At 40.3% G+C, this 72,089-nt stretch overlaps 5 protein-coding genes and 1 pseudogene across 6 annotated transcripts; 5 read left to right on the plus strand and 1 right to left on the minus strand.

Annotated features, from left to right (window-relative positions):
* Positions 1-10,772: 10,772 nt before the first annotated feature.
* Positions 10,773-11,708, plus strand: LOC306647080 (olfactory receptor 7G2-like; the record flags this gene model as incomplete). Its single annotated transcript, XM_079116110.1, has 1 exon — positions 10,773-11,708. The coding sequence occupies one exon, from the start codon at positions 10,773-10,775 to the stop codon at positions 11,706-11,708; it is 936 nt and encodes a 311-aa protein (XP_078972236.1).
* Positions 11,709-18,732: 7,024 nt separating this feature from the next.
* Positions 18,733-19,656, plus strand: LOC306646151 (olfactory receptor 7G2-like; the record flags this gene model as incomplete). Its single annotated transcript, XM_079114605.1, has 1 exon — positions 18,733-19,656. One exon carries the CDS (start codon positions 18,733-18,735, stop codon positions 19,654-19,656), a length of 924 nt encoding a protein of 307 aa, XP_078970731.1.
* A 7,156-nt stretch (positions 19,657-26,812) lies between these two features.
* Positions 26,813-27,751, plus strand: LOC306646122 (olfactory receptor 7G2-like; the record flags this gene model as incomplete). Its single annotated transcript, XM_079114585.1, has 1 exon — positions 26,813-27,751. The coding sequence occupies one exon, from the start codon at positions 26,813-26,815 to the stop codon at positions 27,749-27,751; it is 939 nt and encodes a 312-aa protein (XP_078970711.1).
* A 20,858-nt stretch (positions 27,752-48,609) lies between these two features.
* On the minus strand, positions 48,610-49,540 carry LOC306646144 (olfactory receptor 7G2-like; annotated as a pseudogene). The gene has a single exon. The product of its transcript is annotated as an olfactory receptor 7G2-like (transcript).
* A 10,455-nt stretch (positions 49,541-59,995) lies between these two features.
* Positions 59,996-60,871, plus strand: LOC306646159 (olfactory receptor 7G2-like; the record flags this gene model as incomplete). Its single annotated transcript, XM_079114612.1, has 1 exon — positions 59,996-60,871. The coding sequence occupies one exon, from the start codon at positions 59,996-59,998 to the stop codon at positions 60,869-60,871; it is 876 nt and encodes a 291-aa protein (XP_078970738.1).
* A 9,138-nt stretch (positions 60,872-70,009) lies between these two features.
* LOC306646112 (olfactory receptor 7G2-like) lies at positions 70,010-70,948 on the plus strand (the record flags this gene model as incomplete). Its single annotated transcript, XM_079114580.1, has 1 exon — positions 70,010-70,948. One exon carries the CDS (start codon positions 70,010-70,012, stop codon positions 70,946-70,948), a length of 939 nt encoding a protein of 312 aa, XP_078970706.1.
* Between the last annotated feature and the right edge of the window lie 1,141 nt (positions 70,949-72,089).

The raw sequence follows: 72,089 nt of genomic DNA on the forward strand, positions 1-72,089 counted from the left end.
GTGAGAGAAGGAATTGGAGAAGGTAGGAGAAAAGGAGAAAGAGTAGTAACCATGGAGATAGAAATCTCATTGTTGTACCCAATTTTTGACCATTATTGCCCTTGAAAACTGCCATGTTGCAGGACTGTGGTGTATTTTTATCACATTGTAGGGTTATATATTCCATAAGTGTATTTTCTATGCTTCCTTGGAAAATTTTAAATTTTTAAGGAGAATTCCATGTGTTACTGTAATTCCCAAGTCAGACTTCAAATCTGTTCTGTTGTGTTCAGCCATTATTGATTCAATTTAAAACTCCATATTTTAAATTGTGTTTTGCAGAAATGAAAATAAGTATTTGTGATGTTGATGTCCTATCAGTATCTTTATCTGATGCTTAAATTGAATATTATTCTGAATATTCTGTGTCTTTGGAAAGAAATGAAATTTAGTCACACACTTGGGTTGGAATCACTGGCTATAGCAGGGTAACTTTCTTCCTTTGGGAAGCTCCAGAGAGTTATTTTCTAAGTGACTCCTCCGGTGTCCCCTCCAAGTGGCATGTTCCTGGTGTTCCACGTCATCCCCACATGGTTCACTTATCTGACCATCTAAGGCTGTGAAGCATCACTCACTTACTTTACAACTCTCTTACAAGCTTGAGAGTCATTTCACATAATATTGATCGTTTATTGTCTCCTGACTGAAATATGTGTGTTCAAAATATTTCATATTTCCTAACATCTAGTAGCTCTTTATATAATCATAATATCAATCTTTTTGTACAGATTGTAAGTTAATTCTTCATTCACGTTTCTGCATTTTTCATGTGTTCTGTGGTATTTAAAAGCGACTCTCAAATGTTTGACTTTTCATATTTTTTAATGACTCCATATCATCACAGTCCTTAATAGTTTTTGACACTGAAACCTCAACTTTGCCCCAGGAGGACTTTTATAACCTTAGATATCCCAGTCTAGGCTGATTCCACATGAGATTTGTCTTTGCCTGTGATGTAAGAATGGAATCAGAATCATTTTCAGTACTTTGCACCATTTTAATCATTTACTGTAATGCCAATTTGGAAATAAAGAAGAAGCTCACTTATGGGTTCATGTTTTCTGCACCTTTTCTAAACCCTAGAACTGTCCTGTCTATCCTTGCACTAATATCATCTGTCTTAGAGATGGTACCTCAGAAGTCAGTTAAAGTACATTCCTCGTAGAAATGAAGATTTTTAGTTACAGTCCCAAAGGTACCCTGTTCATAGGCTCACTTTTTTATGACTGTTTGTAATTTTCTACACTCATCCATGCCTTTTCGTATTTTCTTTATTATTTCACATGCTTAAAATAAATGGAGGTAAAGCAGTATAGTACGATACCACAATGCTACCTTGATTCAAGTGTATGAAATAATATATAAAATGGTGATGGATTTAAGAAAACAAGTTCATGAGAAAGAGTTAGATTGAGTGAATGATATTGATGAACATGTGAAAATATTCAATTCACTAGTGATAAAATGTCTGTAATCAGCCACTACCACAGACACTGTCTCCACGTATTCATTGTGGCTGAAATCTCACTGTGACTCCTGGGAGGATCAATAAACCAACACAGCACTGTTTGCCAGTGAGACAATCTCTCAAAGCACTGTTATTAATTAATCATAATTTGAACCCTTGATACCCTCATATGGTGAAAAATGTACCCTAGAACTTTGATGATATTTGAAACAGCCATCATGAAACTCTTAAAAGGGATTGAAGAATATGTCTCTATTGATCAGTGAAAACTATTTGTAAATCACAAATGAGAATCTAATGAGTTAAACACATAGAATAAAGATTAAGATTCATGCAACATTCAGTGACTTTCAGAGTAAAACTGCTGTGAATGCATTTTGGCAATGTATTAGTTATATTAAAAAATATTTCATTTACCCACAGCAAAAAACAAACCTATGATTCAAATATAAAACTAGAATCAGACTCCAGAACTGCCAATGTTTTAGTTAAAGGAAGGCTGGATCCCAGGTAGAGAAGGGTGGCTCATGCATGTGTGCGAGAGAGGTGAAGTGTGGGGAAGCAGGGATGGGGACACAGGATGTGCAATGTGGCTCTGCAGAGTAAGGGCCTGGGCCTCCCGACTGGTCTCTCTAGAGGCTTGATCCCGAAGGACTTACAACTGCCTTAGGGTCAAAGAGCAAGTTTAATGTTTGCTAATGAAGGTGTTGGAGCCTGAGTCCCCAGGGACATAGGAACTGCACACATTCTGTGGCCAGTCAGGAAACAATAGCTGAGGGTTCTTTAGAGGCCGACTTTGTCACAGAGCTCAGTGTCCCCTTGATCCCTCTACCCCTAAGAGAATGGTCCTCTGTGTTCATCCAACACCTAGGGGAGGTGACCAGCTTTTTTTCACAATGATGCCTGTCCAGTAACTCGAGTCTCCTAGACACTGCTTTGGAAATGAGTCCAGAGTCCCCCACTGTTCCATCCCGTGGAAGCTCTCAGGAGAACTCATGCAGAAGATGGTGGACCCCAAGCCCCCAGGGCTCCTCCTGCCTGTCCGTCATCACTAAGCCATATTCTTGTGGAGCTTTGAAAACCCTCCCAGTGCAGCTGTCCTGTAGCTGGCCTTCTGCTCTCTGTGTATGGTGGCAGCCACCGTTTTCCTCTTGAGCCTGAACCCCCAGGGACATAGGAACTGCACACATTCTGTGACCAGTCAGGAAACAATAGCTGAGGGTTCTTCAGAGGCCAACTTTGTCACAGAGCTCAGTGTCCCCTTGATCCCTCTACCCCTAGAGGATGGTCCTCTGTGTTCATCCAACACCCAAAGGAGGTGACCAGCATCTTTCTATAGTGATGCCTGTTCAGTAATTAAGTCTCCTAGATACTGCTTTGGACATGAGTCTCGAGTCTCCAACCTTCCATCCCGTGGAAGCTCTCAGGCAAACTCATGCAGAAGATGGTGGACCCCAAGCCCCCGGGGCTCCTCCTGCCTGTCCGTCATCACTGCAGCTGTCCTGCAGCTGACCTTCCACTCTCTGTGCACAGTGGCAGCCACCATTTTCCTCTTGAGCACAAATCCTCTCTTTGCAAACAGGATGTGTGTGACAAGATCATCCGTCATTGCCTTGTACCTTGTGGAGGTGGAAGAGAGACATGTCAATCAGATACACCTCACTTTCTGTTATCTCCCCCAGATCTTCATCCGTATGAGCTAGGTGTCATCTCTGGTAGCTGACTGAGGATCCTGGGGAGGAAGTGTAGACCCAGAGGATGACATCCCTCACATACCTCTCCTCCTATCTAAAACTACAAAATATTTTATGTTGCAAGAACAGCAGGAAGAGTGTGATAATAATTTTCCAGCTGGTCACAGTGGTGCATGCCACTAATCCTAATGGCTTGGAAGTTTGAGGCAGGAGGATTGCACGTTCTAATCCAGCCTCAGCAACCTAGCGAGGCCTTGAGCAACTCAGGGATTCTCAGTCTCTCAATGAGAATACAAAGAAGGCTTGGAATGTGGCTCCCTGGTTAAGCACCTCTGGGTTCAAACCTCAGTACCAAAATCATAATAATAATTTTCCAAATATTACCATTCACACTATTCCAGAATTATAAATGTGCACATTGTGCAGTTCCAGCTTCAAGTCCTGCGTCCTCCACAAGCAACACAGGTGCAGAAGGAACCCTCAAACCACCCCAATCTCCTCCTTCCCTTCTAGGAGGCAGGATCAGGGGATGTTTCCCAATGCCTGACTTCACGTCACCATGGATTCATTTGTACACAAATGGAGAAAGGATAGCACCATCATATTATTCAAATAAAAATGGAGAAAAGAATTATGCTATAATAATACAGTGCATCACAAGGTAATTAAAATTATTTAAATAGAAATGAAGCTGAACATGAACTAAATCTATATTACATAGAAAGTTCCAATAAAATGATATGCACAGTATAATTCTCTTTATTAGATACAGCTTTTTACATTAGAAGAAGCAATTGTTTGTAGAGGAATAAGCCCTAATGCAATAAAAATCACAGGGTACTCATACTTATCACATTAGTGTACTGATTAAGCTGGAGAATGGAAAGAAAGAAGATCATACAACAAACTTGACTTCAGGTGCATGAATATCATTTGTTACTATGACAGAAACTAACGTCAGGACTGCAAAGTTGGGAATTCAGTAATGTTGAATGGGGTGCCCAGCCATTCATTTTTGTCTTCTATAATTTTGTTATGCTTGGATGATCCATAATGAACAGAACACAATTTGTGTGTTTGAATATGTATTTAAAAGTTTTTCCAAAAATACCCTTTAGAAGTCAGAGAAGTTACATACCCCATCGTTTTAAGAGATACGCAAAGCCACCTAATAGGACAGGCAGCGTAAGCAAAGTATCTGCACATCTAACTACATAGAGTTTTTTGCTCAGACACTGATGCTTCCTTATTCCTTCTTCGTTTTAATTTTTATATATTTCATTAGCATACAATAATGCCTTACAGTGATGATTCCATAAATTGGAACAACACTTTTGGACCACCGGCAAAAAATCTGAATATACATATGACTAGACAACTAACAGAAATAAATGTTAATGTCCATCAAAAGATACACATAAGATGTATACAAAAAAAAAGAGTTAGAAACATCTCATGTGCCCATCAGTGTATTTAAAGGAGTCAGGAGTCAGATACTTTTCAGGGGCTCAAAGTAACAAATACGCAGAACCAAAATTTAAGCCCAGGTTTGTCAAAAACTATTCATACAGTCCACCGTACTAGAAGGAAATCACATACTTGGGCAGCGGCTTCAAACTATGCTCAGAGACACAAGCAGTACACACACTTTCTCCTCTACTTGTAATAAAATTTCCATATTAAAAATTATTAAAACAACAGAGCAAAATGATCAAGTGGGGTTCACCCTGGGGATGCAAGGTTAGTCAACATAGGAAATCAATAAACATGATTCATCACATCAGTAGACTTAAGACAAGAATCATATGATTATCTCAATAGAAGAAGAGAAACACTGGACAAAATACAGCACCACTTCATGCACAAAACGGTAGAAAAACTAGGGATGGTAGGACCATACCTCAACATTATAAAAGTGATATCTGCTCAACCCAAGGCCAACATCATTATAAGTGGAGAAAAATAGAAAGCATTCCCTCTAAGAACTGGAACAAGACAAGAATACCCTCTTTCAACACCTTTATTCAACAGCATCCTTGAAACATTAGCCCGGGCAATTACACAGAAGAAAGAATTAAAGGGATAATAATAGGAAAAGAACAGCTCAAACTATCACTATTTGCTAATGATATGATTCAATATTTAGAATAACCAAGAATTCCACCAGAAAACTTCTAGAACTAATAAATGAATTCAGCAAAACAGCAGGATAAAAAATCAATATCCATAAATCAGATGCATTTCTATACGTAAATGGTGAATCCACTGCAAGAGAAATTAGGTAAATTACCCCATTCACAAGAGCCTCAAATAAAATGAAATACTTGGCAATAGATCTAACAAAAGAAGTGAAAGATCTCTGCAATGAAAACTACAGAATACTAAAGAAAGTAATTGAAGAAGACCTTACAAGATAGAAAGATCTCCCATGTTCTTGGATAGGAAGAATTAACATTGTCGAAATGGTCTTTCTACCAAAAGTGTTATACAGATTTAATGTAATCCATATTAAAATCCCAATAACAATATTTATAGTAATAGAAAAAGCAATCATGAAATTCATTGGAAAAATAAGAGACTCAGAATAGCCAAAGCAATCCTTAGCACAAAAAGTGAAGCATGGGTCATCACAACCCCAGACCCACAACAGTCGTAGAGTAATAAAAACAGCATGGTATTGGCATCAAAACAGGCACATAGACTACTGGTACAGAAAAGCAGATACAGAGAAAAACACACAAAAATACAGTTAGGTATTACTAGACAAAGGCACCAAAAATATACATTGGAGAAAAGACAGCCTGTTCAACAAATGGTGCTAGGAAAGCTGGAAATCCATATGTAGCAAAATGAAATAAAACCCCTATCTCTCACCATGAACAAAAGTCAATTCCACGTGGATCAAGGTCCTAGGAATTAGACCAAACACCCCAAGTCCACTAGAAGAAAAAGTAGGACCAAATCTTCACCACATCATCATAGGAACTAACTTCCTTAACAAGGCCCTTAAAGCACAAAAAGTAAAATAAAGAATCAATAAAGGAGATGGATTCAAACAAAAAAACTTCTTCTTGGCCAAAGAAACAATCAATAACATGAGGAGGGAGCCTACAGAGCAGAAGAAAATCTTTACATGTACCTCAGAGCATTAGTCTCCAGGATATATAGAGAACTCAAAAAACTTAACACACACACACACACACACACACACACACACACACACAATAACCCACTCAACAAATGGGCTAAGGATGTGAAAAGACACTTCCCTGAAGAAGAGAATTAATCAACAAATGTTCGCCCTCTAGCAATTAGAGAAATGCAAATCAAAACTACACTGAGATTTCATCTCACTCCAGTCATGATGGTAATGATCAAGAATACAAGCAAAAATAAATCTTAGTGAGGATGTGGGGAAAATGGTTCACTCCTACATTTCTTGTGGGTTACAAATTGGTACAACCACTATGGAAAGCAGGGTGGAGATTCCTCAGAAAACTTGGAATGGAATCACCATTTGACCCAGTTATCCCCCTCCTCAGTTTATACACAAAGGACTTAAAATCACCATACTACAGTAACACAGTCACATCAATGTTTATAGCAGCACAATTCACAATAGTTAAGCTATGGAACCAACATAAATGCCCTTCAAGAGACGGATGGATAAAAAAAAAAATGTGGTATATATACACAACAGAATAATGCTCAGCCTTAAAGAAAAGTGAAATGATGGTATTTGCAGGTAAATGGATGGAATTGGAGAATATTATGATAAGCAAAATAAGTCAAACCAAAATAACCAAAGATTATATATATTCTTTGATATGCAGACACTAATTCACAATAAGGAGTTGGTGGCTAGGGAAGAATAGAGATACTTTGGATTAGACAGAGGGAGGTGAAGGGAGAGATGGGGATATGGAGATAAGAGGATAGTAGAATTAATAGGACATTATTACCCTATTCACATATGTGATTACACAACCAGTATAACTATACACCATATACAAGCAGAAGAAGAAGTTATATTCCATTTATGTATGATGTGTCAAAATACATTCTACTGTGATATATAACTAATTAGAACAAATATACATTATTAAAATACAATTTAATAATCCGGTTTCCTGATATGATATAGTGGGTAGAAACACATAAAGTGGAAGGTAGGTTTTTATTTGTAAGTTCAATGTGTTTTATGTACTAGGTGCATAAATGCAGGTGAGCAGAATCATCGGAGTGTCCTAGGTGATGTAGGGCTGGCCTCATGGGTCAGGAGACCAGCCACCCTGATTTCCCCTCTTCTAGAGATTTGGTCTTTATGGACATGCACTCCTGGGATCAGAAAGACAGAAACATTTCTGGTATAATGAGGAGCTGTGGGTATTGAGCCCCAAGGGACAGAGAGACTGGAGGTGTCAGCTAGTCAGAACCTCACTCAGAGGCCTAGGAAACCAGGAAGCAGCAGCTGTGCCTTCAACCAGAGAGGGTCCTTCCTGAGCTGGAGCCCACAGACTCAGAGTGTGTCTTCCACCCTGAGACATGGTTCTATCTTCACATCCAGGTGAGGTCCTGGGTGATTCCCAGGGAAGCCAGCAAGGGAGCTCAAAGTCCCTTGGTTAAGGCTTTGGACACAGGGAAGGGGCCCTGCTCCAGTTGTCTCCCAGGGAAGCAGTGAGGGAAGTGCAGGCAGAAGATGAGGAGAAGCAGGTCCCCATGACTCTGCTGCCGACTAAACGTCCAAAGACATTCTCTTCAAATTTTTGACAATTTTCAATCATCTTCATAATACTGGGAAATTGCTCTCTCTGGACAGCTGCAGAAAACTAATCACCTCCTAACAGTGGAATTTAAGATAGAGGAAAAACTGCGTATATCAATATTAATCAATAAAATAAAGTGCCTCGGCATGTACAAATACAGTACAATGAATCTTAATGGTAAGTGTAATTACAATGCACCAATAAAAACATGAAAAAATGAATAAAGTACTTAAGAATGACACTTGTAAATGCAGTGTACAATAGGATTCCATTTACATAAAGTTTTAAAAATGCAACATAAAGCAACTGCTATCTTCTGGAAGAATAATACCAGACTTAATGAAAATTCTTGGAGAATAATGTCTATAAAGATTATGTGACTGTTTCCATGGGGAAAGAAGCAAATTAAGTGACAGCAAGTACATAAAGCAAGGGAATTCAGTTATTCCTCTATCATTTACTGATTTGCTGCAATAAAAATACAAAAAGCAAGTGTGAAATGTGCATTGACTGCTGAGTAATGAGTGCAATCCATTCTTGATTCATTATACTTTAAATCATTCATCATATTTTAAATATGATGAATACTTATGTACTTTTATAGGTTATGAAAATATTAATTTTTGCATGTTATAGAATTAATGTAAATAATTTTTTCCTACTTTAGCAATTCATGGTTTTGTGAATCAAGTGTTTGATTTATGTATTATTATTTTCTTTTCATTGCTCTATATGTCAATCTGTGACCAGGCCAAATGAATACTTGTATCATGGATGCTTCTTTCCTTTCTTACTTTTACACATAATCAAGATTCTTAAAGGTCATTTCAGCACACAAACTATTCTCTGAAATCTGAATTTGTTGAGCTAGAAATGCTCTCTTTCTTTCTTCTACACCCAAGTGTCCCAACCCATATCCTTGTATGGGATGAAGAGTATTGTGGGATCTTTCTCCTGTAAGTCACACACACACATACACACACACACACACACACACACAATGGGAAGGGTCAGTGTGAGCCTCACCTGCCCAGCACTTTGTGGGTTGCTTGGCTCCATTCATTTGTCTTCATTCAAACTGTTCAATGATGCTTCCTTGTACCTTTACTGAGATATAACTGTGCAAACGGCAATTGTACATATTTAGTGTATGCAAAGTGATCGTTGGAATATGTAGACTATGAAAGTCATACTACACTGTAGCTAATGAAAACATCAACCAGAGAGCTCGATCAGATAAAATACCCAGGGTTCTCATCCAGTTGAACATTGTTTGCCTTCATAATGCTAATGCAGGGCACTGAAATAAATTCAGATGTGTGAGTATTTGTGTATGTATATGTATGTATGTCTGTTTATCTAAATATATATATATACATCCAGGGCATGACATCTGGTAGACAAGTATTCTGTCACCAAGCTACAAACCCTACCATCCATTTTTTATTTTGAGACAGGTTCTCACTGAGTTGTGTTGGCTGGCCTTGAAATTGCTATGCTTCTGCCTCAGTCTCCCAAGTTGCTACAATCAGAGGCAAGTGCCACCATACCAGCTGCTAGTCTCATATGGTATCAAACAATCGCCATTGACATCACAGCTTCATCATTCCCATAAGAGGGAAATCTGTTCTCTTAAGGGGCATCCCTCTTGAGAAATTGGATCATTAAAGCCTGTTTTTCTTATGTGAAGATAAAAAAATTACTACTTTCCCATGTGTTTTTGAAGGAATCCATGCATTTTTTTGCCACTTATTTTTTTTTTCCTTTTGCTCACTATTTGATTTTATGATATGCTACTTACCACTTTGAGGGAAGTAATTTCATTAGAATGAGATGAAGAATGCCTCATAAAGAGTTACTGAGTTTCATGCAGAATTAACTTCTAAGGCAGATTGCTTGGGTTTCCAGGGACAGTCTTACTACACTTCAGGTTTAAAATCAATACTTACTACTGCATGCTCATGACTACCTGGCTGGGGGCTTATCACCAGCTACCATTAACCTAATGCATAGAAGGGAACATACATTGAGAGTTAAGGAAATCCAGGGGATTTGTTCAGTAAGAAACTATTTCAGTAATAAAAGGAAAGGATGAAACATGAGAGGTTGTTTATCAATGACAGTTCTGAACTATCCAGAGGCATTCCCAGAGACTGGTCATGACAGCCAACCCAGCAGTCAGACAAATCTGTCTCTGCCAAACTCCAACTGTGCATATTATGTCCATGACAAGTCCTCCTGGGTCCATGGGGCTCACAGGCCCATGAACTACCTTATCTACAGTTTGATGATCCTTCTCATGATGATGAGCATACAGTGTTAGAGAGCAAAGGTCTAGAATATGTATATGCTATGTTTGTGTACAAGGCATGGAACAATTCGAAAGGAATTGTTGTAATCTCATCACTGGGTATGTGGGAGAAACTGTCCACGAAAGGGAGTTGTGGTTAGCAGAAGACGGATAGTGGAATGGAGGGAGACAGTAAGCCAGGGATGCATTATAACACTCTCCTATATGCAAATCACATGAGACAAAGATTTGGTGTTTTTTTTTTTTTTCTTTGTTGTTGTTGTTGTTTTTCCTTTTTTTATAAAGCACAAGTTTCTAAAGTTTAGAGTTATCAAAATCATCTAGATTGATTGTTAGAATATTTTTGCAGTTCCACATACTCAGAGGTTATCATTATCATAAGATGAGTCTATAGTGGTACCAAGAACTGTCATGATTATTAAGTTCTAGTGCTTGAGAAACCATTTATTTAATCCAATTCTTACCCAATCTTTTCCATAGAATTCACCAACAATATGGATCCCACAAACCAAACAACTATCTCAGAATTCCTTCTCCTGGGACTGACAGATGACCCAGCACTGCAGTCCCTCATCTTCAGCCTGTTCCTCTCCATGTGCCTGGTCACCTTCCTGGGAAACCTCCTTATCATCCTGGCCATCTACTCTGACTCCCACCTCCACACCCCCATGTATTTCTTCCTCTGCAATCTTTCTTTCAATGACATCTGTATAAGCATGACCACCATCCCCAAGATGCTGGTGAACATCCTAACAGGGGATCAGAGCATCACCTACACAGGCTGCCTCACCCAGGTTGCCTTTGTCATGCTATCTTCATACTGGGAAAATTTTCTGCTTGCAGTGATGGCCTATGACCGCTCTGTGGCCATTTGTCACCCCCTGAGGTACACAGTCATCATGAAGCCCTGCCTCTGCATCCTGCTGGTTCTGATCTCGCTGTTTGTTAGTATTACGGATGCCCTCCTCCACACTCTGCTGTTGCTGCGACTGTCCTTCTGCAGAGACCCAGAAGTCCCCCAATTCTTCTGTGAATTTGCTCAGGTTATCAAGCTCTCTTGTTCTGACACCTTCACTGATAACGTCATAATACTTATTGCAGTGTGTGTATTTGCTGGTGTTCCTTTCTCTGGGATCATTTTTTCTTACATTCACATTGTGTCCTCTGTCTTGAGAATGCCCTCATCAGGAGGAAAGCAGAAAGCCTTTTCCACCTGTGGGTCTCACCTGTCTGTTGTCTGTTTGTTCTATGGCACAGGGGCAGGAGTGTACATTAGCTCTGCTGTGTCTGATTCATCCAAGAAGACTGCAGTGGCTTCAGTGATGTACTCTGTGGTGCCTCAAATTCTGAACCCCTTTATCTACAGTCTCAGGAACAGGGACATGAAGGTGGCCTTGAGGAATCTCATGGATAGAATAATTTCTCTATAATGATGTGTCATTTACCTTGGATTTAAATTTCTAGAATAAGAAAAAATGCCAGGATTACTTCTGTGCCAGAATGCCTGGTACATCCATCACAAGTTTTCTCTAAAAATATTTATTTTGATGAGACAAAATAATGTCCATATGTACATTAAATTGACTTGAACTCTGACTTTCCTTTTTATCTAGCTCTGTACTTATGACACTTGATTTCAGTTCTGTAAAATCAGTTTCTTTCCTTGAGTTTCATAGAAGCAGAGACTGTGAGAATGATTCTTGCTTTGGGAAATTTTAGTTCTGTCATACTCTTAGAAAACAGCAAGCTGGAGAAGGTGAGCAGGTGGAAAACATTTAATCATCATTGGGTTCTTCGATACGTTGCAGTTTTTCCCTGGTCCTAGTGTTCTGAGGCTATGCTAGTTATCTGCATTTCTGCTGGAACTTCACGTTGGTCTTTGGTTTTGCACAGTTCTGTGATGTTTGGCAAATGATGAAACCTCTAACCTTCACCTCATTGCTTTGGTTTTGGTTCTATTTTAGTGATCAGATATGGATAAAACTCAGAAAGGAGCATTGTATAAGGTGGACAGGGGAAGGGAAGTTTTGTGCAAGATCAAGTACATATGTGGAGTCTATGTTCAGCCCAATTCCATGGTCAGAGCTATGTGTCTTGCTTCTCAGAGGTAGACAAACTGAGAACTGTTTCAGGTAGCTGAAATGTCCTACTTGACGAAGACATAAATGAGTAATTCCCTGGAAAGATGTTTCTATGTATGGTCCCTATAGCATTCACTCTTCTCTCTTTTGGTATTCATAAAATTCACATAATTAGATATCTGAGTGGGGGAGATTGTTCTGTGATGTTGGAACCATCTCAAGAGATTACGAAACTAGTTCTCAAGGAAAAGGAATCCCTCAGTCTAACATATTGACGCAAAAAAGAGAATCAGCGTTCACTACAATATTTCAAAGTGGGGGTGCTTAGTTCTGGGGATTAAGACATTATGGCGTCCTACTTGGGGTGGGCCTCTTCCACAGACCTATTCTCCTCAGATTCTCCAGGGATTTACAGCAGGTACAGGTGCTGTTTCTGGACATATGGTCCCAGAGACACTCAACTGGTCACCCTTCACTTCGTCTCTCTATGGCCACGTTTCTGTGGAGACACACAGAAGACAGCTGTGCCATGAGTTGAGCTGAGATTCTGGAAATCATACTATATCCTAATCCCCTCTCTTGTTAATATGAGCATATATGAAAAGGGTGAATATTATTCATTTTACAAGACAAATTTTGCCTAGGATAAACTTATCCCTGATAACCTGTATGGCCAAACTGTAATTGCATAACATCTTAGGAATACACAGAGAAGACAGAAAGTTTATAAATTCAAACAGTACTTGTTTGCATATATTTCCATATTTTTCTTACAAAATACTATTTTGGAGGACTCCAATGAATATTTACCCACCCTTTAATAAATGCCTTCAATTTATTACATCAGTTGACTTCATTTATATCTTGACATGTTTTCGAGGCTATGACTGATCTCTGGGTGCTCCTTGTCATTTCATCACTGATCATCTGAGACTCCATCCTGCTGTTGGGTTTAGGAGGTGCTCATTCATTTTCAGTCCTATTTTACATGACCTCAGGTAACAATGAATCACAGGGTTTCTTCCTGATGTTGATAAAAGTTGGGTAGTTATTCTGTTATTGTGAATAAAGATGATGGTCTAGCCTGTTTCACTATTGCTGGAGAAATTGTAAAGTAGTTTCTATCTTGTGTTGGGTTCACTGGCTATAAGGGTGTCAATAACCTCTTTTGTGTGTTTCCATCAAACTTACCTGCCCATTTGGTGATTCTGATGCTCCAAATTGTCACAATACATTTTCATTTATGCAGTCTGATGCTGGGAGTTAATGTTTTGCTAATTTATATTTCTCTTTTAATGAGGTGGTGTTCTTCACATCTCTTATACAAGTCACTTCCTTTTCTTCTCCTTGGGAAATGATTGGTTGGGATATTTCCATTGAGGTATATGTCTTTTTGTCAACGTATAACAGCTCTTTTTTATCTGGAAATTCATCCCTTTATCATAAAGACCGAGTCATTAAAGAACATATTGACAATCAGAAGACCTTTCCTCCATGTGAAGACCCACACAAAAGATCACATACTGTATGATTCAATTTACACAACGTCCAACAGCAGGCAAAACTTATCTGTATAAGAGGAGTCAGTATATGGTTTCTGTCAGGAGGAGGAAATGACTGGTAGGTGGTAAGTAAGAGATTCTGGGTAGAGTGGCACTTTATTTCTTGGTCCAATTGGTGAATACATGGGAAATTTGCTTTGTAAATTACATCAATGTGTGTGAATATTGACAATCTGGGTGCTTTTTATGTATATATGCCATACTTCAATTTAAGCTTGTAAAAATATAAAGCCATAAAAAGAAACCATCTTAAACCTGAACACCTGGGCATGCACTAAACACTATAAAGCTGATGGAAAAAAAAAATAGGCCAAATACACCAAAAGTGAATTTTCATAAATACAGCCTTTTTCATTTTACTTTCAGTGGCATCAAACCTACTGGATTTACTTAGAATTTGGAATGATCCAGAAATCCACATTTCATTTTTCCTCCAATTCACGAAAAAATTAAGTCCTCATTGTGCCACTAGTTTTCTGGACTATCTATTTTGAACAGCAGATTTTTGCATCTCTTCCTGAGCTAATATCTTATGTCTTCATTAATGAAACAAACTGACTCCTAAAATCTATTTTCTTGTGTTAACAATCTCCAAGCCCTCCTTTCATGAACCATATGCATATTACATTCTTCTTCCATGTTGGTTGTGCAGAAATTTTAGAAACAGATAACATCTAATAAAATGATTTACTGTCACTGAATCATACCTAGAATTATTTCTTTTTTTGGGGGAGGAGGTATTCTCTGCTTTATCACCTTTTCATACCGCAAAAAGGAAGATTTCTTTAAAATGAAATTTATCTTACTTTTGTTCTCATATGGTTTGTTTCTGATATTGCTTCTTAGAATAAGATTACTTTCAACGTTACCTGGCTTGAGATATGGTGAATGGAGTAGAGAAGAAGGAAGTGTCCCTGTGGGACGGGCTGTTAAGTTAGATATGGGAAGGAAAAGGTGGCACACTAAGAGTGTCTCAGTGAGAGCAAAGACAATGCCAGATTGGGGAAGGAGAGGAGTTGTCAGACTAGCCATTTCCTCAGACAATGGTCCTGATCAGGAGGACAAGAAGCTCACTGTACAGGAATCACTGCTGAGCTAGCTGTGCTGATGGGATGCTGGATCCCTCCATGTGAGGTTCACCCAGGCACCCAGGTGACATATCTCAGTGTCCCCTTGTTTTCCTAGCAGGGCTCCTCCCCATCCTCCTCCTTCTCCTCCTCCTCCTCCTCCTCCTCCTTCAGCAGCTACACAAGCAATCTGGAAAGTGGGGCTGGGACATTGTGTGTCTCTTACCCTAAGATGCATCTTAGGACTCACAATCTGCAGGATGGTTTCTTATCTTTTTGCAAGTTCTTGCATACATCATCTTTCATCTAATTCTTCTGTTTGGGAAATAACATGTGGAACATTGCACATTAATGACTGTGATCTAACCATAAAGTTACAGTTGTTAAGACTGCCTTATCAAAATAATGGTCAACATAAGAGATTTCAGGAAGCCCAGTCGCTGCCCCTGAATGTGGCCCCAACTTTGAATTTGCCTCTAGATGTACACCACCTATGTGGATGGGGAATTGAAGACCTTGATAGCCATGGGGTCTTTGTGGCTGCCCTCTTGTAGAAATTTCAGAGGGCTTGTAATGTAATTGTGCTGGCATTTCAGGGTTCCTATCATGGTGCTGGTGCTCAGAGGTCACCTCATGTGATGGCAGATGGCACCTTCCACGTTCTGACATCCCGAGGTCAAATGTACATGAATTCCCTTGTACAAATGCCCCCATGGGGCTGTGGTAAAGCACAGTTAGAGTGCTTGCCTAGCATGTGCAGTACTGGGGTCAATCCCAGCACTGAAAGGGTGATGGTGTGGGGATCTCTCTCCCTGGACCACCGAGTTTCCTCATTTTTGAAACCCTATAGTTTGGATATCTGTCCTGCCATGCCCCATGCACAGAAACTTTGGTTGCCAGCCTGCAACAGGACAGGAGGGGATGGCACCAGTCAGAGGGGCTGCAATACAAGGCAACTAAAGGGAGGGTGGGGCCCCAGACTCTCCTCTCTCCCTTTTTATTTCCTTTCTCCTCTACCAAATGTTCCCTTCATGAGGTACTGCCCTGTTGCAGTCCAGAGTGACAGAGGAAGAAACAGTGAAGGGAAACATCCAAAGTCCTCAGCCTAAACAAACCTTTCCACTTTTTAAGATGCTGCATCTAACATACTTGTTATAGCAAGAGAATTCTGACTAACACAATATCTTAGCTAATATATATTTATTTGATGTAGTCTCACATCTACAGAACATAGCTTTACCCAAAAACTAGAATCATGCTTCCTGAAGTAGTTAGTTAAATTGGCAGACCTTTGTTTGGAGATGAAAAGGAGCCCTATAATTCTTTAAAGAGTTGCCATGTGTTGCATGAACAGGGTCCATGTAGTACAGCTGAGCAGAGACATGCAGAGAACTGAGTGGTGCAGGCATGCCCTCAGGGGTCAGGAACCTGCCACCCTGAATCCCTCACTACTGCAGTTGGTCTTCAAGGAGGTGCACTCTTGGGATCAGAATGTTAGTACAATAGCTGATCTAATGAGGAGCTCTGTGTATTGAGCCCCTGAGACACAGAGACAGCAGAAGTGAGCCTGGGACCACCTCACTCAGCAGCCCTGACCCAGCCAGCAAGCAGACCTATGCCCTCTTCCACAGATGAGCCTTCCTCAGGAACCTAGGACTCACTAAGTCTGCTGCATTTCCCGAGGACAGTCTTCCATTCAGTCTCCAGGTGAGATGTGGAACAACATTCCTCATGAAGCCAACTAGACAACAAAAGTCCCTTGGTTGAGGCTTCAGAAGTGAAATTCAAGCTCACCTAATTCATTTATTATTAATTCCTCTTATTTCCTGTCTCAGCATACACCATGTGAAATGAACCCTGGTGTCAGTGATGCCTCCTTATTTATCTAGTGGAGTCTCTCAGCCAGAGAGAGTTTTCAGCACACTAATACTCCCTGATGTTTGCATTTATCATAGTAGGATGTTCCCTTATGGTTGTCTTATTTTGATTTGCCATTACATTGCATGTTTCTGAAAACTGCATAGTGTTGCATATGATGATTCTTGAGAGTGACAGAAGAAACCAGCAGGAAATGTCAGTATCAGGCTGTCTATTTGGAAAGTTCTGTACTAGGTACTTTTAAGTTGTTAATTTCTCATCATGAATCATTCCCACAGATTTTTTACAATGTTATTGAGTATGATTGGATAAAAATTGCGTGCATACTGTGTGTACACTAGGATAGCTGGAAATACCATACACTGCAAAATAATGACCACATCAAGGTAATAACTCTTCCTTCTTGCATTTCCCAAGGTGCATCAGCCTGGGGAGAGGCTGATGTTCTAGGGCTTGGGTCACAGTCAGATTCTGTAATCCACTATTACAACAAACATAAGTGCTGTCCCTGAAACATCTGTCTCCCTGTGTAGACAAGGATTTTTTGTACATGGACACTCCTAATAGGACTCAAAATTACTTTATGGCTTTGAGTTACCTACTTTGTGAATACCAGGGATTTCTTTTCTGTATTCATATCTTTTTTATATGCTTACATATTTCTATTTTTCACTCATTTATCTCACTTTTAAAAAAAATTGATACACCATTTATCAACTCCATAGTTGAATTTCGTTAGTATGAGATAGAGAATCTCATAGACAGAGTTGCTCAGTTCCCTTCAGATGTAATTGCTAAGGGAGATGACCTATGTTTCCATGAGGGAGTCTCTCTCCTAAGCTTCAAGCATAGATGTGACCTATTCTTTGTGCAGTTTCCCGTGGATGGATGTACTCAGCTCACTATAAATAATTTCCTGGGTAGAGATGGAATATGCTTTTTAATAATTGAAGAAATACTTTTTATTTGAGGTAGTGTCTTGGAATGTTGCCCAGACTTTCCTCAAATTCACGATTCTGCTGCCTTGGCCTCCTGAGAGCAGGGATTACAGGCATGCATCCACTCACATGGCTCAGACAGATGAAGTTTTAAGGCAAGGAGAAGACTAGAGCCTTGGTCTCCAGGATATATTAGAATTGCAAAGCACAATGATGAGATCTGAGTGAGGCCTGAGGAATGCTAGTTCCGCACCATCCAGAGGCATTCACAGAGATGGGCCTTGAATCCACACAGTAGTCAGTGTACGTGAGCCCAACCCAGTTCTGACCAGCTAACACTGTGGATCCCACATCCATGGTCTAAGCTCACCCTACCTCAGGGTCTTCACGGGTCAATGGGGGGGATACGCAGCTCCACAACTGCAGTTCCCCAAGTGTGTCATAGGATTCCAAGGAAGCCTAAGTTACAAGATCGATTTCTCAACTTCATTCTCATCTTTAACTTGAAGGCCTGGGATAACTGCCTGCTAAGCCCTGCTTCACACTGTGCTTCCTGCTCAGCACTTAGGGCAGGACAGGAAACCATGTTGGTGTTTCATAAGAACTGAAGGCAGTGAAGGAAGCTGAGGCAGAAGGGGGATGACTGAGGAGCAGAGGGGAGGAAGTGGCAGAGGAAAACGTTGGAATATTGTCTTAAGCTCAACGTGCCCATGATGACTACTTTTCATTAACTTACTCTCAAAACCCAACACACATGAAAGCCATCCAGAGGGTCTGTTGGAAGCACACATATCTGGTTCTCATTACCAGAGGGAATCAGCAAACAAATTGGCCTGGGGCCAAAAACCTCTGTTTCCATTGTCTTCTGCAAAGGGCCATTCATTCTATGGTTTGTCTCCCCATCTTTTCCATCAGAACCTTCAACAACATGAAATTCAGAAATGAAACAGCCATCTCCGAATTTCTTCTCCTGGGACTGACAGAGGACCCAGGTCTGCAGCCCTTCATTTTCAGCTTGTTCCTGTCCATGTACCTGGTCACCGTCCTGGGGAATCTGCTCATCATCCTGGCCATCAGCCATGACCCCCACTTGCACACACCCATGTACTTCTTCCTCTGCAGTCTGTCCTTTAATGACGTCGGTTATACCACATGCACAATCCCACAGTTGTTGGTGAACATCCAAGCCCAGAATCAGACTATCACCTACACAGGATGCCTCACCCAGGTCTCTTTTGTCATAATTTTTGCACTCATGGGAAATTTTCTTCTGGCAGTGATGGCCTATGACCGCTATGTGGCCATTTGTCACCCTCTGCAGTACAGGGTCATCATGAATCCCCGCTTGTGTGTCCTGCTGGTTCTGGTCTCCCTGCTCATTAGTGTTGCTGACGCCCTACTCCACACTCTGCTGTTGCTGCGGCTGACCTTCAGCTCAGACCAGGGGATCCCACACTTCTTCTGTGAACTTGCTCATGTCATCAAGCTCTCCTGTTCTGACACCCTCATTGATAACCTTACAGTACTCGTTGCAGTGTGTGTATTTGCTGGTGTTCCTTTCATTGGAATCGTTTTCTCTTATGTTCGCATCGTGTCCTCTGTCTTGAGAATGCCCTCATCAGGAGGGAAGCATAAAGCCTTTTCCACCTGTGGGTCTCACCTGTCTGTTGTCTCCTTGTTCTATGGGACAGCTTTTGTGGTGTACCTTAGCTCAGCTCTAAGCGACTCCCCTAGTCATTCTGCTGTGCTTGCAATACTGTATGCTGTGGTACCCCAAATGCTGAACCCCTTTATCTATAGCCTGCGGAACAGAGAGATGAAAGAAGCCCTGAGGAAGCTTTGGGTAGGATAGGTTCTCTGCTGTGATACATCATCTGCATGGACTTCGGATTTGAGAGTAAGAGAAAGTGACATGATGCCTTTGGAACCAAAATGCCTGACACTTCTGTCACTCTATTTTATTTTTACAATGAGATCAAATTATGTCCAGGTGCATTGTATCTGGGCTTGAAACCTGACATTTCTATTTATCTAGTTTTTAACATTTGACACATGATTTCTATATTCTAAACAAAATTTCTTTCCTTGAGTTTCACAGAAGAGGATCCTGAAGGAGGGATTCTGGCTTCAGAGACTTCGTGCTGTTGCACTTAGAAAATGCCTCTTGAAATGACACATGCACACCCTAACTCTCCTCACTTGTTAATAGGAACCTAGGTGTTAATAGGGTGAATGTCACTCATATAAAAAAATATTTGCAGAGAATGATGTCATGCAGATTATTTCCCTGGGGCCCTAAATGTAATTTCACATACTCTTATAAGGAAGGCACAAGAAGAGCCAGAAACTGAACTAAGGCAGACAGTTTTTGATTAGCTTAACACATTTGTCTAAAACCTTATGTGCTTATTTCGCCTGTTCTAATGACTAGCTCTCACCCCTGTGCTCATGCCTGTCCCATTCACTACATCAGTTGGCTCCTTTTCCACCTTGATTCACACTTCCTTGGAGGAAATGTGAGCCAGCTCCAGCCTTGTGGTGGGCTGGTGACTATGAGTGTGTTAAGGTACTCCTCTGTGCAGTTCCATCAAGTTTGCTTATGTGGTGGAACACATTCCCCAGGCCATTAGATGAGCCTGGTCTTCCACATCATCAGGAAATACTGTCCTTTTCCCAAGCAATCAGGTGACATGTACTATTGATTTGCTCATTTGAATCTCTCTATTTATGAGGTGGAGAATCTTTTCAGGCCTTATTTGAGTCCCTCTTTTTCCCCCTTTTTGAAAGTATGTGTTTGAGATATTTCCATTGAGGCCTTTATCTTTGTGTTAATATGCCAAAGTTGTCTATTTAACTAGAATGTCAATCCCTTTTAGTTGTCTTGTTGTCAATTTGTTATTCATGTGTTTGTGACACTTAGCTTCACTGTACAGTATTCAGTGGGTACACACAAGGGGTTCATTTTAATATATATTGGCATGTCCACATATTCCTTAATAATTTGGTTTCAATAAGTATTGATATTGGACACTGTTTTTACTTCAATCCAAAGTATTGAGTTTTACTTTTTAGTTTGGAGGTATGAAATCTCCTTGAATTTATTTTTCAGATTTGAGGTGATACAGAAATCCACATTCCTTTTTAATTATATTTTGGCAATAAATAAGCTGTTCATTCCTGAGTTGTTATTTCTCTGGACTCTCTTGTCTGAACCCTAGGGTGTCTGTACCTCTCCTTGAAATCACTTATGTCTTCTGTCTTCATTATTGAAGACCCGTCAATTAAGTAAGTGCACATAACAATCCCCAACCCCATATATTACAATCACAAAGCTACCTGTAACACAGGTTACATCATTTTTGCTGATTTGCAATTTTCTTCAAAATACTGATAAGAAATACACATTATTTAAATCTGCATCATGTAGTATTTGGAAGTATGTTGCATATTGAAGCCAAGACCATGAAAGTGTGAAGGCTGGGAATAAAACTCTACAGCAATAAGGAAATGTGATTACATAGTTACTCCACATTGATTACAGAAAACAGTTTAGAAATAGTTAAAAATATTCACAAATAATGGATCAACATTCAAGGACACAAGCAGAATCTCCCTCTAGTGTTTTGGGTATTTTTGGTACTTTCTCTGCGTTCTCACTGTGTCAACTGGGAAGACAGGAAAACTTAAAGTGAGCTTCTAATTTAGTTACACATGGATGGATTCACATTGTTTCTTAGGAGAGGGTTACAAGCAATCTGGAAACTTGTGCTGGGACTTTGGGTCGCTTTTATCCTAAAATTCAGCTTATAGCAAAAACAAACTGCTGGTGTTTCCTTCTGCTTTTGTTTGTTTGTTTCAAATTCCTGCACCTTCTTCTTTCCTCTAATTGCCTCTGTTTTGGAGAAAACATGGGCAACATATCACTTTATTGGTAGTTATAGTTCATTCACAATTGCTATGAATTCCTCATCAAAATATTAGCCATAACACCTGAAGCATCAGGAAACAATCTCGGGCTCTGTGTGTGGATCCCATATGATGGTGAAACCCACCTGTTGGACAGAGGGCAGAAGTCCGTGGTACTTGAAGTAGTCCTTGTTGCTGTTTGCAGGTGGGAGGGCTCAGAACTAAGTGGTGGAATCTTACTGATACTTCTGTGTTGCTGATATGGTGTTTCTCAGAGGTCATCTGAGAAGGCATGTGGGCCCCTCCAAAGTCTATCATTCAGAATTCAAGGGATATGAATTTCTCTTGCAGAATCGCTCTCTGGGGCTGAGGATGTAGCTCAGTGGTTGAGCACTAGCCTAGCATGTTTCAGACCCTGGGTTCCATCCCGAGCACCTGAAAACATACATATGTGTAGCAAAACAACTCAAAGCAGATTTCCATACTCATTACTCATAATCTTTTCCTCTCCTATTTTCCTGAGGCTTGTCCCACAAGGCACTGGCCTTTTGACTAATGGATTGGAAAGCACATTCTCTAGGTCCTGTTTTGATGCTGCCACTGGATGTATACTACCTATGTGTTCAGAGAACTGAAGACTGAAAGCTAAAAGACTCCGTTATGGCTTTGTTCTGGTAGATGCTTTCAGCAGACAAGTGATGGTGTCTTGCTGATGCTGCAATAATCCCAATGGATTGCTACTTGTAAGTCCCTTCAGATGGTGGTATAAGGTCACCATGAACTCAAACATCTTCAATATCTCCAAATTGCTCCAAAATGCAAACAACCAAACAAGAGAAAAAAACAGAACGTGTGCAGACTCTGGTCCTGCTGGTGGATGCGACCTCTATTTCTTCTCCCTTTACAGCCACACTTCCTGTGCAGCACTCTAGACCCACTTCCCCCAAGTCTTCTCCCACCATTTTCTGGGTCCATCAGCAGGACTTTGCTCTGATTGTTCATTTCCAGGTTCACAGTTCCCTCTTCCACGGCCAGCCTGGTCTTCCTCCTGAATTAAGCTCCTGACTTCTCGTGCCCAGTGACGTGGAGACTGTCAAATCTCCTCATCAAGCCAGCAGTGAGTGTGATTAGGGTCTTTGTTGGGGGATTTTCAGAGACTTCCATGAGTTCTCTGTCCACAGAATTGGGTTTAGACAGAGCTCACCTCTTAATTCATCAAGATTTGTGAAGTAAGGAAGTTCTGCTTCTGCCCATGGAAAATAACCCCCCAAAAATATTGTTTTCCAAGCTGGAGGTTAGAAGGGCTTTCTTGCTGGTGGATGTGAATCCATTAAGTCCCTTGCTTTCATCTCACTCCCCATCTCCTGCTGAGGTTCTTTTCTTGCTACTGGGAAACTTCATCATGTGTTTACACGCTACTGTTCTCTGTACGTGGTACCCGGGAACGCTGATGTCCCTTAAAACCCTATTGATGTCTTGGTATCTTTTGTCAATTGTTCCAATGGCTGAAATAGAATGAGGTTAACATGTGAAATATGCCATAATGATGCTGTCTTATTATAAGTTGAAGTAGCATGTCTTATAAATTACAAATTCATGTCCCAAGAATTAATATATTATAAATGCAGACAGTAAAGAGGGAAAAATATTGAGCATTTTAATATAGAAGTTTTCAAAAGCACATGAACTTGAACCAGCCCTCCACCTATTGAATGGTGGTTGAATCTAATCCAGTGACTGAGTGACATATCAATTAGCTCTGCCTTTGGTGACTTTGTAGCTGAAATAAAAAACTCATTGTGTCCCATCATCTGAGAAGTATCACACCTGTAAAAGTTAAAGAGCATATAACATTGATATATAAAATATGACATAATTAGTAAATTACATGATATTAGTACAACGTGATATTTATAACAATGGGTATGTTATACATGGGTATATACATGCAAGGTCTATATTATTATTTACAACCTGTTTTAAGGCACTTGTGTCAATTTCATTGAAGTATGTGTAGAATTGAAATATCAGGAGTTAATAACTTAAAAACCAAGAGCTGAAATTTCACATCGGAGTCCCCTAATGTGAAGAAAGATGTATTTTTAATCCTCTGTGTTGGAACTGAAAATGCTGTGCATGGATGGACAAAGGGAGTAAAAATACAGTCTGTAATTTGGTTTGTCAGCACTGAACAAAGGGAATATAATAAAATAATAATACAATCTTTAAAAACTGTGTGGGAAAACATTATAGTTCAGCAAACACCCCCTGATGACTAACTGGATTACCCAGAGTTTGTGCAGTTTTACAAGGTCAGATCTTTTTTGTTTCCCCTAATGTGCATGCATTAAAGATCTGGTGGCCAGTCTGCAGGGCTTCTTCAAAGTGGTGGAACGTTCAAGAGGTGAACCAAAGTTAAATGTAATTGGGTTGCTGGGGCAGGCCATGAAGTCACTAGCCTCCCTGTCTCTTATTACTTCCTGGTGGTTCCCAAGGCCACATACTATGTCAATGATGACTTACACAGTCACAGGCCCAAAGCAACATGCCAGTGACTGTGGATCAGACCACTGAACTATGAGCCAGAGGAAAATTTCATAAATTTAAGTTGAATGACCTTGGGAGTTTGTTCCAGCAATTGAAAGATGAAGATCACAGTGTCTTCGCAAACATGTATAAAGATACTATTTAAACCTATCCGTTTTTCACATCTAAAATGGAATGGAGCTTCCTGAAAACATTAATTAAATGGAATAGACTTTGTTTGTGACCGAAAAGGAACCCTGGAATTCTTTAGAAAGTTTCCATGTGTTACATGAGCAGGGTCCATGCAGAGAGTTGAGCAGAGACAGTGCAGAGAACTGAGTGGAGCAGACATGGCCTCAGGGGTCAGGAATAAGCCACCCTCAATCCCTCGCTCCTGCAGAGTTGGTCTTCCAGGACATGCACTATTGGGATCAGATTGTTAGTACAATAGTGGCTATAATGAGGCACTTTGGATATTGAACCCTGGGGATACAGAGACTGCAGGAGACAGCCTGGGACCACTGCACTCAGCAGCCCTGTTCCAACCAGGAAATAGCACCTGTGCTCCTCCCAGAGGTGAGCCTTCCTCAGGATTCTCTGAAATATTAATCTACCTGTACTTCCTGACAACACATTTGCTTCTTCCATATCAAGTTGAGATTTTGAACCAGATCCTTCTTGATGCCATCCAGGTAATTACTCTTCCTTATTTAATGCTGCATATTATCTTATTTAGTAATTCCTGAATTCATTTTAATTCCTATATATTTTCTCATATCAACTTGCCAAGCAAATATTGATATAATTGGTGGTTCCTTCTTGATTTCCTACCTGTCCATCACAGAGATCATTTCAGCACAGTACACACTTCTCTGATGTTTGCATTTATGATGCTGGGGATGCTTTTCTTGGTCTTCATTCCTCAATTGCCCTGACACATTCTCTTTCTGTGGAGTGAAGAGTGCTCTGTGCAGGTGCATGGCAGTAAAAACAAAACCAGAGGGGAAGTCAAGTTCAAGTTCCTATCTCAGTCCCACACTGGTGCATTGGCTCTACTCATTTCTCACCATGAAACATCCCCACAGTCTTTTCCAAGTTCATTGGGGATAGTTTAATAAAAGCTGTAAGTGCTCCAGGTGTACAGTGTGATGGTGGGATGTGAATATACATTGCAATATGGCGACCACAATGGCATGAATTGACATATCTCCCTGCACTTCCCTTTGTACAAATGCAACATCCAGGTTGCTCTCAGAGTTGAGGGCTTCCCTTTTGCAAAGCATGTTCTAGAGCTTCTGTGACCTTCATTCAATGTGTGTGGATTCAACATCACCCCAAATTTGAAAGTCGTCCCCGGCACTTCTCTGGCTAAAAAGAACACTGCTCCAACTTGAGACGTGTCTGGTATCCTATAATTGTGTTATCTTATGCTCGTTTTCTGAATATCGGGAAATTGTTTTAGTATTCATAATTTTTTCAGGTTTTTCTATGCAATTCACTGAGATTTTTCTCATTTTTCTGAAATATTTCTTTAAAATGATATATTAATTATCAACTAAATCATAGAGCTACCTTAAGAGGAGACACAGAGTCTCTTGTGTCATGCTCATGTTTAATTAATTGCTGAAGGAGATGGGTGATGTTTCCGTGGGGCGTCCTCTGAGCTTCAAATGTCATAGAAACATTTCCTAGTCTTTGTTCAGGTCCACCTGGATGGATGCTATCCAGAAACTATTATTTATTTCATGGATAAAAATGGACATACTTCAAAGGCAGGGATAAGGCTAGTGGCCTTGGTCAGGAAGAAAATATTGAAATTGCACAGAAAAATCATTAGATCTGAGAGATCATCTAGGAATGTTAGTTCTGTGCTATCCAGGCACATTAACAGAGATTGCTCATGAATCATTTCAGCTGCCAGAATATCTGGGCTGAAACCCAGGACTGACCAATCCTCTGTGTGGATCTCACATTCATGCTGTAGCCTCACCTTACCAAGTGTCCTCATGCATAAACGTAGGTGACGGTGAAAAATAACCCACATGAACTTTGACTCCTCTGTCAGGTGACTCTGAATCAAGCCAAAATGAGGGAATTATTGCTTTATAAGAAACATTTCAAAAATTTATTATCCTCTATTTCATAACATCTTAGAATAGAGCTGATTGAAAACATATGCCTTTGGCTTTGTTTCTTTCTCCTATTTAGCACAAAAAGTGGAACAAAATCAGTGTTCCATGTAAATTTTTTAAATAAAGGGAGTGGAGGGAAACAGGAATGAATGAAAATTGATCTAACTGAGAAAATGGCAGAGAAAATTTTCTGAATATTCACTGGAGTTCACAGTGCCCTGGGGGATGTTTTCTGTTCCATAAACTTTCTCAGAATTCAGCATGCACTGAAGGTACCTGTAGCACTTGAAGCAGACTTGGGGTCCTCATGCCCAGGGTGGTTCAGGAGTCTGACTGGAGTGGGGACCAAGGATCTGCATATGTAACATCTCCCAGCACTGCAGCTGCTGTCCACACATCTTAAGTTATTCTCACCCTGTCTTTTCCACCAGATTCTTCACCACCATGGAACCGCATAACCAAACAGCCATTTCACAATTCCTACTCCTGGGACTGACAGATGACCCAGCACTGCAGCCAGTGATCTTCAGCCTGTTTCTCTCTGTGTACCTGGTCACCATCCTGGGAAACCTGCTTATCATACTGATGGTCAGCTCTGACTCCCACCTCCACACTCCCATGTACTTCTTTCTTTGCAATCTCTCCTTTAATGATATCTGTTTGAGCACTTGCACAATCCCCAGGATGCTGGTGAACTTTCAAACACAGCATCGGAGAATCACTTACACAGGCTGCCTCTCCCAGGTTGCCTTTGTCATAGTATTTGCATTTGTGGAAAATTTTCTCCTTGCAGTGATGGCGTATGACCGCTATGTGGCCATTTGTCACCCCCTCATGTACACAGTCATTATGAATCCCCGGCTCTGTGTCCTGCTATTTCTCTCCTGTCTTCTCATTAGTATCACAGTTGCCCTGTTCCATACTCTGATGGTGCTGCGTCTGTCCTTCTGCACAAATCTGGAAATCCCCAACTTTTTCTGTGAACTCGCTCAAGTCATAAAGCTCTCCTGTTCTGATACCATCATTGATAACACAATGGTATATGTTTCAACTTCCATATTTGGCGGTATCCCCTTCTCTGGGATCATTTTCTCGTACATTCACATTGTGTCCTCTGTTTTGAGAATGCCCTCATCAGAAGGGAAGCACAAAGCCTTTTCCACCTGTGGGTCTCACCTCTCCATTGTCTCCTTGTTCTACGGGACAGGTTTTGCAGTGTACATCAGTTCTGCCATGTCTGACTCTTTAAGGAAGACTGCAGTGGCTTCAGTGATGTACTCTGTGGTTCCTCAGATGCTGAACCCCTTTATCTACAGCCTGAGGAACAGAGACATGAAGGAGGCCTTGAGGAAACTCATCAGCAGGACAGCATCAATTGTATGATGGTTCAGTTACTCTGAACTTGGGTTTCTAGAGAAAGTCAAAGTGACAGGATCCCTGATGAACCAGCATGGTTGGACCTTGTCAATACCTTCTCCAAAAATGATGATGTAATGACCAGGTTCACTTTTCCTCTGATTGAACTCTGACTATTTTTCTTCTATCTATCATACAACGTACATAATTTTAATACTCTAAACACAATTTTTTTATGTGCCATTACAGGAGCTATGTCTGGGGCAGGCATTCTAATTGTAGTAATATTTGTTACAATCCATTCAAGACCAGATGCTGAAGAGGCCAGAAGTGTAGTGAAGCATCGCTGTGTTCATATCTACTGAGTAAACTGCAAGGTGATTATATGGGTGGGGGCACGTGAATATCATCTAGAATTAGTTTTACTGTAAGGGAAATAAGTAATCATTAGTAGCTTGCAAACAAATAGCCAACCACTTCAGTGGCCAAGAATAACCTTCTAAGTCATAATGGCATACAGTTCAGTGTCATATCGATTATAATTGGCAAAACTAGGTGGTATCAGTGGTCTGAGATGGTTGTGAAAATGTTCAAACTCATCCTTGAAAGTGCTTTCCATCTTGGGAAAAGCAAAATCTAACATCAGTAAGCCTAAAAATAATGAGAATTATCTTGCATTGCAAGGATTCCTGAGGTAGGGGATGTATCAGAGTGGAGTATGTCTTTCATTCATCCTCCTCAAGGTGGGCTCTTCCTAGGACTGGTTCCTCTGCAGTCACCAGGTGAGAGCAGCACATTCGGGTATGTTACCTGACATGACATTAGAAATAGAAAACTGAGTTCCATTCCTGAGTCTATTGATAGGTAACTTTTCCATGGATGAGTTAGACTACATCTGGTAGAAGTTTTCCTAGTGGCTCTCAGCATAGGCCCAGAACTTGTTACACTAATTTTCTACTTCCTTATTAAAAATTGCATGATATTGCTTATTTGAGAAAAGAGGATTTGCTGAAAGACTTTCCTGAGTTACGTGGGAGGTCTGCCATGTAACCCCATCTCTCAATATAAGACAGACTGACAAGCAGAGGAAATGTAGAAGAGGAGGAGACCTACAACCACAGAAATAGAAATTGGATTTGTGCAGCCAATACTTGACCATTTTTACATACAAAACTGTCATTTTCATAAAGTTTCAACAAATTTCTATCACCCCTGTAGCTACCCCTGTAAAATTTGTTTCATAAATGTGCTCATTTTGACCTTGCCAAAATTTAAATTTGACATTTAATCTATGTCTTATTGTTACTGTGATCCTTCTTTTCAATTATTCATATTGAGTATATCAGTTATTCATTCATTTTATTTTTTCAGGAAACGTTTGCTTTATTTCAGTTGAAACATTTTTGAAAATTCAAACTTTAACATTTTGTTTTTTTAAATTGAAGTCTTGACATAGTTCCAAATATGGGAATACTCTCAGCAGGGATGTGTTCTCATAGATATCAGATAGTCAATGGCAATGTGGTACAAAACAGTCCTGGTGAAAGCTTTCTGTTTTTTTTTTTTTTTTTTTAACACTTTTCTTTTATTTACTTATTTATTTTTATTTTGATTCATGGTACACAAGTGGGGTACAACTATTATTTCTCTGGTTGTACACAAAGTTGAGTCATACCATTTGCATAATCATACATGTACCTAGCTTTCTTTTAACCAGTGAATGTTTGTTGACTCATTTCAAACTCTACATCTTTAAGTTATGCTTTGTGACATTAAAGATAAGAAACACTTCTAGTGTTGATGAAATACTACTTATATTTCTAGAAAAGAATACCTATCTTTCTGCTTTTATAAACCAAACTGAGTATTGTAATTTAGGTCTTCTGAAGAAAGTAAAATCATTATATTTATTTAGTCAGTTTTTTCTCTGCTGTGAACAAAAGACCCAACAAGCACAACCTAGGAGGGAAGGTTTACTTGGCATTCTTGGTTGCAGAGTTTCAGTCCATTAATAAATGCCCACTCCATAGCTCTGGGTCAGAGGTGATGGAGCATGTCATGGTGTATGGGAACGGCAGAGGACAGTAGAGGACAGTAGCTCAGCAGATGGTATCAGGAAGCAGGAAGAGCTCTGCTCACCAGAGACAAAACACATGCCCCCCGAGACCGACTCCTTCAGTCACACACCACCTGCCTACAATGAGCACCCAGTTAATCCGTATCACTCACTGAATTAATGCACTGATTAGGTCACACCTCACAATCTAGTCATTTCACCTCTGAAAATTCTTCTATTGCCACACGTGAGTTTTCGAGGGACACCTCAACTGAACCAATATACACACGGGACACACAATGGATTTAAACTTTCCACTTCTTTAGCCTTTCTGAATATATCTCCTGCACCATTTAACCATCCCATTAGGTTTTCCTGGTGTTCCGCATCTTCCCCACAACACTTTCTTTGTTAGGGCAATATAGTGGGTATAATTAGTTTACTTTTCTCTTACAATGAGATTCAGAGTCATTATACATACTGTGCAACACTATCTATCTTCTGAAATATGAGTGTTTACAATATTTCCATTGAGTTTCTTGTCTTGTTAGAAGTTAATTCCTAATGGTTCTTCATGTAATTGTGATAGTGATCCATTATACTTCGGTATATTGTGTATTTATTTTAGCTCGATGTCTCCTTTTGCGTGTCTGTTATGCTATGTACCACATGACCTCTAGTGCTTGGTTTTAATGTGGGGTATTTGTCAGTATTTTCCCTCATGGTCTGTGCTCAGTAATTCTTGATCTTGAAACTCCTCCTTTGGCTGATTTGTGGTCTTGTCCTGTCCTGCCAAGGTGGAAGCCATGTGAAATGTGTTTGTGCCATTGATGTGCTACAGAGATCACAATCACTTTTATTACTAAGCATCATTTATTAACTAGTACTTCCTTTGACCATAATGCCAATCCCACAATAAAGAAACACATAGTGGGAAATAGGGGGTGGGGATATGAAAAATGGTGTAAAGAGACAAACATCATTACCCTATGTACATGTGTGACTACATGAATGGTATGAATCTACATCATGCACAAAAATAGAAACGAAAAGATGTGCCCCATTGGTGTACGATGAATCAAAACCTAGTCTGTAAAAATAAAAAATAAATAATTAATAAAGAAAGAAGAAGTGCATTTAAGAGTTCATGTTTTCTGGACTCTTTTCAGGGCAGTAGGATTGCTGCCTCTATCCCTGCCCTTTTTCCACATGTCTGCAGGCTTGGAGCTCACTAGTCAGCCAGACCAACTCTCTTGTAATGTACAAGCCCTAGAAGTATTTTAGTTATAATCAAAAAGGTTTATCTGTTTTTCTGTTGATTTGAAATATTTGACAAGACATTATCAATCCAGACACCTAATTTAAATCTCTGACCTCTACATTTTATGTAATGAGTGTATGTGATAATACTGTGATGTTTGGAAAACATAGCAGTGAAATTCTAAAAGGAAGTAAGATAGCTACTAAATGGCCCATTTTGACTAGAGCAAATATATTAAAGCTGCTGTTTATAATATGCTCAATAAGTTAAAATTTAACCAAACCACATGTTAAATTAGTCTTATGCGGTTATAGTTTTAACATATTTTCAATATATTATCATTGGTATAAATATATTAGATAGATAGATGACAGATCATATGCAAATAGAAGAATAGTGGACATGTAATAGATAAATAAAAGATTCCCAAATGTAAGAATTTTGAAACAATGGTTCCCTTGAATTCAAAATATGCATATCCAAATGCACACTTGACATCCTCACACAGATGCTTAATAGACATCTCAAATTTAACATTGCCATTGAAATATTATATTAATCCTAAAATATTCTATGCATGCATATATTCCATGCTACAGTTCATGGTAATTAAATTTTTGCATGTACTGAGCATTTCCTGTTATTGAGTATCATCTCTTACTTCTCTTTTTCTTTATACCCTGTACACAATTGTTCAGAAAACCCTGCTGTCCTTTCCACCAATATATATCCAGAATTCAGTCAGTTATCAGGATCTCCATCCTTACCACCATGAACTGAGCCATCATCCAGTTAGGGATATTCAAAGGCCATCATAGCTGGACAGCCCTGTGTCTGCATCCTTGTGTAGGGCAGGGGAAGTGCTGGTCAGCTCCACCTTATCTTCCCATCACCTCCACATGCATCTCTGTGCAGAAGAGCTTTGGTGTCATCTCTGTTTACTAGATGTGAACACTCTGTGGAAAGAAGTATAGTCCTAGACAGACACAGTAGACCACCTCCGTTGCCTGCCAGTTCTCCTTTATAAAACTATAGAATATTTAAGGTATAATGATCACAGAGACACTATAATAATTTTCTAATACTGTCATTTGTCCTTCTCCAGAGTTAACAAATGCTGATTTTCTGCTGTACCTATTCAATAGTAACTTGGTAGAATAAGTGTGTACAGGAAAGAAATTCAGGGAGAGAAAGAATGGAAGAGAAATAAGCACAGAAAGAGTTCAATATTCACTTTGGTTCAACATAAAGAAGAGTTTTATATGGTAGCAATTCTCAAATTTTAGAATCAGTGAAAGATCCTGTCGGAACATCTAACATTCATCTTCACCCCAGAGGTGTGGTAAATCTGGAGTGGGTTATAATTATCAGTATTTCTAAGATCTTACAAGAGTGCTTGGATCCACAGCAATAACACCATTACCTGGTAACATATTATAAATGCTGATGTTCTCATTATATTGTGATGTTACCCACCTTTTATGCTAGATTCATCAATAGCATGGAAATTTGAAACTAAACAGCTGTTTCAGAATTCCTTGTCTTGGGACTGAAAGATGATCCAGCCCTGCAGCCTGTCATCTTTGGTCTGTTCCTGTCCATCCTGTCAGCTTTTACTCTCAACTCCGCATCCCCATATACTTCCTCCTCTCCAACCTGTCCTTCACTGACATGTGTTTCAGCACCACCACAATCCCCAAGATGCTGGTTACTATCCAGAGACAGAGTAAGACCATCGGTTACACAGGCTGCCTCTGGCAGATTGGCTTTGTCCTGATTTTTGCTGCATTGGAAAGCAGTCTCCTTGATATAATGGCTTATGACCACTATGTGGCCATCTGCTGTCCACTCTGGTATTTGGTCATCATGAATCCACACTTCTGTGTCCTGCTGATTCTGTTGTGCTTGCCCATTAGCATTGTGAATGGCCTGTTGCACAGTCTGATGACTTCTCACAAACCTGGAGATGCCCCACTTCTGTGAACTTGCTCAGGTCATCCATCTGCACAGTTATGATGCCCTCATCAATTATATACTGATATACCTTGCAGTTTGCCTATTTGGTGGTGTTCCCCTCTCTGGAATCATTTTATCTTATACTCATATTGTGTCCTCTGTCTTGAGAATGCCCTCATCAGAAAGAAAGTATAAGGCCCTTTCTACCCGTGGTCCCCCCTGTCTGTTGTCTCCTTGTTTTATGGAATATCTTTTTATAAGCTCTCTATTTACTGACTCCCCCAGGAAAACTGCAGTTGCTTCTGTGATGTACACTATGGACCTTTCAAAGCTGAACCCCTTTATCTGCAGCCTGAGGGACAGGGTCATGAAGGAGGCCTTGAGGAAACTCATGGTTAAGACTGATCTCCATCTATGATAAATCATTTGATTTCAATTTTGATATCTAAAATGAGCCAAAGTGTTGGGATTCACAGTGAGTGAGAGTACCTGATCTTAATTGTACTACATTTTCTAATGTGTCTTGAAAACTTATTTTTATTTTGTTGCCTCTGTAAAATTCAACATGCGATTTCAGTTGTCTAAAAAGTCTCTACTTTGGTGCCACATAATCTAAGCCTGAAGCAGACATTCTATCCTAGCAATGATTCCCACAAAAATGTCAGAAGGTGACAAATTAGAGAAGGTGAATAACAAAAAGAAAGTATTCAACAAAGCCATCTTATATAGAGTCAATAACTTCTACCTGATCATGTTGTTAGAGTCAGTAGAATTGTGTTCTGACCTACCAGCACTGAGAGTCAGAGACGTGGCACTTATGCCCCATCAAGTAAATATGAGAAAATCACCAGTGAATCTGTCCTCAGTCCTCATAAGTAAAGGAAACTCTAGAACAAACACACTCAAACTGGTAGATCCATTTTTTCCCCAATGGCTTCAGAAACCTGAGTTGTGCTGCAACAGAGAGCAGTGCTTCCTTCAGTCTTTCAAGAGATGGATCATTCCAGATGACTCTCTTCCAGGCCAGCAGTGACTGCACACCCTGACTTGATGGCAGAGGCAGAAAACCAAGGGCCCTCTCTTTGGTCCATTAAGCTCACTTTCCGGGATCAAGCAGACTGCCATTTTCATAGAGGACTGAATGGTGGTCTTCAAAATGTGTCCAGGCCCTATCCCACTAATAGGTGGTTTCTTATGTGATAAATGGGTAAAAGTTGACTGTTTAGGAGTGGGTATATGCAGAAGAAGGTCTTCTCTTGTATTATCTTGGTGCATTCAGAGTTTGACCATGTTTCTGTATAATTCAGACTGAAGGGGAGAAGACACCAAGGAAAGGAGGTAGTATTGTAACCATTTGGTAGAGCTTGCATTGTCACTCTGCGTTTGACAAATTCCACCCTTTGAAATGCTTTTTCACAGGATTTCAAAACATTTTTATTACCCCTGGAGAGAGCCTCATGCAATTTTTTACATAAGTGTGTGGCTTTTTCAATTGTCGAAGTTCACCCTTAATGAATGAAGTCCATGTCTTCTGTTGTTATGATCCATGTGCTTCAGCATCAATCACTATTCCTTTGTTTGAGCAGGCATCCTTTTATTTTTAAGTTCTGCATTTTAAATTGGTGTAGGGTGAATTAAAAGTAATGATGTTGGTGAAATCTTGGTAACTTTATTTCTATTATTTTTATATTTATATTTATATTTCTTTATTTCTAACTGCTATTGTGTTAATGCTGTTTGTGCATTTCCCTCACAACTCCTGAAGGAAATACAAGGTGGTTTTGTAACTCGATTGGAATTTCTGGCATGCCGAGTTGGTGGGCTTCCAGAACTTTCCACAGTGGTCGAATGACTTGCCTTGCCATTAGACACCCTGGAGTTATCCAGCCTCCCACCAAAAATTTCGTTAATTGTGACAATAAAATGTGTGCAAAACAGATTGTAGTTAATCAATTTTCTCTTGTTAAGTGTATGATAGCCATTTTTAAAATAATATGGCATTTGATTTTCTCTCTTTTCCTGTGTTAGCTCATGACGTTTCAATGGAGTTGTTTATCTATTTTTGGAGTGAGAGAAGAATGGGGGAACTTTAGATTCTGTAGAAGGAAATGAGAGGGAGCGGGTTATGAAAAAAGGTGGAATGAGACAGACATCATTACCCTATGAACACGTATGATTATATGAATGGTATGAATCTACATCGTGTACAACCACAGAAATGAAATGATATACCTCATTTGTGTACAATGAATCAAAACGCAGTCTGTAAAAAAATTAAATGATAAATTTGAAAAATTAATTTTATTTGTTCAAAGAAGTCGTATATGACAATAGAATATATTCATACATTTTGATAGATCATACATAAATAGAGCATAATCTCTCATTTTTCTAATATTGTAGAATCATATCGGTCATACAGTCATAGATGTACATGAGGTAATAATATTTGCTTCACCCTATAATTCTTACCCCCATACCCCTTCCCCTATTTATTTCATTTTTAAATAGACTCAGAATATCTTTTTCAGGTAGTCTGGTAATCTTTAAATTTTATTTATGCTAATAATTAACTACTTTCTCATGTGTCTCTGTTTCACACACTTCCTAGTATTGAGACGAGGACACAGGTGCACAGCATTGACATGGTTCCCTTTGTGTGTATTTTTTAGTTCATTAGGTCTGAGTTCATTAGGTCTCGATATTGAACCCCTAGAAAAGAATTTTATTTTTCCCTTTGCAATTGAGTCTGAGACCGCATGTAATTTATTTTACCCTAATGCAAGACAGGAATTAATCAAGTTTGTTTCTTAGCACTTTTTTGCTAGCCCACTCATTGTGCCGAAAACCAGTTCAGAAATAAAGAAATGGTTCATCTATGTGTTGCTGGTTCTCTGGACTCAATTTTCTGAACAATAGGATTGTTTTGCCTTTCCTGCTCCAATATTCCATGTTTTGATGATTATGGCCCATCAACTGGATAAAGTTAAGGTTGCTGTGGGATAAACAAGACCTAGGTTTTTAAAGTTCACAACCACGAAGGTCTCTACACCACAGGTTACCTGCTTTCCTGATAATTTACCATTTCTCCTAAACACAGCCAAACACAATGGTATTGGGAGGGGAACATGTGCAGGCAATTAGGTTATATGAGGTCATGCAGATGGACCACTACGGATGGGATCAATACCCTGGGAAGGAGAGAAGAGGTGCCAGAGCTCCCTCTCTCTACCAAGGGAAAAGACACCCATGAGGTGTCCACCTGCAAACTACCAAGAGGATTATCACCAGGGCCTAGATTTCTGGCACCATGTCCTATACTTTGCACCTCCAGCCTGTCAGAAATTGACTGCATTTGTCCACATACCCAGCCTGTATTGCAACAGCAGCCCTGTTGACTGAGACTTATATTCATCCATGAATAGAGAACAACACAACCAATGAGGGAAATTAATATGCAGAAATCATGGTTTGGATATGAGTATTACCCCAAAGGTTCCATTGATAGATGTTTCTTGGACTTTTTTTGTTGTTGTTGTTATGCTCTTCTTCTCTTATTTTTGAATTTTTAATTTGTTCTAATTTGTGGTACACAACACGGAAATGCATTTTTACCTTTTGATAGCTCATACATAAATAAAACTGAACTATAGTCATATCTAATAGTGGATTATAGTAGGGTTCATTTTGATGTATTCATAAATGTATATAACTTGCTTTCCATTTCAATGTCTACTACTTCCCCTTCCGCTCTCTCTCCCTCCATTTGGGCCCCTTTCTCTACTCCACTGGTACCTTTTATTTATTTATTGTTGTCAATTGGTGATTAACAGTTTTGCCTTAAAGTGAAATTCATTTTGATATGCTCACACATGCACCTAGCATAGTTTCATCAATTTCCTTAATCCATTCCTTCCCTTTCCCACCCTGCCTCCCTCCCACTTGAATCCCTTCATCTTTTCCACTATTGCCTTTTGCATTTGAATTCTTATTTTGACTTGGCTATTGGGAACTCTAGGAGATGAGACCCAGGTGAAGTGAGTAGGCACTTGGGGACACACCCTTGGGGAATACATCCTGTCCCCAGTCCCATACTCTTTCTTACTTTGCTTTCTTTGTGCCATGAGGTGAATAGTTTCCTCTGCCACACCCTTCCACCTTGATGTTTCTTGCTGGCTACAGGCTTAAAGCAATGGAACCATCTGACCAGGAACTGAAACATCTGAAATTAGGAGTCAAAATAAACCTTTCTCCTTTAAGTTGATATTTTCAGGTATTTTGTTGTAGTCATGAAAAGCTGACTAATACAGCAGCACTGTATTGTCTTCTGGTATATAAGAAGACAAGGAGAAGCTACATGGAGAAATTAACAGTTGAAAATAGACCTGATGAGTGTCAGAAGTGAATGATATGGTTCCATAGAGAATGAACCAACCTTCCATTCCAGCAGTTTAAAAAAAATTGGCAGAATGCTTCATTATTCTTTATTTTTTGCTAGATCTCATTTTCTGTAATTTTAAATAAGTGTTATTATCCTGGGTTACTTCTTTGTTGTGTTTATTTTTTAGTGATTTAGATATTCACATATGGTGGCCTTAAAAATGACTAGAAGAGGAGTGGATATGTAACTATCTGGTAGATCACTTGCCTATCCATAGAGATATCTCCATCTCTTCATTTCTCTTCTCTTCTTTCTTTCTTTTTTTGAGAGTGAGATAGAGAATTGGTACCATCTTACATGCACTTTATCAAAATAAACACTTCCACTTGTGTAGAGCACTCCTCATTCTTGCCTACTGTAGAATATAGCTCTGAAGACTCTGTCAACTCCTTTCTCCATGATTAATTTTCCATTTCATTAGTGCATTTCCAACAGTATTTGATGTATTTGAATTCATCTTTAAAAATTCTCTATGGAACCACATCTTATTTAGCTATAGCCTCATTTTTCCTATTCCTTTGGTGTAAAACTGTCATGGTGATCTCTCTTCACTTTCTCCCTGTTTCTTCTCTTCCCACATTTTTCTGAGATCAACTCAGCCAGTGATAGAGACAGAGAATTATTATTCCCTCATACATCCTAACATTTTTCCTTTAAGTTTGAGATTAACTCTTCCTTTAACGTTTGGCTGAAACTGTCTGTGAAATGGTTAGTATACCTTCTAAACTTTTCTTGCCTTATGTTTTTCAGACAGTTGTGTCCTATTTCTCCTTGAGAAGAAAGGAATAATTTGTATTTGCACATGAACAAGGTGCAGTAGAACTACAACCCCCTGCTACCTCAGGACATGAGACTGGTTATGCCCATGTTCCTCCTCTTGTATCATTTCTCCCTTTGATTAGTTGTTTTCAATAGTATCCAAATATGTTTGAATTCACCAATCTTAAAAACAACAATGACAATCACAATGCATCTATGGACCTCACATCCTGCTTAAGCTGCAATCGTATTTCTGCTTCTCTTATAATATATCTCTCCCAAATTTCCACTTTTTGTTTGTATTTTTGTTGCATTACTGAGGATTAAACCCAGGGCCTTGTGAATGCTAGCCATATGCTCTACTAGTGAACTACATCCCTAACCCTCCCCTAAAGAAATATCTACACTTACCCTCTCCAATTTTTATTTAACCGTTTTCTTTTGAGGTCAGTCTAACAAGAATTTGCCCCTGCACATCTTAGGATTTCTCCTGAAGACTCACCAATATTCTCTGCCTCATTCAGTCCAGGCTTAACTTTTGGTCCCTCACTTAATCTTGTGGACAGCAGCTCTGACTGTGTTTGTTCTCCACTTTTTCTTCAGCATCTTATTTTATTTGGATTTACTCTACATCACTGTAGATTATTTATGAGTCTTCTTTTGATGGCTGGAAAAAGGTAGTCGATATAGATAATAAATAATTGTGTCCAATCTAGAAGGTGGGGTCTGCTGGGTAAGGAAAGGAAATCAAATGCTGATATCTCCAAAGCCCTTCCCTGTCCTCCTTCAAGCTGTCGCTAAGGAAACCTGCCCATGGGAATGTTCCTCCCTGCAGGCTGTTGGAGGAGTTGTCAGTTAATGTGTCCAGGGCTGCTACCATCCAGCCTGGATCACTCTGTTAGGGTAACTGGTGCAAATATCCACAAGAGGTACAGCTCTGAGTTCAAGTCAAGGTTTATTGACAGAGAGAGTCTGTCAGGCTGCCCCTCTTCAAGGAGCAGCACCCTGTAGGAAAAACTTCCAAACTATAGAATCATGTACAATGGAGTAGTTAAATAATAACCGGTCTGGCCCTGTGACTGTTATATGACATCTTTTCTGTGATGAGCTACTAATTTGGCGTGGGCCTAGGGGAAGGTCATGCTTGGGAGGGCAAGTAAGGGAGTTACTTTGGCCAAGAGCCCTAACACAGTCCACCTTCACCTTTTGGCCCACCCTTTTGTCACATATGCAGTATGGGAACAGAAGAGAGGCAAGATAAGGGGAGAAGACCATGAGAACAAAGAAAATCTAAAATGTATACGAGGGACAAGACACCTCCACTTCTTTGGATACCCAGCTCTGTGGCCCCATCTCTGAGGAGAAGTCTGACTCAGTTCTATCCTTTAAACAAAACTTGCTTTCTACGTTTGCCTTGGTTTCTTCGTTGTTCAAGACTCAGAGCTAGGTCTCCTTCTCTGTTCTGCCTTCTTTCCTCCTTTATAGTAGCTTGTGCCTCATTTCTTTAAATGTCGTCCACACTCTGAGGATACCAAATCTCTGGACTCCACACAGAAACCCTACCTTGAATTTTGGGACTGTATATCCAGCTGTCTGGATGACCCTATGTGGATGTCTAATAGGACTCTTAAATGCAAATGTCCTATAAAATAAATGGCATTAATGTTACTGTAAGTTTGATCCTTGTCCCCAATGCCAATTCATGCCAATTTATTAATGAGAACGGGATTTTGAAAATAAAGGAAAAGGAAGGTTTATTGCTTTGCGCGTGAGACTCCAGTCCGAGGGGCTGGGGTTCTGTCCATCTCCCAAGGAATGGGGCCTTTCAAAGAAGCTCTTTAGAGGCTGCATTAGAGCAGAGCCCTGACATGGGTCCCAGTTTGTTGTAAGCAGTAAGTGAGAGAGGAATCAGGTTTGGTTCCAACAAGTGGATTTCATTCCTGCAATGCACACTCAACTTAACATTCCTAATAATAGCAAGTCAAAAATACATAGAGGATCACTCCCTTGTTCACGTAGGGTCCAATCTCCATGGACTTACTCAATGCAAAGTCTCTTAGCCAAGAAATCAGTCAGCAAGACCGATGGGATTCTTCTCAGCTGTAGCCTCTCTCAGGTCCTTGGGAAAGGTGGTTAGTTGTCTGGCCTCAGTGGCAACAGTCCATCAGCAATCGTGATGGAATGGACAGCAGCCAGGGCAGTCAAGAAACAGCAACATGGAGTCCTCTGGTCATGGTGCTGCTGACAGTTTGCTCCAAAACCCAAGGGGTTTAAGTAGGGATTTTCAGCCCAGTCATGCTCTGGTCTTCATTGATAAAGACCAGAACATGATAGACTAGGAGCCACCACTCAAATCATAGATAAGGTTTCATATCAGCATTGTTCAGGAGAGTCATCCTGCCACACATCAAGTTTGTCACCAGGTGCATTTATTTTAGTTTTCCAAGTTCAGGCAAATACCAAACACAGTTTATTATTCCTGCATAACACAATGATAGTAATTTCTATTATTTCCTTGTCTCATTACACAGGTACACCATGGTGGTGTGTTGAAATGCACTTGTTAATTTGGGAGACAGTTACTTCCTAGAATTTCTGGCTCCTAACAGAAGGTTACCTTATGGCAACATCTCCTTCCTGTGGTGGGTATGTGCTCAAGGACAGATAACTCAGATGGGGAAGGATAGTAACTTTGTTCCCTGCTCCCAGGTTAGTGGGGGAGAGAGGGAGACAAGAGAGAAAAAACATGTCACTTTTAAAATAAGGCTCAGAGAAGAGCAGCAAGGGCTACATTCAAAGCATGAGGTGACCACTGTTACAATCTCGTCTCTCTGTTTTTCCTGAGGACAGATCTGTGTCCATCCAACATCCAGGAGGGACTGATACTGCTATTTACCAGTGACGAGTTGTGCTTCCTCAAATGTTGAAGTCTAAACATTAGAGAAGCATGCCAAGGGAGGCAAACTATGCAGGTTTTATTTAAACTTAATAACACAGACTTCTCCCAGGAGGAAAAAAGGCACCATGGCTCATATTCTAGTATCCCAAAAAGTGAGCGCACCCTACATCTTTTAGAGATTAGGGTTTCCTTTGTTCTGTTCTTTACCTCCTTATCTCTCTCCTTCCTGTCTACATGACTAGGTTCCAGGAGTTGCTGCTGACATAGACAAAAGTGTGAGCAGCAGATGGCAGGGGGAAGGACCAAATAGGGATCAGGTAGGGACCCAGAGGCTTTAAATAGCAATTCCCTGCCTACAGCATTTTGGGAGGGGTTGTTCTGCAGGTAACCTTGGTGACCCAAAGGGCTCTGGAGACACTGACATTCCAATCTCCCAGGGGCGGTCTCCAACTTCCCAGACCCTGATGGCCTCCATCCCTCGATTTGACCAGATTTCCTATTCTGCACTAACAGCCTGTCCTCAATCCTGGCATTGAGATGTTGAGCATCCCTCCATAGTCATGTCAACCATGGAAACCAAGGTCTCTCGGACAATGCTTCGGAAACAGGGCAGGCATCCACTATCGTTTCATTGTGGTTAAGCTGTGAGGAAGACAGATGCAGAAGACCAGCTATACCAAGTCTTCCAAGGGAACCCTGTCTAACTGTTGCTGAGACCAGAGTGTGGGATGAAATCAGATTTCCTGCTTATTTTTAGCTGTGGGAGTTTGTGCAGGCTACAGTCCTCACCAGTTTCCTTCTTTGCGCTTGTCTCACAAATATGCAGGAAAAAATCCAAGGACAATAGCAGAAGGCCTGAGTAAAGAGTGGGATTTATTTAAGTGGGAAGAGAAGATAGCATACCCATTTTGGTGGGCTAAACCAACAGTTTATATATTTTCAGGATATGACCTTCGACTAAAACCCAAGTTAACAGGTATTGAAGAATAACTGTGTTCCACAGCCTCTGCGTTTGAGTCCTTCACTCAGAATCAGGTTTGATCCCACTTCCATTCCCCCTGCCTCTGGGACAAAGCAGTTGGTGGGAATGTCTCTACAGTTTAGATTTATGGAGTTTTCTTCACATTTGAGGAAAGGTCATGATGGGGCCCATTCATGTTCCTTCCTGTCAACCTCAGGGGTTAGCCTCATGCTCTGGTCTTTGCATTTGAACAAGACCTTCCCTGGGGCGCTGTACTCAGCCTGCCTGACCATTGACTCTTCTTATTCTGCACCATTGTGACAGCCCTGGTACCTTTATAAAACCCCTTAGTGCAGCCCCTTCACCTGCTGTTCTACTCTCTCTATATGATGCCAGACCCATTTTGTTCCAAATCGTAATCTTCTTTTGAAATAGGATGACTGTGACAAATTTCTCTGACATACACTTGCATCATTGAGGGGCAGAGGGGACAGGCAGGCACTTTTCAGCTTCATGTTCTTTTTATCCCCCCCCCCCCCATGCATCTCATGGGTGGCTTTGGTGGTGTCTCTGTTTACTGGCTGTGAGGATGCAGGGGAGGGAGAGCAGACATGCACCGCCTCAGCAGGTTACCCACCTGTGTAACTGCTCCTCTTTATAAAACTATGAAGCATTTTAGATTATAATAAGAGCAGAAACAATAACTTTTAAAAGATACCACTACTTACCAATAGCCGAAATTACCAAATGCTTTTCTATCAGCTTCGTGTCCGTTTTCCTCTGTATGTGACTCTCCCAGGGGAAATTTGAGCACATGGAACTCATTGCCCCTAAAATATGCAGTAACATTTTGTCTCCAGTAATGAATAAAGAGGAATGGAGTTTGGTTCCATGAGTGGATTTTATTCATGCAATACACACTCAACATTCTTAATAAAAGCAAGTCAACTTAATATTCCTAATAATATTAAATAAAAAATACATTAGAGATTCACCCTCCTATTCACCTAGAGTCTCATCCCCATGGGCTTACTCAATGCAATGTCTCTTAGCCAAGAAATCAGTCAATAAGACCAAAGAGATTCTTCTCCACTATAGCCAATCTCAGCTCCTCAGATGTCCTCCGATGTCCTTGGATTGTTTTATGCATCTGGAGCCTGGATGTTCAGGATGGCAGTCGTGGTCACTAGAGCGGCGGTTAGTCATCCAGGCTCGGTGACAATGGTTGATCGGTGATCAGTGATGGTGTGGACAGAGGCCAGGGCAGTCAAGTGACAGAGAGACATGGGATCCTCTGGTCGTAGTGCTGCTGACCATTTGCTCCAAAAGTCCTGTCACTGGCTCTTTGCAGTATAAAATCCATGGATATTTGTCACTGCTTGCAGCAACAACTTTCACGGGTCTTATGGGTGGTGGACTGGAAACTGAACTACTTCTATCATTCTCTTTAGTGCACTGCTTTCTTGTTTGTTTATAGCGGGTAGAGGAAATGAGGCTTACTTGCTTTGAGAGAAGAGAGAGAGAGACTTTGCTTATCAGAGAGAAAGAGCCTTTGCTTAAGAGAGACTTTGAGAGAAGGACAGGCTTTGCTTAGAGCTTAGAGGAAGAGAGACTTGCTACGCCTCACTTAAGGTCTGCTTCTTCTTACTGGTGCGTCCTGCATCCTGTGAACTAAGGGTGTGTCTACCTAAGGTACTTTAGTGATGCGTCTCAGTTCTCCATTCTGCGATCTGCCTTCCGCAGCTGCCCCTACTCGCTGCTTCTATCGGCTAGCCACTTCCTTTCTTCTAGCTGCTGCTGCGTGTGTTTTGCTGCTTCCGTGTTGTCTCGCTCCGCCTATGCTTATATCACCTCCAAGAGGTGGAGAGCAGGGCCACGCCTCTTACGCAAAGATCAGCAAGACGCTAGATGTCCGAGCAGGCACAATTAGGAGTGCTTGAGAACACATGCACATACAGTATGTGTGTGGACGATAAATCACCTGAGTGTGCTTATGTCAATTAACCTCCTCCCTGCCGATGTGGTCAACATGGCACAGCCCCCAACAAGTCCAGCGGTTTAAGTAGTGATTTTAGTCTAGTCATGTTCTGGTCTCATAGACAAGGGTTCATATGGACATTGGTCAGGAGTATCAGCCTGCCACACACCCGCCATCCTTGACAAGTTCAGGCAAATATCAAATACCACTTATCATCATTACAAATCACACGATTATAGCAATTCCTATTATTTTTCTTGTCTCATTACACATTGCTAAGCACATTCTCTATTCTTTTCTCATTTTGCCTCACTGCCCACTCCCCTCCCTCCCAGGATGAAACAAGCCAGGAGTCTTTGTCCTGGAAAAAATCCTAATGGGAAATGCCCCTGTGAGGCCCCAGATGCCCAGCCCTGTGCTGCCCACTTTCTACCCATTCATTCCTCTGTGTTGCAGCCAGCTAGGAGGAGGGGGTTTACAAAGCAGAGGCCTCTGTGACTGCCCAGAGGGTGGAAGAATCTTCCTCATTTACAGAACAAGTGCTGGAACTGGGTTTGATTGACAGCAGAGTCTAAGCATGACCCTGAATGATTTCTGCTCATATGTGTAAGTTCATGACCCACAAATGACAGAGGCAGGAGACAGGAAGAAAATCTGGGATCAGCAAGCTTTCTCTTTTATTCTGCAATAAAGTGCATCTACAGGAGTGGAGGGCTCATTCTCTGGGTATGGAGCTGCCCCCCACCACACCCCACAGAAGGAGTTTAGGTGTTTGTAGTGTCATTGGAGCCTGCGAACCTGCCGTTTTGACAGTCAGGGGCTAGTCATTCAGGATAGAACTTTAACTTAGGAAGGTAGTTGTAAAAAAGTTGAAACTCATTATCTGGGGAGAGAGGAGATCAGAACCTGACACACGAAAACTCAAATCTTGGCCACTGCTTTTCTTTCTCTGGCATTCATAGTTTCTCAGAGTTTCAATTAGTCCATTTAGGACTACTTTGTGATAGGGAAAGGTCAAAGTTTAGGGCCCATCAATCAGCATTTGCTCCTTTCCTTTAGGGCCCATTGTTACTGGGAAAGGAGATACTGGGAGAGGTTTAATTCCTGGCTAATTTCCCCTCCTCCCAAATCTCACTGTCCCTCCATTTTTCTTGGGGAGCTGTCTTGTAGGAATATTATTTTCCACAACCCTTTGATAGGGTCACTGGCCACTCCTGTGTCTCCCAGAAGGAGACGGTGTTCCACAGGGAGTTTCCAGTAATGGTGCCTGCTGCTCATGTTACCAGGTGAGCCTGGGTCCTCTGAGCACCGACAGAGTGTTGCTATGGTCTTACATGCTTTGGGAACACATGCTTTCATTTTCCCTCTCCTTTCATTTTTTTCCCCAGAATCGTAGCCACCTGCAATATTATGGTAAGAACTTTCCTGACCATGAGGTAGACGTCATGGGTCCTTTTAATATTTTTGTTGAAAGGTACAAAGTAATTTTGAAAGAATAAAGTCACGTTTTAGCATTCATTTCCAGCACTTGCGGAAAGGTGTGAGTTGGTGCTCCATCGCAAGGGGCAGAATGAGTGTGTGCAGGGGGACGGGAGGGAGAGAAAAGAGAGAGAAACAGTAGGAGGGATCTCAACAATCACTTGGGTTCACAACATGGAGGAATTTTTCCAGAGAAGCATTTCTCCACATTGTAGGAGAACTTGTTCAGCCATGGATGGAGCTCATCCTTGGAGCTTTGATCAGTAGTCCAGGACTGGGTTCCAACACCAACATTTCTTACAAATGCCCAGGCGATGCCACCACTGCTGTGGACCAAGGGATTGTCTGTATTACTGTAGAGTCATCCATGCTTTACACTGGGTTCTTCAGTACCATGAATCCCAGAAACCAAGTAATGGTTTCACAATTCCTACTCCTGGGACTGAGAGACAACCCAGACCTGCAGGCCCTCCTCTTCAGCCTGTTCCTGTCCAGGTTCCTGATCACCATCCCAGTTAACCTGCTCATCATCCTGGACATTAGCTCTGACTCCCACACCTCTGACTCCATATAATTTTTTCCTCCAATCTGTCCTGCTCTGTCATTGCTTTCATCACAGAATGTTTCCAAGATTATTGTAAAACTTGAAATACAGGATGAGAACATTGTGTTCACAGAAATGGCCTCTCAGGCACACTTAGTCTCCATCATTGGTGGTTTGGAAAATCATCTCCTTGCAGTGATGTTCTGGTATCACTATGTGGCCATTTGGCACCTCAAGGTAGAGAGTCCTCATGGGTCCTGCCTGTGTATCATGCTGGTCCTGCTCTCTCTGTCCATCAGTGCTGTGGATACCCTCTTCCAAACCCTGGTGTTACTACAGCTGTCCTGCACAGACCTGGAGATCCTCCGCTGCCTCTGTGAAGTTGCTCAGATGATTAAACTCACCTGTTCTGACACCCTCATCAATGACATTGTGGTTCATTCCCCTCTCCCAGAAACATGGGACATAGTTCTCTCTCTGAGGTCATTTTCTCAAATACTTGAATTGTCTGCTCATTTTTGAGAATGCCATCAGCTGGCAGAAACTACAAAGCCTTTTCCACCTGTGGGTCTCACCTGTCTGTTGTCTTCTTGTTCTGTGGGACAGCTTTTGGGGTGTACATTATCTCTGCAGTGACTGACTCTCCCAGGGAGACTGCAGTGGCTTCAGTGATGTACACTCTGGTCTATCACGTGCTGAAGCCCTTTACTTACAGACTGAGGAATGGGGGCATGAAGGAAGCCCTGAGGAAAGTAATTAATAGGATAATGTTTTCTAGTGATTGTCATCACGTATGAAACAGGTCAGAATGCATCTGAATGCCCAACTTGGGCTGTCCTGTAAACTTCTTAATGCGTTTTTATGAGAAAACGTATTTTTATGTGGATAAATAATTTACTTTCTGGAGATGTGTAGCACATTTTGGAGAGTAGCACAATCAAGGGTAAACTGTCAGTATTAAGGTTCATCAGTTTCTCACAATCAAGAAATGGGCACACTAACTAAAAAGACAGTTCTCAAAGAATACAAATGGCCAGCAAATGTATGAAAAAAATGTCTAGCTCCCTAGCAATCATGGAAATGCAAATGAATATTGTACTGAAATTTCACCTCACTCCAGTTAGAATGGCAATTATCCAGAACACAACTAATAATAAATGCATATAAACACCTTAGATAAAAAGAACACATATATTTTTGGTGGGACTTCACATTAGTGAAAGCAAAGCAGGAAACATGAAAATTCCTCTAAAGACTAGGGATCAATTATGTATTAAAAATAAGAATCTCAATGGAAATATCATAGACATTTTTAGCATAGGAGGAAAGTAAATGACCCATAATATTTGAAATGACTACCAATCTCATAACACAAATGGGAATTATTTCAATGCAGTTTTACACCCCATTAGACTATTTGGACAAGGGCTATGTTCAGGGGATGATGTGGAATACCAAGAATGATAATGGAAATTGATTTCCCCATTTAGAAAATCTCATTGGAAGTACCCCAAGGTAAAAATCTACTCTGTTACATCCAATAATCATACCCAAAATATAGAACTCTCTTTAATTTCTTCAGATCAGATAGAGAATGCTAAAATGTATTTATTATAATAGCAGAAAAATAATTACCAGACATCATCACCATCACAAAACCTTTTCTATTTCTTAGCTCATCACACAAAATATACAATTACAGAGCACTGGCTGTAAATGAATAGCTGTTAAATGGCATGATTGATTTTTGAAGCACAAGGCTGAGACTAGCAAGAAGATGTGGAATTCATCCACTAAGTGTGGCCTTTAACAAGGTCAAATGAAAAAACACTTGTGTCATAAATAACTTCATTGATGAGTTTGTGAAATGTCACCATCATGTCTAACCAGCGATGTCATCTAATTACTCCAATTTTACAGATATAAAAACTGAGTCTGGTGGATGGTATTACTATGTGGGAAGGACTGGCTTGGGAGTCACAGGTCTCCGTGTTTACTTCATAGGACATGACCACCCTCTCCTTAGCCTTTCAGTATCAATAAGTCTTGAATATGGCTCTACTCACATGATCTGGTAGAAATTTGGAATAAATACAACAACAACTCTGATTAAATACTTTCTTTGTGTTCTTTACTTTCTCTAATGTGCCTTCTTAGATAATACCACAGAAGAATTGCTAAAACGGAGTCTCTGCTACCAAGTTAGATTATGTGGCACCAGACAAAAGAAATTATGCTTAGAGAATTGAAGTCTTATGTGAATTACTGCACAGCTGGACAAAAGGAGGAGTTGAGATACAAGCCAAATAAAATGCAGGTAGCCATCATGTTATTTAGGCATCAGATTAAATTTATGTTTCAATTTTTTCAGTGCTGGGATCCACCCAGGGTCTCATGCAGGTTTGGCAAGTTCTCCATCACTGAGCCACATTCCCACCCTATTACAGTATTTTACAAATATGTAGTGATAGAAGGATCAGGTATTCTGTCTCACCATGAATCTGGTAACCGTAGTTTATTCTACAAACCCAAATGCAAAACAAACGATACATCATAGAAGAGAAGCTGTCCTACCCATGAGCTTCCTCAAGGCCTCTTTCATGTCCCTGTTCCTCAGGCTGTAGATAAAGGGGTTCAGCATCTGTGGGACAACAGAGTACATCACTGAAGCCACTGCAGCATTTCTGTGTGAGTCAGTCACTGCAGAGCTAATGTACACCCCAAAAATTGTCCCATAGAACAAGGAGACTACAGACAGGTGAGACCCACAGGTGGAAAAGGCCTTATACATCCCTCCAGATGAGGGCATTCACAAGACACAATGTGGATATAACAGAAAATGATCCCAAAGAGAGGAATACCAGCAAATATTCCAGCTGTAACATATATCAGGATGTTATTGATGAGGATATCAGAACAGGCCAGCACGATGACCTGATCAAGTTCACAGAAGAAGTGGGGGATCTCCAGTTCTGTGCAGAAGGACAAACTTAGCACCATCAGACTGTGCAACAGGGCATCCACAGTGCTGATGGACAAGGAGAAGAGAACCAGCAGAATACACAGGCAGGGGTTCATGATGGCTGTGACCTAAGGGGATGGCAGATGGCTGCATAACGGTCATAAGCCATTGCTGTGAGAAGAAAGTTTTCCAATCCAGCAAAAATCAGGACAAAGCAGACCTGGCTGAGGCAGCCTGTGTAACTAATGGCCTTTCTCTTTCTCTGGATGTTCACCAGCATTTGGGGGATGGTGGTTGTGCTTATACAGATGTCAGCCAAGGAGAGGTTGGAGAGGAAGAAGTACATGGGGGTGTGGAGGTGGGAGTCAGAGCTGACAGCCAGGATGATGAGCAGGTTCCCCAGGATGGTGACCAGGTACATGGACAGGAACAGGCTGAAGATGAGGGACTGCAGTGCTGGGTCCTCTGTCAGTCCCAGGAGGAGGAATTCTGAGAAAACGGACATGTTTCTAGCTTTCATGTTGTTGAATAAGCTAATGGATAAGATACAGTTGAAATACAATAACAAGAATGGAAGGCAGCAGCAATATCAGTTAAAAAGGTGTTAAAAATATAAACTCTTGCTCCCACTCCAGAGTTACTGATGATAAATTCTGGGCATGAGGACCAGCAGTCTATGCTTCAACAAATCCTCCACATGGTTTTGATGTATGTTGAGCGTTGAGAACCAGTTCAGCAAAAACAAAAACTTCATCATCTATATCTTGAGCTCAAATGACTGTTCACATGGTTAGTCTTCTCCTTCCTCATACGGCTCCTTTTAGCTCGGCCTTCCTTTTCCCTTCAGTCTCTTTATAGCAAATGCTCTCCACTGAGTACCAGTTCTTTCCCATGAATTGTGCTAAGTGCTGAGAATAATTAAAAGGATAAGGCTTTTCAAACAGAATTTTGCTATTTCTTCAAAAAAGTAAAGAGATAACAATGACATTATTAACTCTGTCCGCTTGAGCCATGGTTCACAAAATTTGTAGTCTTTCAAAATCACTTGAAGATCTTGCCAAATTGTAGATGCATTAGCTCACTCAATCACTCCCATCTACCCTTCTAGGAAGGTGAGGTTGTATCTTGGATGTGAGACACCAGCAAGTACTCGCAATGACTGGGACAAACTCAGAATGTCTCACTGAGGAGCTGAATCTTGACCAAGCTCTTCTAATGATTCTGGATAACAAAAACAAGCATTCCTGAATAATCATTCTGATCTCCTAATTTACCTTTGTAATTTTAATATTTTCTTTGTGAACAAAGCCTAAAGACATTCCCTGGCCTTCAATATTTTTTGACTTCTCCCCATGAAATTACTGGGTGGCATTGATCCAGGTGGACACAAAGAAATCTTGCCTGTATACTTGGATCTCAGAAGACAAACCTATGGAAATTCAAGTCGTCTCCTTTAACATTAATTCTAACAGGAGCTGGGCAACTCCATTCATGAGCATCTGTCTTATCCCAAGGGGATTCTTCCCTTAAGGTAATAGGAACATAGGATTTTTAAAGTAGAGCAACTAAATGAGAGAAAGACTGAAGTGCAAAAACTCCTAAGAAAACAGGTGGAAATGAAAATGCTTCTCTGTTCTTCAGAAAATAGACACCTCATAACAGAATTATCACATATTTATGAGATACATATAATTCGAGTGCTACCAGGATTGTCCCTGTAGACCAGTGGTCCGTCTACAGGGTGAAACATGGTTGTCAATTACAGTAACTGTATCTAGATGTAATATTGGGCATGGATACATTCTAATCCATGCTCCAGAAGACGCTTTGTGAAGGGGAAACATCTTCAACTATCCAAGAAGCCTGGATGTTCTACATGGACAATGGGAACTGCATCATGGTCATGCTGATTGGCTGGACTGTGATGATCATTCTGCGATACATGTGTATATGGGTTCCTCACACTGTGTATCTGAAATATGTTTTTATGTAATTATGCTTCAATAAGCTAAAAAAAATTGGAAATGTTGAGAAATGAATAGAACAAAAGCCATCAGCACAGTGAACATTATGTGGGACCCTCAAAAAGACATTTCTTACTGGGTTATTTTTTTCTGTCATGAATATTTATACCTGGTGCCTCTCATTCCTTAGGAAAAAGTCAAAGGGTAGGGACAGAGGAGAGAAAAAGAAAGAGAACATAACCCATATGATAAACGCACTTATCAGGGATGCATTTATGTGAGGAACTTCCCTCTGGGAGTGCTGGTCATGTAGAAAAGTGAGCGAAGAATCATCAGTCATCCCAATATTCTTTTGCCATGGTTATGTGATGAAGCACATAACAACTAAACTGAGTGAAATAATATGTGAATTACATGTATGAATCTCACCAAAACTTACTTCCAGTGCATTAACTAAGGCACTGCATGTTACCTGGTCGACTTCAAGAGGAACATCGCTCAATGACTCATCTGTGTATTGGTGATGGACAATGCATGCTCAGGAAGTGCAGACAGATTGAGTCAGCAGGTCCTGGTCAATAAGGATCACATCTCTAGGAGGAGGCTCCTGTGTTGCTTCTCCACTGGGGCAGGGCTGTGGGGTGGGGTGACCACAAGCTGACTCTATGCAGTCTCTCTACCCATGGGGCTCAATATCCAAAGCTCCTTGTTAGACTAGCAATTTTACTGCCCTGCTGATCCCTGGGGTGCATAACCTTAAAGCCCAAGAAAACAGAATGCAAGCTCTTAGGCTGGCTTGTCCCCTGACTCCAGAAGCCAGGTGCATATCACCCAATTCTCTCCACTGTTTCTCCTCTCCTCCACTTATGGTACCTTGAGAACACAGCACATAGCAAGTTCCAATAAATTGCAAAGTTCTGCTTTAGCTTTAAACAAGTGTCTCTATCTATTCATGATATCAAGAATCATGATTTGCTTTTAGGTGTGAAATATACTTCATATGTGGGGTATAAATAACAAGTCTACAAATAGAGCTAAGAGTCTTTAAAATAAAAATAGAGGTTTCTCTTATTGACATTGATGACACCTGAGCCTTAATTTATTTTCTGGAGGCTTTTGTTATGTTTTTATTAGTGTATTATAGTCAGTTATAAATAATATGGATGTTCACATTAACACAATCATACACACCTAGTTTATAATTTGCTCCACTTAAGTCCCCAGAACTTCTTTTCTTTCCTCCTCTCTCCTACTGTTCTACTTCCTCTATTCTACTGATCTTTCCTTCTATTTATTTATAGTTTTTATTTTTTAATTTGTGCTTGATAGCTATACATAAAGTGAAATTCACTGTGATATATTTGTATATGTACATAGTATAATTTGGTCAATTTCATTCTGCAGTTCCTCCTTTTTCTCCTCCCTCCTCCTTCCGTCTGTATCTCCTTCTTCTGCTCTCTCTTTTATTTTCATGGGATTCTCTCACGTTTTTCTTCACTTCCATCTAGCTTCCACACATGACAGAAATCCTTTCTGAGTCTGGCCTATTTCACTCTCAGTTCCATCCATTGACCAGCAAATGCCATGATTTCATTCTTCTTTATGGCTGAGTGAAACTCCATTGTGTGTATGTCCCACATTTCTTGATGCATTCATCTGCTGATGGGCACTAGCAGATTCTAATCTACTTCCTTAAAGATTGCCAATGTCATCACAGTTCACTTTCCTTCACCTAAGGAAACTGTGAACTGAGATTCAGGTTCTTCAGTTTAAGATGACGCGTTAATCCAAGTACAAACCCAGCAAAAGTTAGTAGTAGGCAGATGTGTCCATACACTTAGTAAATCTGGTTGGATCTCAACCATCCTCTATGATGCAGAAATGGAGTTCCTTGTCAGTGCCCATTTTAAACCTTCTTTCTGTATTTAAGGACATCAATATCTCTCTTTATCAACTTTTTTTATCACTCGTTTCCTGTTTCTACATGAACTTAAAATTAAAGAACTTAAAGACACATTATTTGAACCAGGCACAGTGGCACACACCTGTAATTCCACAGGGATTACAGAAGGATTGTTTGCAAGGATTGTTCTTGAGTTCAAAACCAGCCTCAGCATTCAGGGAGGGATGATGAGTAGAGAGAGCTCCTTTGAGGAGTTTTGCTACCAAGTGAGAAGAGACTGCAGCTAGAGTAGAATGAGGGGGCTAGAGATCACTTCCTCTTCTTTTCAGGGCAAATTCATATACATTTAGAGTAAGGATGTCAGACTTCACTGGTGAACTTACCACCATTTCATGTGACCTCTGAGAAGTCCTAGGTTAGGAAAACTGAAGTATCACCAGAAACTTCCATCTGAATAGAGACACGCAGGAACACTCAGCTATCAAGATCTCCAGTATTCTGACCACAAAGGTCCTATCCACCAAGGGGTAACATCTGAATAAGACCCACACTCTGGGCTCCCAACTTCTTAGGACTCATGATTACTGTTTTGGTGAGACATTTTTCTCAGTAATTTCTTAAAGATTCAATCTCTATGAATTAAGGTGACAGGTTGCACATTTTCTTTCCAAAACAGAGGAATAAAAGGAAAGATTAATATATGGAGAATTTAAAACCTGAAGAGTAGCAATATTTGTAATTGTGTCCTAGATCAACTCTTAGTAGGAGAAACACAGAGTCCCCCAGGGTTGGTGTCCAGGCTGCTGTTGCAGCTGGGAGAGGATGATGTTGAGGAAGACTGCCCAGCCCATAGACCTTGACACCAAATAGGCCTCTAGCAAAGCAAATCATGCCTATTACCTCAACAGCTGTCACCTTTCAGGAACTGTAAACATTTCATTATCACAGGCTGCTTAGCAAGGGAGTCCCTTCTGAATGTGAGACCCTCACTGGGTGGTGTTTGGTTGAACAATTCCTGAGTTTCAGTGCACTGTTGGCTGATCCACATCTTGAGCTACCAGGGCTGTGTCCCTCACTTCCATTCACCTTCTCCTGCTCAGGTCCATTGCAAGGACCTTTCACAGGTGGACAGTCCTTCCTTCTGTGTGGATCCTAGTCCTCCTTCCTCAGGCATTCCTGCAGTCCCAGCTAACACAACCTCAGGAAAACTATTGCCTTTCTTCTCGAAAATAAAATATAAAAGATAGTGTCTGTAATTATATAAAGTAATATTGATACGTATCATTATGAGTATGGGGTGTATATTTATACATATTAACATATGACTATGTTTATAAATATAACTTGTATTTATTAATATAGATACTAAATGCAAGAAATAAACATGAGTGATAATACAGTGAATAGGCCATTAAAGTCCCACTTTTTAATAAAGACAAAATCCAATGGAATTCCCTGAATTTTTTTATTGAATCTTTTCACTTATATATAACATTAGGATACATTTTGATCTAATCACACCTAGAATATAATTTTCTTTAATTCGGTTCCCAATATTTCCCCCTCCTCCACCTTTCCCTCTGCTCCCCTCCCTCTTCTCTACTGATTTTTCTGCAAGTTATTTATATTTTTTATTAGTATCTTGTGTAAAAATTTGAACTCCTGAAATTTGAAACTGAGTTTTCATATTACAACGAGCAATTTCTCACAGGGTCAAAACTCCATCATTTAGTTGCAGGCACCAACATCCTTAACAAGATCCCTAAAGCTCAAGAGATAAAACCAAGGATCAATAGGTGGGATGCCATCAAATTAAAAAGCTTCTTCACAGTCAAGGATATGATTAATAATGCAAAGAAGAACCTACAGAAAGAGAGATCTTTGCCAGCTTCTTCTCTGACAGGGGATTAATATGTAGAGTATATAAAGAACTAAAAAAAAAAACACTAAAAAAATTAGCTTAATGAGTAAATAGGCAAACAACATAAACAGATTTCTCAAAGAAAGAAACACAAATAGCCAACAAATTCATGAAAAAAATGTTCAAAATCTCTAACAATCAGGAAAATGTTAATCAAAACTGCATTGAGATTTCATTTCATCTCACTCCTGCCAGATTGGCAACAATTGAGAATACAAATAAAAATAAGCAAATGCTGATGATGATATGGGGAAAGGGTACATTAATATATTTTTAAGGGGCTGCAAGTTAGTACAACCATTTTGGAAGCAGTATGGGAATTCTTCAAGAGACTAGACATGACACCACGTGATTCAGCTATCCCATTCCTCAGTAGTCATCCAAATAATTAAAATCAGCATACTATGCGGATACCTGCTTACCAATGTTTATTGCAGCAAAATAGCCAAGTTATAGAACCATCCTACTTGAATGGATAAAGAAAACGTGGTATGCACACACAATGGAGGTCTACTCAGTCATAAAGAAGAATAGTCTCGATTCTATTAGTTTCTACAAAGGAGTAGGAATCATACCTACTTCTGGCCAAAAATAATGTGTCAATTTGTCTCCAAAATTTTATTGTCCCAACCAAGTATTAGTTCTTTCATTTTATATATTATGGATGGAAAAATGTAATAAAGGAATTGCATGTTAAAAAAAAGGAAGAACAGAATTGCTGATATATGGATGGAACAGGAGATCATATGATAAGTGAAGTAAGCCAGACTCAGAAAGTCAAGGGTCAAAATCTTTCTCTCACATGTGGAAACTGAAGAGAAAAAAGGAATAAAAAGGAGGATCTCACAAAAAAAGAAAGGGGATCAGTCGAGGAGAAGTGGGGAACCAAGAACCTGAGAATGACATTGACCAAGTTATCCTGGGTGAATGTACGAATGTACCCCATGCCTTCCAAATTTATATATAAATATAATGCATCAATTAAAAATAAATAAACAGTAGGAAGATCAATAGAGTAGAAGAAGGGCTTCAGAGGAGAAATGAGGGAGGAAGGCAGGTAAGGCAGTGGTATTGGGGATTAAAATGGAGAAAACGATGTAACACACATTTATGATTATGTCACAATGAACCCCATCATAATGTAACCATAATGCACTGAAGATGAAAATAAGTGAATAAACTTTAAAATGAAGGACAAAATGGATAAATAAAATGTAATACACACACACACACACACACACACACACACACACACACAAAGAATGGAGTTTAATCAGCCATCAAAAAGAATGAAATTATGTCATTTGCAAGGAAATGTAAGGAGCTTTATGTCAGGTGAAATGAACCAGACACAGAAAGTCAAGGGTCGTGCGTTTTCCTCCACAGGTGGAAACTGGCAAGAAAAAAGCTAAAAACAAACTTCATGAAAATATAAGGGAGACCAGAATAGTAGTGAAGGAGGATCAGGGGAGGGTAAAGGGAAGGGTCAGAGCAGGTAGTTGGAGATGAAATTGATCACATATTCTATGCATGTCAAATAAGTCACAACGACTCCCACTACTATGTTCAGCAATTTAAAAAGATAAACACCTTAGAGAGTCAAAAAAAAGAAAAGCAGAACCATAATTTCACCTTACAGTTTTTAGGGGGAATGCTTTCAGTTTTTCACCATTGAGAATGATATTGGCCATGGGCTCAGCGTAGATGGCCTTTACAATGTAAGGAATGTTCCCACTACCCCAATTTTATCTAGTGTTTTGAGCATGAAGGGGTGCTGTATTTTATCAAATGCTTTTTCTGCATCTATTGAAACAATCATGTGATTCTTAACTTTTAGTCTGTTGATATGGTGAATGACATTTATTGATTTCCAGATGTTGAACCAAACTTGCATCCCTGGGATAAAACCCACTTGATCGTGGTGCACTATCTTTTTAATATATTTTTGTACGCAATTTTGTACATCGATGTTCATTAAGGATATTGATCTGAAATTTTCTTTCCTTGAAGTGTCTCTGTCTGGTTTAGGTATCAGGGTGATATTGGCTTCATAGAATGAGTTTGGTAGGGTTTCCTCCTCTTCTATTTTATGGATACTTTGAGAAGTTGATGAATGGATAAAGATCTGTGGCATATATATACAATGGAGTTTTACTCCACCATGAAGAATGATAAAATTATGGCATTTGCAGGCAAATGGATGAAATTGGAGGATATCATGCTAAGTGAGATAAGCCAATCTCAAAAAACTAAAGGACGAATGATCTCGCTGATAAGCGGATGAGGACATATAAGGGGGGGTTGGGGGGTTAGTGTTAGGGTTAGGGTTAGGTTTTGGGTTAGGGTAAGGAGGGTGGTAAGAATGGAGGAAGGAAGGACTGTATAGAGGGAAAAGAGGGGTGGGAGGGGTGGGGGGAAGGGAAAAAAATAACAGAATGAATCAAACAAGATGGCCCTATGTAAATTTATGATTTTTAATTAAAATAAATAAATGATAAAAAATAAAAATAAAAAAACAAGAAAAAAAGAAGCATAAAAAAAAATTCACCTTAAAATCCCCTAATATGAAGAAAAGTGTAATGAAACATTTATGTATGATCTATCAAAATGTATAAATGCATTTTACTGTCATGCACAACTAATTATAACAAATAAAGTTTAAAAATTAAAAAATAAATAAAATTAAATATTTAAGATGCTAAAAAAGAGGGAAAAAATGGTGTTCATAAAACCATAAGCTTGGAGAGACAGCCTGCTGATATTTTTCACCATCAGCAATGATCAATGAAAATATATAGAAATATTTGTGAAATTTAGGGTAGAAAATTTACAGTTCATCATATATTCAGTGATGGTCAAGAAGAAACACCCTGTTTGCCTTTCTACTATGTGGTAATTTTGACATCGGTCCAACCAAAGCAAGTGTGTTGAAGGTTTAGTCTTCACACTGTGCAACTCTAGGGAGGTGGTGGGACCATTCAGAGGTGGGGTGTAGCAGAAGGCAGTGAGGTCAGGGGGACTGTGCATCTGAAGGGTAGTGGGAAGCCCCCTCCTCTCTCTCCTTTGTTTTTTTTTTTTGTTGTTGTTGTTGTTTTCTGGTGGCCTCCTCAGACTCACATTCCCTCCATGATGTTCTGCATGATCCCAGCCCCAACCAACAGGAGAAATGATGATAAATTAAACCTCTGAAATGAGTCAAAATAAACCTTTCCTCTATTTAGACTGATTTATCTGAAGTATTAGTTAAGCCATAGGAAGCTGACTGACGCAATATCTTATCTAATATTTATCAGCGAATTATCGGTGCCCACTTACAGAATACAGCTCCTCATCTGAAATGGAATAAGACTTCCTGAAATCATTACTGCACAAATGAAATACGTAATGTAATATGTAAGAGCAGCCCGGGATTCATTAGAGAGATGCCACCTATTGTGGGATGAGGGCCCGTGTAGTGCAGCTGATCAGAGACATGCAGAGTACTGAGTGGTGCAGACATGGCCTCAGGGCTCAGGAATCAGCCACCTCGCATCCCTAGCTTCTGCAGAGCGGGTCTTCAAGAACGTGCACTCTTGGGATCAGAATGAGTGAAACTGTTGGCCTAATGAGGAGCTCTGAATATTGGGGCCCAGCAATACAGAGACTGCAGGAGTCACCCTGGGGCCACCTCACTCAGCAGCCCTGCCCCATTCAGAAAACAAGGCCTGAGCCTCCTCCCCAAACTGAGCCCTCCTGACCAGGGATCCACTGACTCATTTGGTCTTTCTGCACTTTCTGAGGACACATCTTCCATCTTTAATATCCAACTGAGATACTGAGCAACATTCTTCTTGAAGCCAACAAGGTAATGAAATCCACTTCCAAGTTAATCCTTTGGAAGTTTGACTCATGTATATAATGCATTCATTATTTAATTCGTTTTATATTTTAATTTTTATTGTTGCATATCAATGACACCGATGGTGGGTTTCATTGTACCATAGTGGTACATATGTAAAAAACTCAGTTTGATCAATTTCACTTCCTGTACCTCCCATAACTTCCCCTTATTCTTCCTCCCAGTCCTTCTCTAAACACTAATGGTCACTGTTCTACTTTCATGGCATTCATCTCCCTTTCCCCACTTTTCCCTCTAGTTTCCACATATGAGAGAAATCACATCATATTTTTTCTCCCTGAGGATGACTTATTTGGATGGACTAAGCTCTGTATACCCTCAAGGTGTACAAGGTGAGGGTCGGATGTATGTACACCCTGCAAAATGATGACCACAAAGAAGCTGATGAAAACATCCCCCATGGAGTTCCCACTGGACAACTAGAACACCCAGGCTGCTCCAAAGAGGATGATGTGTCCATCCACAGAGCTGTGCTGGAGTCTGGATCAAATTCAGAGTGTGTGAGAGCAGGATCCCACCAAGTGGTAGGTATGTCCTTCACAGTTTCTTCTGTCCCCCCTGGGCCAGAGACCACTGCTCTACAGGATGCTTCCAGTTGGACCATGATTGTCTTAGAAGCATCTGCCTCCTTATAAGATTCTCTCTTCTGAATATCTGGAAATCATTGATTTTAGATGTCTGTGCATTATACTTGTTCTCTCATTTAGCTATTTAAAAATGAAAAGGTGTACCATTCACCAAATTAAGGGAAGAACACTCTTAGATAAGACAGAGGATTTTATAAAGAGATTTTCTCAGCTTCCCCTAGAATTAATTGCTAAAGGAGACAAGGACCACTGTACTTGTAGTTTTATGAACTTCAAACGTTTTCCTGTCGTTTCTTAGGTACAAATGGATGAATACCATCTCCCCACTGTGACTAATTTCATGAGTAAAGATGGACATGTATTTAAGGCAGGGGAAAAGCTAGAGGCCTTGTTCAGGAAGAAAGTGTTAAAATTGCACAGGATAATGATGATACCTCAGATATCACTCAGAAAAACACATGACTAGGATCCATGAGATTTGTTTGTTTCTTTTTAATGCATTGGTTCTCAAAATTCTGCATATATCAAAGTCATCCAGAGGGCTAATTAAAACACTGCTGCCCTTGTCGCAAAATAGGATAAGCAGTGGTTCTGGAGTGAGGACAAAGAGTTCACGTTCATATTCTTCCAAAACGCCGCTGGTGCTGTCTATATACTTTTGACTCTGTCACCACATAATTTTTTATCAGATTTATTCACAGCATGAAACCCAGAAATGAAACAGCTGTTTTAGAATTTCTACTCTTGGGACTGACAAATGACCCAGCACTACAGTCCCTCATCTTCAGCCTGTTCCTGTCCATGTACCTGGTCACCATCCTGGGGAACCTGCTCATCATTCTGGCTGTCAGCTCTGACCCCTACCTCCACACCCCCATGTACTTCTTCCTCTGCAGCCTGTCCTTTAATGATGTCTTCTTAAGCACATGCATAATTCCTAAGATGCTGGTGAACATCCAATCACAGGATCAGAGCATCACCTACACAGGCTGCCTCTCTCAGGTCTGCTTTGTCATACTCTTTGCAGTCCTGGAAAATTCTCTCCTTGCAGTGATGGCCTATGATCACTATGTGGCCATTTGTCACCCCTTGAGGTACACAGTCATCATGAAGCCCTGCCTCTGTGTTCTGATGGTGTTAGTCTCACTGTCTATCAGCACTGTGGATTCTCTGCTGCACACTCTGCTGTTGATGCAGCTGTCCTTCTGCACAGACTTGGAGATCCCCCACTTCTTCTGTGAACTTGCTCAGGTCATCAAGCTGGCCTGCTCTGAAAACATCATCAGTAACATACTGATATACATCTCAGTTGGCATATTTGCTGGTGTTCCTCTCTCTGGAATCATTTTCTCTTATTCTCACATAGTGTCCTCTGTCTTGAGATTGCCTTCATCACAAGGGAAGTATAAGGCCTTTTCCACCTGTGGGTCTCACCTGTCAGTAGTTTGCTTATACTATGGAACAGGTTTGGGGGTGTACATCAGCTCTGCAGTGACTGACTCCCCCAGGAAGACTGCAGTGGCCTCAGTGATGTACACCATGGTCCCTCAGATGCTCAACCCTTTATCTACAGCCTGAGGAACAGGGCCATGAAGGAGGCCTTGAGGAAACTCATTGGCAGGACAGCTTCTCCACTATGATGTATAATTTGCTTTGTTCCTATGTTTCTATAGTCAGTCCAGTGAGAGGATTTTTGATGAGGCAGAATGCCAAGTACTTCCATCTCTGCCTTCTTTTATGTGACAGGAAAACCTAATCACCAGATGCTGTTTAACTTCTTTGGAGCCTGCGATGGCTTCTTGTCCAGTTCTCTGATATCCCATGCAATTCTTCAGACAATTTCTTTTCTCTGGGTTCACATGAGGAGAGCCTGAAGGAGGGGTTCTAGTTTTAGCAAACTCTGCGTTGATGCGCTCTTAAAAACACCTAAGAAGTTTCTTTTTTTTTTTTTTTTTTTTTTTTGCGGTGCTGGGGATTGAACTCAGGGCCTTGTGCTTGCGAGGCAAGCACTCTACCGACTGAGCTATCTCCCCAGCCCGAAACACCTAAGAAGTTTCTAAGATGAAACTGCAGGAGGGGACACTCCTGCAAAACTTAAGACCAAGGGAAGGACACTGGTTTTCTACATCTGTCACAATATTCCCTCCAGGCTCAATATCTGCATCCTCTGTAACCAGCTTGGGACTCAGGAGAAAAATTCTCCTGCAGGGGGAAACAGTGAGCTGCAGGGGGGAACAGTCTTTCAAAACTTAAGCAAAGCTTTGATTGTTTGTACAGCAGATTTTCCCTGATCACGTGATTGTGAGAGGCGGATAGTGTATTGCATTTCTACTTGCATTTTAAGCTTGTATTTGCTTTTTGATTAGTCCTGTGCTGTTTAACAAATGATATCAACCTCCAACCTCTACCTCATTGCTTGTACTCCATCAAGCAGAGCTGGATTTGGGGGATGCTATTTTGGAATTTTGTGGATTTGTCTCCAGGAAGGAGAGTTCTAGAAAGTGAACAGGACAGGGAAAGATGAACACAAGGTCAAGGTCATAGATGAAGACTACCTTAAACCTAACTGCAGGTTAGGGCCACACATATTTCATTTCATTGGTTCACCGACTATGAAGAAAATGAACCAATATTTTATATTCAATTAATTACCGAGATTTTCCCTGAAGAACTATATCCCCTGTGATCAGATTGGCATCTTCCCTGCTCAGTTTCATTACTTATAAAATTCATTTCATTAGATTTATCTCAGTAACTTGAGATGGTTTCGTGATATGGAGGCTTTGTGAAATGCAGTCGATTCTCAAAGAAAAAGAACCCCCAATTCTAACACCTGGGGCAAGAAAGAGAATATCATTCATTACAAGTCTTCAGAAGTGGGAATGTGCTATTTTAGGGATTAAAGCTTCCCTGAGACCTACACAAGGTGGCCTCTTCCAAAGACTTGTTCTCCTGAGTCCCAAGCTGGTTACAGAGGATGCAGATATTGAGCCTGGAGGGAATATTGTGACAGATGTTGAAAACCAGTGTCCTTCCCTTGGTCTACTGATGCTATAATTCACTTTGGAGTTATGCAGGGGACAAGTGCATTGTAAATTGATAACATCATTTGATATCTCCATCTCGTCTTCCCCTCACTTGTTGATATGCACATACATGGGCAGAGGGGGAATGCAACTCATGTTGAAAGAGGATTTTTGCTCAGAATGATCTCATTCCTTATTTTCTGTGTAGGCATGAATTGTAATAACATAATATTTTATAAGAAAAAGAGAAAGACAGAAATTGGTTTAATGCAGGCAATTTCTCATGGTACAAATTTGTCTCAAAAGTCTTATTTTTAAAACTCTGATAGTCATTCACCCCTCTATATGTGACCATACAATTTACTACATCAATTTCTTGTTGTCCTTCATAAACATTCAAGGTCATGACTGATGTCTGGGTCTTGGTTGAGAGTCCATCCTGTTGTTGGGTTTAGCAGATGCTCATTGGTTTTCAGTCCTCTTTTTACATGATGTGGGGTGACAATAAAAATCCGGAATGCTTTCAGTCATTGATGGTGGGTAGTGTATAAAACTGAATTGAATATTCTCTTTAACTTCTCCTGGTGAAATGTAAGATAGTTTTATTCTTGGGATGCATTTATGGGATACAGGGTGCCATTTTTCCTTATGGAAGTTGAAATGAGTTTTCCTAAGTGACTGAACTAACTTGCCTGTCTTTGGATGATTCTGGTGCTTAACATCATCACATCTGGTGAGGTAAAATAATGCTTTGTTAGTTTGTACTTCTCTTTTCCTGAGGTGGAGTGTCTTTATACATACTAAATGAGACTCTTATTTTTCCCATTTTGGAAAATGTGTCTTTGAGATATTTCTATTCAGGTGCTTGTCCTTTTGGCAACATGTAGAAGTTCTATATTTAATTAGAAATTCTAACATTTTTTATGTTCTGTGGATGACAATTTATTATTGTTTTGTCTGCCTTATTTTGCAACTGCTTTAAAGCATTTAATGTTTACACAGGTGGTCAATTTTAAAGCAGTCCCCATGTCAATATCCCCTAATTTTGAGGACTCAATAATCGATTTCTTCACATTTTTATTGGTGCATTATAATTTATACATAATAGTGGGATTCACTGTTACATATTCATACATGCACATGATAAACTATATAGTTTGGTCAATACCATCCCCATTATTTCCCCTTTAGCTTCCTTGCTCCCTCCCCAGTCCCCTTCCTCTTCATAGATCTTCCTTTATTTCTCATGAGAGTCCCACCCCCATGTTTATTTCCTTTACCATCTTCAGCTTTTCATAAAAGAGGAATAATATGACCCTTGACTTTCTGAGTTTGGCTTATTTCTCTCAACACAATGCTCTTAAGTTCCATCCACTTTCATTCTTCTTCACTACTGACTAAAACTCCACTGGGTATAGATACCATGTTTTCTTTCTCCATTCACTCACTGATGAACACCTAGGCTTGATCCAGTATTTGACTTTTATTAATTGTGCTGCTGTAAACATGGGTATGCACAATAGTGACTCCAGTTCTTTGGGATAAACACCGAGTAGTGTTGTCAGTGAATTGCTTGGTGATTCCATTCTAGTCTTTTGAGGAGCCTCTATACTGAGGTCCATTTGGTTGTGCTAATTTACCACCTAACCAACAGTAACAGTGTGCCTTTTCCCCACATTCTCCATAGTATTCATTATTGCTTGTGTTCCTGAGGGCTGCCATCTTAACTCAATCATTCTTGATAACAAAAGCTGTACTTACTTCAGTAAAAAGAATTTAGAGTTTTACCTTTTAGTTTATTGTCATGAAATGCTCTTTCTTGACCTTTGCTTCTGAGTTGAAACAAATCCACATTTCTCTTTTACTACCAGTTCAATAATAAGTAAACTATTCATCCTTGTGCTGATTTTCTTCTGGACTCTCTTGTCACAACAACAGGATTGAGTATTTGTCTCCCGACACTAAGGTCAATGTCTTCATTATGGTAATACACTTGCCCTATATAAGCAGTTTTCTTTTGGTAACAAACTTCAACTGTTCTTTGGTACTTTGTACCACATGTATGCATCTTTTCTGTTAACTTTAAATTTCCTGCACGAATATTGATAACAAACCCTGTAACTTAAATAGAGGACCTGTAATATTTAGAAAATACATATATTGAAGCTAATGTTTTGATATTGTATAAGGTTGATAGTGAATCTCTACAAAGATAATAAATCATATTTCTTATACATGTATAGCCCATATTGATTAAAGACAAAGTTTTAGGAAACAAATAAATATAACATTAAAAGTTATCAGATTTGAACCATATGTAAAATGGTCCCTTTGTAACAATTTTAATTTTTGGAAAGGTATATTCTCTGTTATAACTTCTATTATTGAGGAGACAGACATGTAGATATCCTTAAAATATTTTCTCTTCACTCCTGTTTTAGTTCTTCCCAACATTGCTTCTTAGACTAGTGCTATTCAATGGCACCTAGAAGGTGATGCATATAACCCAGGGCAGAGGAAATGGGTTTCCATGTGTGACTGGCACTTGAGTCAGTGTGAGCAGTAAGTATGCAGGGCAAAGAAGGTCACACTCAGGGTGTCTCAGGGTCAGGGATCCGCAAAGGCCAAACTGACAAAGGTAAGGAGTTTGTCAACCTAAAGTCAGTCCCGCAGCCAGCCATCCTGACAATGTTGCATAGGAGGGACCTCACCCACACCATGTCAGGAATTCTCTACTAGCTATTTGTATGGACAGGTTGTCCTAAGTCCCTCCTCTACAGCTGCCATTGAGGCTCCCAGGTGTTCCAAGCTCCATGTTCTTTTTCTCTCTACCAGGTGAATCCACTTCCTCCCTAGCAGCTATGACATAAGCGACCTTGACTCTTGTGTTGGGACATTGTGTCTTCAGCTTAAGACACACAGTTTGTTGCTATTTTCTCCCGTTGTTTCAAGTCCCTGTATATTTATTCTTCCCTATAGTCCTTCTGACTCAGAAAAATGCATGCAACATATCACCTTAAGGATAGTGTGTTAATCATTAATTTATTATTATGAAGGTGTCTTCTAAATAACACTCAGAGCAACTTAGGCTTCAGAAAGTTTACTGTCTGCACTGCAGTATGGGTCCTGTTTGGGGCTGCCCCTTGCTGTATGCCACTTTGATGGGCAGGGAATTGAAGACATTGATAACCCAAGCAAGCCTTGTGGCTTTTGTCCAGCAGTGTTCCCAGGAGACAAGTGGTGCCATCTTGCTGACCTTTCAGCTGCTACCTCTCAGAGGTCACCTCAGACCCTTGTGTATGGTTTACTCCAAAGTCTGTCATCTGAGCTTCAAATGTATAGGAATTTCTGTTAAAAAAAATCCATGTCTGGGTATGTGGCACATTCTGTAGCACTGGCCTGGGATGGGTGAGGCCCGGGGTTCAACCTCCAGCCATACGAGAAGAAAAACAAACAAAAAAGAAAACTCCCTCTCAGACCTGACACTACTCTGACCATTCTACTTCATTTTCCCCTGGAAAACTCTTCAAGGGGATCTCTATTCTCAGCATCCCCAGTTCTTCTCCTCATGAATTTTGTAAGTCTGTCCAGTGTATCTGGGGCCTGATTTCTCATTGGGAAGTTTTGTGACCTCATCCATCACTAGTCGGGTCTCTGCTCCTGAACTCATTTTATTGACTTCTGCCTAGTGACACGGAGAACACCACAGATCCGTCCATCAGTCCAGTTCTTCTTTAGATACTTTCCTGCAACTTTGACATGCTCAAGTCTTCAGTCCTGGGTCTACATGTGGCTCGACTCCTGAGTTCATCCATATTCCTCATAAGGAAGCTCCACTTCTGCTTTTGGAAACTAAACTCCTAGGACACTGTTTCCTGGATACCTGGAAAAAAGAAGTACTTTCTTACTTAGAGAGATGAGTTTATACAGTCTGTTGTTTTCTTCTCACTACCATCTCATGTTTGGGTTTTGTTATTATTATTATTTTTATTTATTTGATATCAGAAATTGTATCTTACATCTACACATTATAGTTTTCCTCAGGTTGTACATGAAAACACTGACTTGCTTGTAATCCTATTAATGTGTTTGTACATTGTGTCTATTAATCCTCATTTTAATGTGAGTAGGGTTATCATGATGAAGAAAGTAACCATGATGATGTCTTGTCATAAATTTCAAAAAATATACAATGTAAAATATGAATTCATACATGGAGTTAACAAATTGTAACTTGAGTTGATAAATACATAAAAATTTTGAAGCCCATAAATGAAGCATAGTTTAAAAATAACACCACCATATTGTGTCCTCTCCTCCTATTAAACTATTATATCTATCTAACTTGATGTATGGACACATGAGGCAACTAGAGCTTTTTGGTGACATTATATTTGAATGTACACATCAGATAAGAATGAAGAACTACAATTTCTCCTAAGAAAAATGTATTTTGAAACTACTGGGGTGGAATTTAAAATGGTGTTTATGAAACTCTCTGCAGGGAGGTAAAGCCCTCTGTTACTTGTCAAGCACCAGTGATGACACAGAATATATTAGAGTTTATTTTGTCTATTACGTGAAAAAATGTAGTTCAACAATTGCCCAAAAATTATTAAGGGGATACACTCTGTGTGATCATAAAATGCTATAGTTTAGTTGTCACCCAAAGTCCCCTGTACTAAGTATTTAGTCACCAGCCTGTGGTGGTACTGGGAAGTGGTAGAACCTTCCAGAGTTGGGTACTAATGGAAGGACGTTAGATCATTGAGAACTGGGACCTTAAATGGGATAGTATAACTCCAGCCCCTGGTCTGTCTTTCTCTCTCCATTTCCTAGCTGCCTAGTCTGTTACAAATTCCCTCCAGGATATACTGTGTTGTCACTGGCCCAAAGTGATAGCCCAAGTGGCCATGCAATCAGACATATGAAACTATGAACCAGAGTAAACCTTTCTTCTTTTTCAGTTTATTAACCTCAGATATTCATTTCAGCAATTAAAAACTGACTAGCACAATATCTTAGCAAATATATACAAATGTTATTTATGCCCACACTTATAGGACCAAAATTGAATCAGTCTTTTTGAAATTATTAATTAAATAGAGATGGCAAACAAAAGAGAGATGGCTTTGTTTGTAACTGAAAAGGAGCCCTGGAATGCATTAGAGACATGCCACACATTACCTTATGTGAGCAAGAGCCATTCAATGCAACTGAGGAGAAACAAGGGAGAGAACTGAGTGGAGCAAGCATGGCCTCAGGGGTCAGGAACCAATCACACCAATCCCTCATTTCTGCAGAGTTGGTCTTCATGGACTTGCACTCTTGGGATCAGAATGTTAGCAAAACAGCTGATCTGAAGATGGGTTTTAGGTATGTCACTGACAGGGATAGATTCAGACACTGCAGGAGTCAGCCTGTGAAGCCTCACTCTACAGCCCTGCTGCAGCCAGGAAGCAGCACCTGAGCCTCCTCCTGAGATGAGTCTTCATGACCAGGGTTCCACTCCATCATCCAGTCTGTCTGTCTGTTTCCTAAGGACAGATTTTCCAATGTCAATATCAAGGTGAAACTTTGAAGCCAACCAGGTAACTAAAGCTGCTTAGTTAATGCTTTGAAAATGTGACTCATGTATCTCATTCATTTATTATGAAATTCATTTTAGTTCCTATATATGTCATCATATGCCCTTGCCAAGCAAACACGGGCAGAGAGGATGTTTCCCTCTTATTTTTCTACCCACTGACATTCCCAGAGAGCATTCCAACTCATCCAATGCTTTCTTGATTTTTTCATTTATGCTGCTGAGGATGGTTTCTCTCTTTATTCCTTCCTCCATCACCCTGAAGCAATCTTCTCTCTAAGAAATGTAAAGTGCTTCTGTGCAGCAGTGCATGGCAGAAAGAAAGAAGGTTTGAAGGAAGAAGGAAGGGATGGAGGGAGGAAGAGAGGGAGGGAGGGAGGGAGAGAGGAAGGATGGAAGGAAAAAAAAAACAAAAAGAAAGAGAGAGAAAGAAACCAGTAGGGAATGCCAGCTGAAGGATTCCATATGTCAAACGCCACACTTGGTGCATTACTTTGACATACATTTTATCAGTAAACATTCCCACAGTGATTTTTCAGCTCCATGGAAGTATAAGTGATTTTAATTTGCATGTATTCAAAGTGTACATTATGATGTTTGGATATATGTGTACATTGGATAATGATTTACAATAGATTAATGAACAAACCTGCAGTGCAGTTCCCATTATACAAAGAGAACACACCAACCTCTCAGAGTTGATGATTTTTGCCCTTCCCAAAGAGTGTCCTAGAATTACTGTCACATTCAGGAATATTAATGAGACTAATGACACTAACATTAATCAAAGTGGTAAATGCTGTCATAGCCACTTCCGTCTCTCACTGAAGACAAAGACCACCGCTGGACAGTGGCCTGCCAGCCACTGTAGGATCCTGCTTGTGTGACAAGCATGTGTTATCATGTAAACTGTTGTTTTCTGAGTATCAGGAGATCTTATTTTCATCACTTTTCTCAGACATCTTTGCTCTTCATTAACCTCTCCTTTAGCTGACACTTAAAAAGCAAATTACCACCTGTTGACCAACAGAAGGTCTCCCTTAGGATGAGGAAGATAATCTCAGATAAGGTTTCCCAGCTTCCCTTAGAGTTAATGGCTAAAGAACATGTTTTATGTTCCATGGTGGAGTGTTCTGAGCTTCAGTGTGGAAGAACATTTTCTAACATTTGCTGAGGACCATCTGGTGGGATGCCATTCTTCTGCAATAACTACTTTTGTGGACAGATGTGGGCATACATTGAAAGTGATAGAGAGACTAGGGAAGTCAGGAAGTGGCACAGGGAAATGGTGTTATCTGAGTAACCAATTAGGAATGTACTCTCCGGAGGAAGGAACAGAGTTGGATACAGGAAGATTCTAGCACTCAGAATAGCTGAGCTCAAACCCAGTCTGAGTCAAGCACTCACTGCGGATCTCACATCCGTGATATAACCTCCACTTGCCTAAGTGTCCTCATGGGTAAATGTGGATGCTAACTAGAACGTACACACCTGCAACTGGAAAGAGATTTCAGGTTATTATGAAGCACGCCAATGTTATGGAACCATCACTTTAGAAGACAGATTTCTAAATTATATTCTTGTCTTTTAGAATGGTGGGGAATAATTGTGATTGAAAAGTTATGCCTTATGCTTGGTTTCATTCTCCCCTCTTCACACAGTAAATAAAACAGTTGATGTTCAGTGCAATTTCACTTCCATAAAAGGAAGGGAGGGAAATGGGGGAAACAAGGGAACAGGAAAGGATGGAGAAAGTAACAAATGAAAGTACAAATATTCACTTCAGTTCACAGGACCTGTGAGAAAGTGATTCTTTTTTTTTCCTCTGCAATAAGAACAGTTTTATTTCTTCCTTTCCAAGCTATATATAGCCTTTTATTTACTTTTTAATAAAAATTGAACAGACTCTCAAAATTCAGCAGGCATTCAAAGGTTTCTTAAAGCATTAACTTACAGTTCTCATGCCCAGCAAGCATCAGGAAGCTTTCTGGATTGGAGACCAAGATTTTGCATTTCTAACATCTTCCCAAGTGCTGCTGCTTCTTCTGATCCCACAATTGATGATCTATTAACTCCACCTTTTCCATCAAATTCATCAAATACATGGAAACCACAAACCAAACTACTGTTTCAGAATTCCTTCTTCTGGGACTGACAGATGACCCAGCACTGCAGTCCCTCATCTTTAGCCTTTTCCTGTCAATGTACCTGGTCACCATCCTTGGAAACCTGCTCATCATCCTGGCTGTCAGCTCTGACCCCCACCTCCACACCCCCATGTACTTCTTCCTCTGCAGTCTCTCCTGTAATGACATCTGTTTAAGCACATGCATAATCCCAAAGATGCTACTGAGCATCCAGACCCAGGATCAGAGAATCACTTATGCAGGCTGCATAACCCAGGTGTGCTTTGTCATAGTATTTGCACTTTTAGAAAATTTTTTCCTTGGGGTAATGTCCTATGACCGCTATGTGGCCATTTGTCACCCCCTGAGGTACAGAGTCATCATGAACCCTTGCCTCTGTGTCCTTCTCATCATGATCTCCTTGCTTATCAGCATTTTTCATGGCTTACTGCACAGTCTGATGGTACTGAGGCTGTCCTTCTGCATAGACCTGGAGATCCCCCACTTCTTCTGTGAACTTGCTCAAGTTGTTAAGTTGGCCTGTTCTGACACCCTAGTTGAAAACATACTGATATATGTTTCATCTTGCATATTTGTTGGTGTTCCTCTCTCTGGAATCGTCTTCTCTTACATTCACATTGTGTCCTCTGTCTTGAGAATGCCCTCATCAGAAGGAAAGCATAAAGCCTTTTCCACCTGTGGGTCTCACCTGTCTGTCGTCTCCTTGTTCTATGGCACAGGTTTTGGGGTGTACATTAGCTTTGCAGTGACTGACTCTCCCAGGAAGTCTGCAGTGGCTTCAGTGATGTACACTCTGGTCCCTCAGATGCTGAACCCCTTTATCTACAGCCTGAGGAACAGGGACATGAAGGAGGCCTTGAGAAAGCTCACTGGAAGGACGACTTCTCTTCTATGATGTATCAATTTCCTTGGACTCTGTTTTCGAGAGAAAGTCTCAGGGACTGGTCTCCTGCTGAATCAGAATGCCTGGATCTTCTGTCGCCACTTTCTTCTAGGGTGATGGGGGTTAACTAATAACCTGATGTGCTTTATTTTGTCTTGAACCCTGACCTTTCTTTTTGTCTAGTTTTGTGATGTTTGACCCATGATTGCTATTCTCCTGTATACATTCTTTGCTCATGTACCACAGAAACAACACCTGAATCCAGAGTTCTAATTTCAACTGGTTTTGTTTTGGTGTACACTTAGAAACACAAGTTGGAGAAGCTGGATGGACAGAATAATATTGGAGCCAAGCTGTGACCTATCTACAAAAGCCTTACAGATCAGCATATGGTTGGTGTCATTTGAGTGCCTTCCTAGAGTTTATTTTACTATGAGACAAAGGGGTAGCCATTCACCTCTCATGTACTATTTAGGGGCCAACCAGCAACTTCTGGTAATAGCATCAACCATGTTAAGCATAATAGTCTCTGAAGTTGGCATAGTTAGCTAGACGTTATCAGTGCTTTCAGATCATTCATCAATGAGAGGTGCCTTCAGTTCTAATAAGGAAAGAAAAGTCTACCATTAATATGCTCCATCTGATGGAGTTTCCATCATTCCTATTTGAGGTGTCCTATTTCCTGAGCTTTGTTTCTTCCTAGGGCACCAGGAGATAGCAGCAGATTCAGGTGTCATACCTGGACATGATGCTAGAGACAATAAACTGAATGCCATTCCTGGGCTAATTGGTATGTAATGTTCATGGATTAGACTGAATCTCTGTGCAGACTGAATGAAGACCCTCAACACACACCCAGAACCTTATCCACTAGTTTTTATTAACACACATGATGATTGGGTACTGTTACTTGTTTGAGAAGAGAGGGTTTGATGAGAAGGAGTTTTTCCTGGATTATTTGAGTAGATCTTCGTTGTAGACATGTTTCCATATTAACAGTCTGAATTATAGAAGAAAGAAGAAAGAGTCATGTAACAATGAAGGTAGAAATTGGATTGATGCAGCCAAATGTGAAAACTTTTGTCCTATGAACCTGTCATTTTCAAAGAACTACAATGAACTTTTGTCACCATGTAGATATTATTACACATAT

This window comes from Sciurus vulgaris (assembly GCF_902686455.1).
Source record: "Sciurus vulgaris genome assembly, chromosome: 16".
Lineage (NCBI taxonomy): Eukaryota > Metazoa > Chordata > Mammalia > Rodentia > Sciuridae > Sciurus > Sciurus vulgaris.